The sequence below is a fragment of the Tasmannia lanceolata genome, unplaced genomic scaffold (assembly GCF_043159265.1).
Source record: "Tasmannia lanceolata isolate RefF3 unplaced genomic scaffold, GAP_Taslan_0.1 ptg000008l, whole genome shotgun sequence".
Classification (NCBI taxonomy): domain Eukaryota; kingdom Viridiplantae; phylum Streptophyta; class Magnoliopsida; order Canellales; family Winteraceae; genus Tasmannia; species Tasmannia lanceolata.
This window is the reverse complement of record NW_027518685.1, coordinates 51,992,799-52,064,887: the sequence shown is the minus strand read 5'-3', so window position 1 is coordinate 52,064,887 and position 72,089 is coordinate 51,992,799. Positions and strand designations below refer to the sequence as shown.

Genomic DNA, 72,089 nt, shown 5'->3' with positions numbered 1-72,089 from the left:
AGTTTTCCAACTCAAGTTTCTCATTCTCGGTTTTCAAATCAGTTATTTCCCTTTTTAAGTTTATTGATTCAAGAGATGAGAAAACTCTATTTTTATCTTCCTCTTCATTGATAACTTTAAGTTTTTCCAATAAATCAAGGTTATTCTTTTCAAGTTCAATGTTATATTCAATTAATTTCTTTTCTTCATTTTGTAAATTTACATATTCATTTTGAAGATTTTCAAGTTCATTTGAAATTGATTTGAGAGATTTTTTAAATGATTGATTCTTTGTAGTTTGTAGTTCAAATTGATCATTAAGTTTAACATAGTTATTCACAAGATCTTCATAATTAGGAGGCAAAACACCATCTAACTCATAATCACTTAAATCACCATTTTCTTCATTTTGATTTTCAAGAGCCATCAAGCATATATTTTCTTTGAAATTATTTTCTAATGAAATCCAAATTTCTTTAGCATTTTTGCATGAAGAAACTTTTTCAAATAGATGTGAGGGCAAGGAGCAACATAAGGAAATCATGGCTTTTGAGTTAAGAGAAAATAATCTTTTATCATAATCACTAATTCTCTTAGATTTGGAATTTAAAACAAAGTCATTTCCAATTGATTTAAGCAAGTCTTTATCTAGACTCTTTAGATAAGACCTCATATGGATCGACCAAGATCCATAGTTGGTTCCATCAAAACAAGGAAGAGAAGCCATTAGGTTGCCAATATAGATATTTTCTCTTGAAGAAATTTGAAAGTTCAAAAGTCTATATAAGAGCCTTTAGCTCTGATACCAACTGATATCCCACTAGGCAACCCAAGAGGGGGGTGAATTGGGTTTCTTTAAAAAACTTATTCTCTTTAAAAACTCTTTACCAAAATTATCCTAGTTTTAACTTTTCTCAATTAAGTTAGTTTGATTAATTAAGCTTAATAGTAATGATGTAAACTTTATTCCCTAGTTGATTTTATAACTTGATTAGAATGATGAGAGGCTTAATTAGCAAGAGATGATTATGCAATTTCAACTTTAATCACTCACTCAAGCAAGGATATGAATATTAAAGCACCTACAAGAGAGAGTAAGATAGATGTGTACCAATCACCAATCAAGAGGAGGTAGAGAGACAAGAGGCTTTGACAGAATGGCTTTTATAGTGGTTCGGTCTTAAACCCAAGACCTACTCCACTCTTCTCAAGTTTGCTCTCCTTGAGGTATCCACTATCTTCCAAGGAACTTAAATACGGCGTTCCTTTCGCCTTGTACAATCCGAGCGTCCAAGCTCCAAGGGTCTTAAATACGACGCCCTTGTTGCGAAATACAATGAAGATGAGAAGATGTTGCTCACTTGCCTCTAGATAGGCTAATACAAAGTAAAGCTCACATTGCACTCTCAAAGATGATTACAAGTAATGCCTAAACCAATCTCAAATGATTTTCTCAAATCAAGGCACAAGAGGTTGGTGAGAGAAAATTAACCCAAAAATAGTTTCAAGTAGTTTTCCAGGGTTCTTTAGAGTTGGAGCATATTCATATGTTGTTTTGAACCCTTTGAATGGGTATATATGAAGTCCCAACTCCATGTGAGCGTTTGGGGGGCAAAACAATCAAAACTGGGTCAAATAGTCAACTAGCCGTTGGCTCTCCAACGGCTATATTTTTTTTGAACAAATACACTTCTTGGAGTTCCGAGGGTATTCTCGGAGTTCCGAGAAACCAAACTGAGATTTAATTTTAAGAGCCTGGAGCATTTCTCGGAGCTCCGAGAATAATTCTCGGAGTTCCGAGACTGGATTTCCAGCAATCAGTGTCCAACTTCAAAATTTCATATCTCCTTCGTTTCTTGTCGGATTTCGACATTCTTATACTCTACGGATATGAGAAAAATGAGACATATCTGGTAAAAATATTTTCAAAAATATTTAAAAATGTTTTAAATAAGTTATGATAGGATTTAGTTGCTGGTCCAGGTTGTTCACTTGGAACTCTGTTTTGTTCAATGTTGTGTTGAATGCCATATGGGACCCAACATGTTGGTGCACCACCATGGCCATTCACTTATCCATTTAAGTCCTTAAAGGGTGTGTTAGTCTTTTTGAAAAATATATTTTTAGGGGTTTTAAGGTGTGCCTTGATCAAGAAAAAATACAAGAGAGAAAGGTGATACATACTACCATTCTAAGTACTCTCTTGTTCTCTTGAGCAAATCTTCATTTGATCTTCAATGGTGTGCTTGGCTTGCTTTGGGATCTTCAAGATTGAGCTTCTTATCTTGACACCTTCAAAGGATGATGCCACCATTTGGTTCAAGCTCCTTTGCAAGTTGTTGATCCATAAGCTTTGGCCTTCGTTGATCTTCCTTTGTTTGTTCAATGCTTTGAGATGATTGTGTGGAACTTCTCCTTGGTTGATCCTCCAAGGTATGGTTTGTCCAAATATGCTCTAGCTCATTTGTCCTTTGTTTGGTTCATCTTCAAGCATACGCCATCAATGGTGTGTGTTAGCATGGATTGACATGTGAATTCCCTGTGTATAGCACAACACTCAAGGCAAACAATTAGTCCATAAAAGACTAATCAATTTGTATTTGTTAATCATCAAAACAAGGTGATTGAATGAACCTTGGGGAACCCTTGGGCTAACAAAGAACAATTAAATGAAAAATTCTCTAATAAGAATCAAAGACTTCATGAAGAAAAAGATAAACACATTTCTAAGTCTTATGATTCTAATTGCTCCTCATCTACCAATCATAATTATTGTGATAGAGTTGGGCATCACAATTCTGAGTGTAAGCTTAGAATTGTGAAATCTAACAAGTTTGTTTGGAAATCTAACAAGTTTGTTTGGATAAGAAAAAGTAAACTCACACAAACAAACTTGGATGGAACCAAAGGAATTTTGGTTTCAAAAGAATCCCTCTAATCTAATTAGTGAATGAGTTAGTTTAGAGGCTATGTTTAACTGTTATATCATTCACATTCATGTTAGATACTTTAAATTCATTGAATACATTTTGTATCTAATTTTCTTGAGCTTAATGATATATCTTTTTAATTCTCAGCTTAAATGATCACTTTTTTTTTGTGCTTTATTGAATATCTTTCTTGATTAAGCCTATCTAAGAGCAAATCACATCACTGTGCACTTAGCATCCACAATAGAAAATTCAATGTGAAAATCATATGTGTGCTTTAATGAGAATCAACCACCCCTTTTTGCCCTTGAGTTCAAATTGATCTTTCAAGTTCATTCCTTTCAGTTTTGAACTCTTTTTAGGACAATTTTGGCATTTGTTAGATCTTTGTATATTCAACTTATGAAGAATATCATTTCTAGCAAAATTGAGTGTTAAAAGCTATATCTACGAAAATCCACTCAAATTCTTTCTTAGACATCTCATTTGCCCTAGTTGTGTAAGTATGTTTATTACTATGCAGCCAGTTGTCCTTCTAACCCATTCTTATGTGCTTAATGATGATCATTAAATGCGTAAGAAATCTTGATGGGTCAAATTAATGTATTCCAAAAATGCTTAAAATGATTATCCTCTCATCACTAAGATAAAACTATCTGGTCATAGTAGTTCATTTTGAAATGCATGTGTCCAAGGTGTTCATCACTTGACATTCTTTAGAAGTCATTGGATTATTCTCTACAGTCCTGCATGAATATCTTTGTTTGTATAGAGAATTGAAAATGAGTCTAGATTCAATGTATGAAACTCAATTGAGTAAAATTAAAAATATTATAGGAATCTAGTATCATTATTAGGCAGCAACTCATTGTAGTGGTTATCATGTAACACATTGTGATGGGAACACTTGTTTCCCACAAATCTTGGTTTTCCATGGGCCTTTTTGCACTTTGTGCTTAAATGCCCTATCTTTATATGGTGGTTTGTGGATATAGGCATAGATGTTTGGACCATGATTCGTATGTCCAAACATGGTAGACTATCCATGAATGCTCTCATTGGATGAGCCATGGATGTCTCTCTTAGACATGGGATTCTTTTAATCCCTCTTATAATGTCTAAGTTCTATAGATTTAGGCTTAATTAATAATCTATATAATCTATAGTTATTTTTCCTTGTATGCTACTGGGTACATGGTAAAGATGGTAAACTTAAATTTAAAAATCACTCAATTGGTACTCTTAGTCCTCTTACCTAGTAAGATGGAGAGTGTACACTCATTTTTAATTAAAAAATCTAATTTCTTTGGCTTTTAGCCAACATCTTAACCATGATAAGCTATATGTGCCTTGTATGTTATACTTATGTATTATTTGCACATATTTAGGAGGACCATGGTTTGCTAGGTTGTCACCTCTTTTGGTATCATATGACTACCTATAACAATCATGCTTTAGTGGCCCAAGGGTGGTTTGAAAATCATTCACCTTTAAATCCCTTAGTGTCTATGTGGTTGGACAACCATTTGGATTCATACATTGTATGAGTCACTTTCAAAGGGAGAGCTATACATGCTCAATGTCTGTCATTCACCTTATCATATGATGTGTGATGTGCATCACATATGATAAGTACACTCATATGGAGCCACATTGCTTCATATGTGTTGTAGTTGGGTCTTGTCATATTATTTAAATTTGATATCATCTCTCATCTTTTGACAGGATCCCTTTGCCTGTGCCTCAGTGCCATATCTTCTCAGGCATTATACTTATCTTAGATAGACTTATATGTTTCTATCTCTGCCAATGATAAGTATCTTGTTCTAGAGTTTGAAAAATCTCTAGAACTCCTCTTCATAGATAGTGATTTAGATGATCATCCTATCTCCTATGAAGTAATCTCTTATCATGTATTTTTGAATGAAAATATTTTATCATGATAAGTTCCATTGGCTGTGCTTTTACATTCTTATTTATAGCCATTGTGTATTGTCAGGCCTTGCATTATAAGAATGATTTAAGGCCAATGATAATTTCTTGGAAGAGAGACGATTTAAAAATATTTTTGAGTTTGTCATGTCCCGTCATCTCTTCCAAGATTCTAGCTTTGGAGGACTCCACTCAAATCATATGTCATTCGTAGCTTGTCTGTGGTACTTGTCCCCTTCCATCATGCCAGAAGTAATAAGATGGTAGATGTACTCAATTTTCTTCTGTCCATCTCTACATTCTTCCACAGTGAAGGATGAACAGAGACTACGAAAATTGAAGACTCTATCAAAAGGCTGGCATTTGCACTTCATGATCATCCTCTCAAGGATGACCCTTTGATGAAGGAGAAAATTTAAAGCAAGTACCCAATCACTCAATCCGGGAAGAACTTTTAAAGATGATACCCTTGCATGGAAGAAAGGGTCAAGCATTGATCGAAGCTCGTCTAAACATTCATCTGTAGAAGAGTTCCGGATAGAAGAAAAGAAGTTTAGTTTTACCTCTTTTGAGAGATTTCCAAATATCACTTTTATCATTCATTGAAGTGATAAAAGAAATGTGGTATTAATCTTCCATTTTGATCATGTACATTGAGTTTTATGGTTCTAATCTATTTATACATGATGTTTTGATCGCCATGGATATGGTATTTACTATTTTATTTTTGTATCCATGTGTTTATTAGACCACCTTCTTAAACTCATATCCTCGGTCTAATAATCATCCATTCATATTCAAAGTGTGATTGGTTTATGAATGGAGTAATCCGTACGGTTAAAGGTGATTAATTAAATCATGGGTTCTGTGTGCCTTGAACTATTACATTTTGAAATACAAGGTGACAACCCAAGAGGGGGGGTGAATTGGCTACATAGAAATTTGGGGCTTAATTAATTGTACCTTTGAAACCCTAGATCTTTCATTTGTACCTTTGAAACCCTAGATCTAATCCCAATCTCTAACCTCAACCAAAGTTGTTCATCTTCTCCATCATTATCAGCAGTAATCCCATCAGAAAAATCATTTTTAAGTCCTTTAAACCTTAGATCCGATATTCTTTGACTTAGATCTGGCCATTTTTGGTCTCTTCCCTGCAATTTTGATCATAAAGAGAGATTGAGAGATTAGGAGATGGATCTGAGCTAAAGAGATCTAAAGATGAGAGATCTAGAAAAGAGAGTGAGAAATTGTAGATGAGATTGAAGTTTTGTAAGATTTTTTGATAAAATCAGAGAAGTAAAAATAAAGAGAATCAGAGAGAAAAGACCGAATCTGCTCAGCTTCTCCGGATTGAATCCGATCACTTCTCCGAGTACAATATTAGAGGGTTTCAACGAGGTCCACAGAGAATTTGATTTTTGCTCATTTTTGCTAGCATAGAATTAGGAGAAGGACAGAGTAGGTTGCTTCATCAGCATACAAGAGGAGATTTAAACAGCATAGCTACAAAGCTGAAGTTATAAGGTTTTAGGAGCTGAAAAGAAGAAGAAGAAGAAGAGAACTGGCTCAATTCAGGATCATCAAATGATGGAAGCCTGATGTATTGGCAGTTGAATATCATGTGTCTTATTTACTAAGCTCAAGGTTTAATACCGAGCAGTTCAGAATTGTGGCATCCATCAGGTTCAGCACTAATTAGTTCAGAACTGAAGCCCCCATCAGGTTTGATACCAAGCAATTCAGGTAATTTTCTGTTCATTATTTGATTTATGGCTTGAATTTAAAACAAGATTGCCTTGCTAATCTGAGATTCAATGTAATTCTCTCATGTATAGCCTGCATTCCCAATATCTTGAAGGAGAGGGCAATGACATTGGCTTTACCCTGTTTTATAATTGCACCAGTTATCTTGTCTTTTATCAAATTTCACCATGATTCTCTAAAGCTGAAATATACTTTGGTGCAATTACCAAAACGTGGTAGTGTCCTTGCCATTGGTTAATAGAGGCCTTCATTGGGAATTTTCTATGTGAAACCTGCACAAGATGTTAATTTTGGGACTATGATTTTCTTGTTTAAAAGTTGAAAGGCTTGTCTTGTTTCATGAATGTTCAGTTCATTGAAGCATATTACATTCACTGCACGTATTAGGCATCACTTGCTGTCGATATTCATTTCTTGTAATGTCGGTAATTTTTTTGTTCATTTGTTCTGATTGCTTGTTTGAAACTGCCAAATGATGTGATGTCCATGTCAATGCTTTCTTTCATGTTCTAATTTTGGAATCATACAGGGCAATATAACTTCTTAACAATAGTGATGTTCATATCAGTGCTATCTTTCCGGTTCCAATTTTGTCAATTAATCGGTTTCAATGGTGTCATAAGATAGAATAGTTGCTTTGTTTTAACCAATATTCGGTCACCCATTTTTAGATACCCATAGCAATTTCGATTGGTTGTTCTTCAATGCCCAGAGATCTGGACCTCTCCCAAAGCATAACAACGTCTCATGGAGGGGAAATTCTGGTATGAAAGACGGTCTGTCTGATCCTAGGGTCAATAAGAATTTGGTGGGGGGATTTTACGATGCAGGAGATGCAATAAAGTTCAACTTTCCTGCATCTTTTGCCATGACCATGTTGAGCTGGAGTGTGATCGAGTACAGTGCAAAATATGAAGCTGCTGGGGAGCTCAACCATGTTAAGGAGATCATAAAATGGGGGAGTGATTACCTTCTCTCTCTTCAATTCCTCTGCCGACACTATAGACAGGATTGCTGCACAAGTTGGCGTTGGTGATACTTCAAAGGGGCCTAATCCTAATGACCATTACTATTGGATGAGACCAGAGGACATTGACTACCCGCGTCCTGTATATGAATGCCATAGCTGCTCTGATCTTGCCGCAGAAATGGCTGTTGCCTTAGCTTTTGCATCTATTGTTTTCAAGGACAGCAAGACTTACTCCCAAAAGCTTGTCCATGATGCTAAAACGCTGTTCAAGTTTTCAAGGTACCAGCGAGGCTTATATAGTCCAGGAGGCTCTGATGCTTCATTTTTCTATAACTCTACCAGTTACTGGGATGAGTATGTGTGGGGTGCTTCCTGGTTATATTATGCTACAGGAAATTCCTCCTACCTCCAATTGGCTACTCATCCGAAACTTGCAAAACATGCTGGTGCCTTCTGGGGTGGCCCAGATTATGGTGTGCTCAGTTTGGACAACAAGCTTACTGGTGCTCAAGTTCTTCTGAGTAGATTTTACCAGTTTCAACAGAACAAGAGGAGGATGGTATTGCGGACCAAATTTCTTCCTCACAGAGTACCTGCGTAACTTTGCCAGGACTCAGATCGATTACATTCTTGGATCAAATATAATTGCAAGAGAGGATGGAAGTGGAGAGATAGTAAGAAGCCAAATCCGAACACCGTTATTGGAGCCATGGTTGCTGGTCCAGACAAGCACGATGGATTCCGAGACGTCCGTACTAACTACAACTACACAGAGCCGACGCTCGCAGGCAATAGTTGTTTAGTCGCAGCACTGGTGTCTTTGTCGGGTAACAAGCCTGGGATTGACAAGAATACCATTTTCTCTGCTATCCCCCCAATGTTTCCAACTCCCCCACCGCCTCCAGCTCCGTGGAAACCTTGAGTGATGCACGCCACTGTTTTAGAATCTTGTGGGTACTGGCATATGAATGGTGTCCTCCAATGTTGTTATGGATTCTAAACGCTAAGGGGAAGATAGGAAAACGCATTCCTTAAACCTTAGGTCCCTCTCGTTGCAAAGGCAATGATGGCGCTATCTAGAGCCCCTGTTTAAAGAGACAGGTTATGTCTCGTGCAGAGAAAATCATACATTTTGAAGACAAGCTTTGTCTCATTAGCGAGTCATCCATAGGAGATTACCCAAGTCTCGAATAGAACACCTCCTTTAGGTTAAAGACCGACTTGGTCTGTTAAAAATCATACCCTTCTTATCATTGCAAGGGCAATGGAACCCATCTCTGTGTTTAGGAGACTTGCCTAGTCTCATTAACACCCTTCTTATCTCTTCCTCTTTTTGGAGACTTGCTTAGTCTCATTGACACTCTTCTTTGTCTCCCCTTTTCTCGAGAAGACATGCTTTGTCTATATAGCACCCCCTCTCTTAGAGTCACCAATTTATGAGTCAGTCTTAGTATAGGAGTCGGTCCTTCAGTCTCCGAAGTTTGTCCTATCATCATAGGGGTTAGGATTATATCCAGCCTCTGATCAAATCATGTGATTTTTATCCGCTCTTGCAAGGTATAGGATGCTGTCCAACCCTTGCAGAGTTGTGTTTCTGTCATTTTTCCCCCACAAAGAATAGGATGCTGTCCAACCTTTGCTGGATATCAGGAGTCTGTCCTCCCCTTATGATGATAGGATTCTGTCCTCTTGTATCAAAAACACTTGAAAATTCAAAAAACACTTGAAAAACTAAAAAATCTCAAAAGTCTTGAGTCATTAGGAGTGTAGTTAGGAATTTCTTTTCCGATCTACGTTGGCTTGATCCTCTTTCACGAGGTACGTAGTGCAGCTTGGGATTCACATCCCAAGTCCAGCCAAACCTTTCAAAATAAATATTTCAAACCTTCCAAAACTACAAAACTTCTTTAAAATCTTTTCAAAAAGATCTTCCCCTAGAGTTAGGAGTCTGTCCTAGATTTTGGGGGTGTTTTAGAGTTAGGAGTTTGTCTTGATTTGTATTGATATGGTGTGTCCTGTCGTGTGAGTGTCCCTAGAGTTAGGAGGCCTCGAGTTGGTCGGTTAGATACCGATGGCTAGACTAGGAAGCATATAGTCAGCCCGTGGTTTTCTTTAAGATGCACAGCCTAGTTACACATAGGATGTAGGGCCCACCTGCATTAGCTTAAGGCTAATCAACTTGCATTAGTTAGGGCATATAGAGAGTCCTAAAAATTACAATTCTTTTGAACTTAAGTAAATTGTGCAAAAACTTTAAAAATCAGTCGAGTCTAGTGAATCAAGTCTAGGATAGCGGTTCTAGATGGTTAGGCATTGTAGTTTAGAATAGGTCATCGAACTACGTTGACTCCGATTCTTTCCGAGGCCGGGATACATAGAGCAGCTGGGATGGACAGCCATCTTGGTCCGAGTCAAGTCCTGCATTAGAGTTTTAGGATTCGTCTTGTCCAGTCATGTTTAGAGTCGAGTCATGTGTGTGTTTTGCTGTGTTTTCTTACTTTCATGTACAGATCATATACCTTTAGTTGTAGCATGCATGTGTTTGCACACCAGAACTTAGACACCAATTAGGTATGACACTCATAACCTAGTTATTCTCAGGTGACACTTCTTTTATTTCTTTTATGTATGTTAATAATCATCTCTGAGACATGCATGATTAGATAGACGTCTTCTCGGAGATATTCGTTCTCATTTCACATGACTTTCGCCCAAAACTCTTCAAAATCAATAAGTAAATGGCATAAGAGACCAGGTGTTTGCACTTGGGCGGATGAGGTGCTCTTCGGACCTTCCAAATTCGTAACCAGGCACGAACCGTTTTTTTTATATCTCTGGTTATCCGTTGCAACAGAGCATAGTATGGGATCCATGGCCCACTTCCTTGGATGGCGACTCTTCTTTGTTTAAGGTACGCCTCGAATCTGGGCTAGTCCCCGAATCGAGATGTATGAGCCTTTTGTCGCCACTCATACTGTGAGAGGCACTCTTCTTTCGAGAGTTCCTTGGTAGAGCTCTCCATTCGCGTGGATGATCCAGAGACTCGTGTGGGGCTCGTCCCCCCGCCTCTCTCGGATCGGGATCCATAATCACACATATTCATTAATATAATTACCCATTTATGTCATTAAATAAATCTTTATTGATTGCTAAATGTCATTCTACTAGCTTTTTAGGGCATATACTCTAATAGAAAGAACCAAGACTTAGAGGCGCATAAACACTTACTGAAGATAGTTGAAACCTCTCCCACGTGCAAACGGAGGACAACTATGGCAGCACTATCTCCGAGATTCAACCAAGCCCAGATTCCTATCCAAGAAAGCTGCACTTCTCTTCAATGGATCGTGTGTCTTCCTCCGATCGATTAAACAAGTGAAACAAATTTTGTTCAAATGACTTTTCTGAAAATATACTCTATGGAAGGATTGTATTTCACTTTAGCAACTCCAACCATTTGATCCATGTATATAGTGTTGAAAAGATATAGGTTCCTTGAACCAGTTTCTTGAAGCATTTAAAGTCAAGATCAAGTTTCAAGAAAATTTAATTCATCTATCTAGAATAAATACATGAATCTATTAAACACATTGTACCATTAAGGGGAATGTATTTTATCCAAATTAAAGAACAAATAGATTCATGAATCTAAGTTCATGAATTTTATCCAAAATGTATTTAGTAAACAAAAGTTCAAAGAATAAGATCTTTTTGAAAATTGAGAATTCACAAATTAATTATCTTTTTGGAAATTGAAAAGTCACAATTTTAATTTTCCAAAATTACATTTATAAAAGAGAAATGGGTTTCTATGCTCGAGCGCAGATAAGCTTATCTGCACTCGAGCACAGAAACAAGGGGGCATTGGGGGGTGATCCAAACCATTCATTTGAAAGGCCCCATCATGGATGGGGTGCCAACCAAACATCAGCTCTATTGGATCACCATAGGGTGTCCATTTGTGGGGCAAAAAATGGACAGATACTGTTTGTCCACAAATCTGTCCTTTTTGGCCCTACCAATGGACACCCTAAGGTGATCCAAAGGAGCTGATTTTTTATGGACACCTTATCCATGAAAGGGTGACACGCCCCAAACCCCCACCTTGAGCGTACGACATGACAACGCCGTACACCTACAAGACAAGTCCCACAAATGTACAAGGCTACAAAGCAATAACAGAACATAAACCTGGCATTCCATAATTAAAACATCAAAATCTCAAATAATATGGACCCAACATAGTCAGATCAAACCTCCACTCTCCCTAGAATCAAAAGTAAAATAATTAAGTCTTTACATCTTATTCAAAGTACTCAATTCCTAATGAATTGAAAATAACTAAACTAATCTCCAAGCCAAAGTCCGGTTCAAATGCTAAGCGCCATGTTCCTCGTTAACCTCACGAGGATCAAGGCCTGAAAAGTATTATATAACCACAATCAGCTGAAAAGCTCAGTACATAATAAAGCACTGCTCTAACTACAGGTCTAAGCATGCCAAAGCTCAAGAGGGTTAGATAAACAGAATCAAAACTGAACACTGAAGTATCAACTGAAATAATAGGCACAAGGCAGAAATAAGCGTGGTTTTAAATTTCGGACCAAAATTTCGGTGGAGACCGAAACCGAAATTTCCTGAAATTCCTTATTTGGGACTTGAAATTTCGAAATTTCGAGAAACTGAAATCTTTTTTTTAAATATCTTAGAAAATTTCAGTCCGAAATTTTGAAATCAATTAAATATTTTTTTTAAATTATTACCAAATTTCGACCGAAATTTCAGAATTTAAGTCGAAATTTCGATTTTTGGGAAGTCCGAAATGGGTACCGAAATCAAAATTTTAAACCATGGATATAAGTGCATGTCAAATTTGGTTCTGAATTTAAGGTGCAATAAAGCAATTCAATATCTAAATTATGGTCAAAGCCAAAAGGTTTTCAGAATTCAAATACACTTCAGAATCATCGGCATGGTCAAGAAGACATGTTATTGCTTACACCGACAGTCCACAGTGTTGGAATCAGTCCCTCAAAGTTCAGATACAAGTCGACAGGGCTAGCGTTTTATCCCAGTGACGGGCCAGAAGTTCCAGTGTACTACCCCCATGGTGGGTTTCAGAGTTGCCAATTGTACTACCCCCATATGGCATGGTTTCAGAAATACCCAAGCCTCCACAGAAGTGTCCATAAATAGGTTCAGGGATTCATATTCAAATAGTTCCAAAGATTCAAAGTTCAAAACCGATAGTTTCAATGGTTCAAAGTTCAGAACGGATATCCACAACAGTTATTTCAAAGGTTAAGAATAGTAACAATATCACACTAAATAGTTGAAACTGCCATAACTTTATCGTTCTAACTCCGATTTAAGCGTAGTTGGATCTGTTGGATTCGTATCGACGAGAGAAATCCATCTGATCTAATTTCACGCTCCAAAAGTCTCAGATCTATTTATCATAATTAATCTAAGCTTTTAGGGCATAACCCAAACCTAGATTCTTAAAGTTCTAAAACTCAATATTTAGTTTATTAGGGATCTATAAATTCATCCCTAAATTCTTATACAAAACCTAACCATCTAAATCATAATAACAAGTCTCATTAGATCCTAGTTTTAGGGTTCCTAACATGCAAAGTCTTATGTAGAACATAGATCTTACCTTGATTCGCGGCTTCGACGCCAAAATCGTGATCTCCTTTGTCTTATTCTTCTTTCTCTCTAATTTCATTCTCTAGGGCTGAACAAAATGTTTAGGATTTGTTTTCGCCACGAAACAATATATTTAAGGCTTTCTTAAGAAGCCCTAATCAAAGCCAAATTCCTAACTGACAAAAACTCCTCTCATAATAGAGGGGAACATAATTTTAATAAGGGGGTATTTTGGGTATTTACAAAGGGCCCATCAAATAAATGCTTTGGATCCCATAAAAAATGTGGCCCCTCTCCTGTTTCTGTGCTCGAGCGCAGATAAGCTTATCTGCGCTCGAAACCATTTTCTCTTTATAAAATTCAATTGTAAACACATTTCCAACATGATTCGGTATGGCAAAACCGATATTATCTTAATTTAAAAAAAGGGTGCAAACAACAACCTACATTGGGCGGGATCAACAAATGAACTTGTACCAAACCAATACGCTAAAACTTTCTGATGGAATGCGTTAGGCTAGGCTCTTTAAACTTGTCCCATACCAGCCAGGGTCTCACCTAATTCCGTGATTCGGCAGCCCCCACTCCCGACACTAAAAGACGTCTGTTTTTTTTTTTTTTTTTTTCAGTGAATTTGTTTCCACAAACGTACCACCACCAGATGCCGTATAATCCCTTAGATTTCCCATGCCTCGAATCTTTTTGGAATTGAGTTCTCTGTTCAGCATCTAACATGGACCCCTGAGTAAACCTATCACAAAGCACAAAAGCCACGGGTGCTTTATGCTTTTCTCCATCATTATGTGCTCTTTTTCCTATTTTGCCGCACGCGTGAAATTTTGGCCCTTGGACCATATCACCCCAGCCACAGAGTGAGAACTTTCTCATACAGATGTCACCATGCATGAGGATTTTCAGCACCCGAATTGCGTCTCTGATTTTGTGCCGTATCAGCGTGTCCTCGGGCGTGTCCTATTGCCCTTTTGTTTCCACATTCTAGAGAGAGGAACGGAAAGAAAAAGACACGGTGACGCACCGCCCATGCGCGGAATAAAAACCGTTAGCCGCGATCCTATCATGTCACAACAGTTGCTCCCTGTTGCGTAAGATAAAAATTAGGGGTGATAAATTCACCCTCTATTTTTCAAAAATGGAATGTAGAGCCCACACCATAGGATGATCCAAACTGTCCATTTGATGGGCCACAATGTAAATAGGTTGTGCCCCAAAAAATCATTTCCATGGAATGATCCAAACCGTCCATTTGATGCCCCAAACCGTCCATTTGATGGGCCACAATGTAAATAGGTTGTTGGACGGCTAGGATCATCCTATAGAAATGATGTAAATGGGATGATCTTAGCCGTCCGACAACCTATTTACATTGTGGCCCATCAAATGGACGGTTTGGATCATCCTATGGTGTGGTCTCTACGGTCCATCTTGAAACATAAGGTGTGAATATTGTAATAGAAGGGGGTCAACTTGTCACTGCCCTAAGAATTTCCCTTCTAAAAAGCTCAAGGAAAATACTTTCAAAACGGGATTCGGTTTTGGAAATGTTCCGACATCACATGACCGTTTATTTGACCATTTTCAAAATGTATTTACTGCTTTTATGGGAATTGTGCTCTTTCTTTGTCTTTTAGTGGATGTGGCTCCCTCGGATGATGCCCGTCTTTTCCCGCAAAAACGGAATCCCATTTTCCTAGCAGTGCCAGATGGTCCCAGACAGCCTCACTAAATTTGCCACATACACTCAATTGGGATATGTTTGTCATTTAAAAATTGATAGGGGTAATTTTATCATAAAAATGTCATTTTCCAATAGGGAAGGCTGTCACGGCCAGCCCAGCGTTTTATCCCATGTTTTATGTGTAGATTTTCTCGGCCTCAATGCTCGGAAGAGATTTTGCGAGGCACGCTTAGCAGCAAATTCTGCCACAATATCTGGAGCCTGAAATTTATTTAAGAGGGTTCACGCGAGGGGTAAATTAGGAAACAAGTGGGACAACTCACGCCACCTTCACTTTTCCTCAATCTGCACATGATTTTCCTTTCTATGTAAATTTCATCTTACCAGTAGGTATTAAAAATTATCTAATGGCCACATGAACATGTTGGAGACCTGCTATTGGCTCTCCTTATGTTAAATGTGTCTAAATTACTGAGCCTCATCCACAACGGCTAATGTGTATAAAAGCAAGGAAACCCTTCTCTTCCTAACCTTTTCCGTTCGCTTCTATATAAACCCTGATCCCTTCTCCCTCTCCCCGTTCTATTTCTCTCTATTCATATGTATTTTTTCTTTGACGCTCTTCCATCATGTCCAACCTTCTCAAATCCTTGTGCGATTCTTCTCTAACCCTCTTCAAGCTCTCTACTTCAGGCCCGGATCCTTGGCCTTTTTATTTATTGTAGAGTAAAAGCTGGTTTCTTTTGGTTTCAAGTTATTTTTTTCTGATGGAGAGTGGAGACAAGCATATTCTCAACTTTCAATTACATTTACCCCATCTTCTTCACAACCAGAGTAAGAAAGAGGTGAGAGAGATTCCAAAGGGGTGTTTGGCTATTATGGTGGGGCAAGGTGAAGAAAGGCAAAGATTTGTTGTTCCAGTTATGTATTTCAACCACCCTCTTTTTATTCAGCTTTTGAAGGAAGCTGAAGACGAGTATGGGTTTGATCAGAAGGGAACTATCACCCTCCCTTGTCATGTAGAGGAATTTCGGCACGTGCAGAGTATGATCGATAGGGAGAGTTCCGGCTCTAACTATGTTGGGTGTTTTAGGGCTTGATGAAAAAGGGAACAAAGAAAGAAATGAGAAAAAATAAAACATCTGGCTCTGTAAAGTTCGTAGTTTGGTGTTTTGATTTTTGGTTTTTTTTCCTCATACATAGAGATATGATGATGATGACAAATTGATGGTAATAGTCATGATTTTGAGAAAGGAAATGGGATTCTAGTTTTATCTTCTTCTTTTTTCTTTTTTTTTCCTTTCTTCTATTTATTATATGTTTGCTGGTGATGGTTTCTTTCTTATTCTTTTTTTCCCTTTATATTGTGAATACAAACCACAAAAGCAAATAGATTCGATGTGATGAAATCAGAAGAGCGACAAGTAGTGTCCTTTGGGGCATCCATTAATTTTGTTCCTTTGTGCTAAGCAGAAAATCTGATTTGAAGAAGCAAAATCTGGAATTATCCTTGATTTTGGGGATTCTTTGTCCTTTATTTTTAATGTATTTTTTCTGTTTTCTCTTCAATAAATGAGAAAAGGGTTTTTCCTTTCAAGGCGCCCTGCATCAGAAAATTCTTTCAACGTGGGCTTGTACATATTAATTTGGGTTTAAAGAGCCAGAACGATTTGCCTGTGAATGCTATCTAGGAAGTCTGGAGAGGATGGAGAAAGAAACACCCTCACTTTTTAATAAATACACTCCTCTCTTCTAGTTTTCTTTCTTTGGCTATAGTTAAGTCTGTTACAACCCGTTGGCGGTAGGAGTCATAAGTAATAACTTGTAACTTGTAACTTATAACAGCCAAATAAAAGGGCTTAAATATAGAAGAGGAAGGGGTCTGCATTCAATGGTGGTAAGTAAAAAAACCATTAAAATATCCATTGAAAATATTCTTTATTTCCCATTATTTAAAAATAAAATAAAATAAAATAAAATAATATGCATCAGGGCTACCTTGTAAATTGGAATTTTATATTTCGTGAGTCGGTAAAGTCCAGTATTTTTCAAAAGTGCTCTATGACCCACACCTTAGGATGATCCAAACCGTCAATTTGATGAGCTACAATGTAAATCGGTTGTGCGCCAAAAATCGTTGCTATAGTATGATCCCTATTTCTCCTATCTAGACGGTTCTATATTATGCAGTTCCTTACATGATCGGAGGGCTAGGATCATCCTATGAAAATGATTTTTGGGGCACATTCAGATTACGTTGTGACCCACCAAATGCACGGTTTGGATCATCCTATGGTGTGTGACGTAGAGTACTTTCCTAAAAATACTTGACTATACATCTTTCGCCATAAAAATTTGACTTCGAGAAATCATATTATTTTCTAATTAGTTCAAGTAGTACTTTGTGTGGAATACAAGCAATATTTTTTATTGGTTGGTGGGGTTGATGTATTGCAGCAGTAGCTAGTTGAACCTTTCCATCGAATTAGGCGGCCAAATATTTTAAGCTGATCCTCAACTGTTGACGAAATTTAAAAACAAAATAGAAGTAATCATGGAAGAGGGTGAATTTATTGAAAAGGGAATTATAGAATGGAGTATTTGCAAGTAGTAGGAGTGACGTGCAACTGTGAGAAAGTGTGGTCTATGAGCCCATTATAACGATAGAGATATGGAAACCAATTTATTGGTCGTGATCCAGACATGCATTTGCAAGCCATCTTTGTTATCAAATCAATAAGGGCCTTATCGTGAATGGGCCAACTTGCAGATAAGCATTATTTTTTTGATCGATTCTAACTATCTACAGTTTAAGTTGTGGCACATAAACGGACGGTTAAAACCCCAAGTTGGGCTAAGGCAACCACTGTGAGCCCCACCGGATAGATGTCTAGATTACTGATATCATCATCCCCTAAACATTTAGTGCGTAGAATTTGCGTTTTCTACTTGGATGTAGGGCTGCACAAAAAACCGGCCAAACCAATAAACCGAATGGTTTTTTTGGGCATTGGTTCGGTCACGGTTAAGAATTTTACCGGGATCGGTTCGGTTGACGGTTTTTTAGTTTTAATCCGAAAATGAACTGAACCGAACCGATGGGTAACTGTAGACACCCCATGTTGGCCACCCACTGTAGACACTTATTTTTGCGCCCCCCCCCCCCCCCCTCCACAAACCCCCAGCTCAAAATTGCACCTCCTTTCTTTTGTCTTCTTATTAGAGGGCATTTTTGCCATTTTGGGTAGTCTAGGAGTAATCCTGTCATTGTAGTCACCCTAAGGGTATCAATCCTAGATATAGGGATGGTATTTTTGGATATGGTCTAAAGTTGATGGCTTATTCGGATAGAATATAGAAAAACCTTTTTTTATAGATAAACTTATTTAACTACTTGATTTGGATCTGTATTAAAGTTGAACAAAAAACTGGATAAACTGTGAACCGAACCAAACAGGACCGGTCAAAATTGGTTCGGTTACACCCCCCATTAGTTCGGTTATGGTTTGTGTAAGCCCAAAAGCTCATCCTCTTACCTTGTTTTGATGATCAATAAGCCCAAATTGATTAGTTCTTTATGGGCTAATCGTTTGCCTTGAGTGTTGTGCTTTAGACAGGTCCTACACAAGTCAAATCATACTGGCACACACCTTGTTGGATTATGCTTGAAGATGAACTAAACGCAATGGCAAAGGAGCTCGAAACATAATTGGACCAATCATACCTTGGAGGATCAACCAAGGAGAAGCTAAACATCATCCACATCAAGCATTTGGACAATCAGGAAAAATAAGTGAAGGCAAAAGCTAAATGATCAACAAGCAATGCAAAGGACAAAGGAGCTTCAACCAAATGGTAGCATCATACTTGGAAGGTGTCAAAGCAAGCCAAGCACCACATTGAAGATCAAATGAAGATTGGCTCAAGAGAAGTTCAAGAGAGTACTTAGAATTGTAGTATGTATCACCTTTCTCTCTTGTGTTTTCCACCACATTGAAGATCAAATGAAGATTGGCTCAAGAGAAGTTCAAGAGAGTACTTAGAATGGTAGTATGTATCACATTTCTCTCTTGTGTTTTTTGTTGATCAAGGCATATCTTAAAACCCTTAAAAATATATTTTTTAAAAAGACTAACACACCCTTTAAGGACTTAAACAAATAAGTGAATGGCTATGGTGGTGTACCAACATGTTGGGACCCATACAACATTCAACACAACATTGTATTCAATACAGCATTGAATAAAACAGAGTTCCGAAGAAACAACCTGGACCAGCAACTAAATCCTATCACAATGTATTTAAAACATTTTCAAGTATTTTTGAAAATATTTGTAACAGATAGCTCTTTTTTTTCTCATATCCGTAAAGTATAAGAACGTCAAAATCCGATAAGAAACGAAGGAGATATGAATTTTTCAAGTTGGAAGCAGATTGCTGGAAATGAAGTCTCGGAGCTCCGAGCTCGGAACTCCGAGACATTTATCGGAGCTCCGAGAAAACAATCAGGGACAAAAAGAAATATAGCCATTGTGGCCCAACGGCTAATTGACTGTTTGACCCTGTTTTGACTATTTTGCCCCCCAAACGGTCATATTGAGTTGGGACTTCATATATACCTATTCAAAGGGTATAAAATACTTAATGAACATGTTCCAACCTTAACAAACCCTAGAAACTCACTTGCAACCATTTTTGGGTAAATTTCTCTCACCAATCCTTTGTGCCTTGATTTGTGAAAATCATTTGAGATTGGTTTAGGCTTTGAATTGTAATTATTTTTTTAGAGAACCTTGTGGGAGCTTCATTGTGCATTGTAGCCTACTTAGAGGCAAAGCTATCTTCTTCTTTGGAAAGTGCTTAGATCTCGGCGGTGTAGGAGAGACAAGAAAGGTGGAAGGGCATCCCGTGTTAATTCCCTTGGGTGAATGGCTTAGTTCTCGGTCGTGTAGGAGAGACATTGTAAAGGTGGTAAGGGCATCCTCATTTAATTCTCTTGGGTTGTAAAAGCCTTGGAGTCGGGCGTCGTGGAGGTCTCAATAGTGGAAATCCTCAAGTGCGACCTTGTAGTGGAAATCCTCAAGTGCGACCTTGAGAAGAGTGGAGTAGGCCGTTTGCCGAACCACTATAAATTCTTGTGTCACTTGTGTTGGTATTATCCTTTCTCTCTCACCCTCTTACTTTATTATTTGTGCTTGCATTTTTTACATATTTAAAATTGAGTGAGTAGTTAGCATTTTGGTTTTGATTGAAAAAGTATATCTTGCTAACTAGGCTATAAATCACCCAATTAAGTTTGTTAATCAAAAGGGTTTTTGAACTTATATAAATTTATAATATTGTTTAAGTTCAACTATTTTAAACTTAATTTAACAAGGGATAAGTCTTGGGTGAAATCTTAGGAAAAGTTTTTAAAAGGCAAAGGTTTTATAAACATCCTATTCACCCCCTCTCTAGGTTGCCAGACCGAGTCACTTATCGGATTTCAATTGGTATCAAAGCTTGGGCTCTTGATTAAGACCCTAACTGGTTAAGAGTTAAAAGATCAAATTTTTGGCAACAAAAATGGGATCTGACTACCCTCATTGGATGGATCGAATTATGGATCTTAGTTGATCCATATAAAGACATATCTTAATGGTCTAGATAAAGATATGATGACGATAATTGAAAAGGGTTTTGTTTTAAATTCTAAATCTAGAAAAATGAATGAATATGAAAAAAAATTATCTTTATTAAACACTAAAGCCCTAATTGTAATTTGTTGTTCTTTACCTCCTACCATTTATGAAAAAGTGTCATCTTGCCAAAATGCAAAAGATATTTTGAACCAAAGTGTTGTTAAAACAAACTCCTATGTTTAACCACAACACTTGAAACTTTAAATATCAACCACCAAGCATTAAAGGAACTAAATGATGTGATTTCATCACTTGAACAAGAAATGCAAAACTTAAATGAAACCCTTGAGGATACTCTAGCTAAAAATAAAATCTTAGAAAACACACTAGCTAGTATTAAAAGGGATTATGCTTCAAATGAAAAAGAACTTGAAAGAGTAGAAAATGAAAATGTTTCATTTGTCCTTGAAATTGAAGAATTAAATGAAAATATTGAAAAACTAAAACAAGAGAACCAATCCCTAAAAGAAGAAGAAGAAAGGATAACAATGTTCTCATCTCCTGAATCAATTAACTTGAAAAAGGAAAGAAATGGTTTAAAAATCAAGAATGAGAAACTTCAGTTGGAAAATCATAGACTACAAGAAGGTACAAAACATGTTTGTCATCACTTTCATTCTTGTAGATCATATTGTTCATCTAGCTCATCTACCTACTCATCTATGTCATGTGATTATTGTGGTAGATATGGACATTACTAGTTTAAATGTAAGTTTAAACTTGTAAAAAGTAGTAAGTTTGTTTGGGTGAGAAAAATATATCAACTAGAACAAACTTACTTGGAACCAACATGGTTTGGGTTCCAAAATCTCCTACTTGAGGCATTTTATATGCTTAGTAGATTTAGGGGTATGTGCTAAAATTTGAATATCATTTGATAAATTTGGTTCTATAGATACCTTGTATTTATTGTTGTTTGATTCCATTGTATCTATGCATATTGGTGCTTAAATGATAAATCTTTTTTTTTAAATCTAAAGTCTATATGCTTAAAACTTGATTTGTATTAAACTTTGACACATTGCACTAAATTATCATATCTATTGGAAAATGTTCCCTAGATATCTCACTTGATGTCTAGTTTATGTTTGAGATAAAATTGTCAAATCCTATGGAATACATGCTTCTAGATACAATATGCTTGATTCCCTTGTATCTAGTTGGTCTTGAGCTTAAATGCCATATCCTTTGTGTTTATTTAGGTCCTAGATGTCATATTCTTATTTCCTTGTATCTAGCCTCATATGTGTTTTAAAGATCATATTTTGTTTGGAAGAAACAACTTATAGATACAATAGACTTATATTGTTTAATTCTTGTGTATCTATATGTACTACTCTAAGTGCACACTATGACTTTAATCTTATTGCACTTAGTACTCATCCACATGACAAGCCATAATAGAATACTTAATGTGAAAACCATGATTGATCTTAGATGAATATCAACATCTTCTTTGCCCATGAGTTCAAGTTAAACCCATAAGTGTATATCTTTCATATTTGAACTCTAGTTTAGACAAAATTGGCTTTTGCTAGATTATTTGGTATTTAAAGTGATTTATATATTATTTTTAGCAAAACTAAGAAATTAAATGCCATGTCTAGGAAAATGATCACCTCTTAGACATCTTTTATGCTCTAGGTGAGTAAATATAGTTACATATTGCTTAGCACCTAGTTGTCCTATCAAGCCCATTCTATTACATGCTTTATGATTGTCATCAAATGTAATAAGAATTATAGATGGGTTAAAAATTAGTGTATTTCCAAAAGCTATAATTGGATAATCTCATGACTAAGTTGAATCTTGAAATGTATAGGTATTTTCTTCCAGTAGTCATGAAAGTTTATATTGGAATACATGTGTCCAAGGTGGTTTGCATCATTGATATATATATATATATATATATATATATATATATATATATATATATATATATATGAGAAAAGTGTTTCTAGTCCGGCCGACTAGAGATCATTCTCTAGTCCGCCACCCAAAAACACATGGGTCCCACATATTTGGGTGATGCAAAGCATTCATTTGATGGGCCCTGACATAGAGACGGTGTCCACAAGAAATTAGCTTCATAGGATCATCCCAACCCTATGATTTGTGGAGCTTAAAATGGACGGCTATAAACCGCCACAAATCTGTCCATTTTTTAACTCCACAAATCGAAGGGTTAAGAAGATCCTATGAAGCTGAATTTTTGTGGACATCCTATCTATGATGAGGCCTATCAAATGAATGCTTTAGATCACCCAAATATGTGGGACCCATGTGTTTTTGGGTGGCGGACTAGAGAATGATCTCTAGTCGGCCGGACTAGAAACACTTTCCTCTATATATATATATATTCTAAAATCCTTGGATATTTTCCTAAAATTCATAAAAGGATATATATTATATAGGGAAGTTAAATCATGAATCTAGACTAAATGTATGACACTCACCTGAGTTAAAATTGAAAATTTCATAAGAATCTAGTATCATATTTGGGCATTTACTCACTTGAGTAAAATTGAAACTCAGATAGTGGTTGCACACAATACATTGTGATGGGAACACATGTCTCCCATACATTTTGGTTTTCAATAAGCTTATGCACTATGTGCTTAATGCCTTATCTTTACATATGTGATATGTAGATGTAGGAAGTAGATGTTTGGATCATGTACCTTATGTGTCCAAACGTGATAGACTATCCATGGAAGCTTTGATATGGATCATTTCTTTTTCATGAGGTATACTCTCACCTTCATGAGTCATGGATATCTTCCTATCTAGTTTATATGATATATTATTAAGGGAAGCAAAATTTGAAAATGTAGAAATGATATCAGACTTAGGGAGAGCATGAGCCAAAAAATGTAAATCTTTTGTGCTATGCTTGTTTATCATGATGAGCTAGACCTAGACTATGGCTATAGTTTTATTCATGATAAACCGACACTTAAAGAGGAGAGTGTCATTGTAGCTCAAGGGTTGATCTAAAATTGTTCATTTGAAGATCCCTTGGAGTCTATATGCAAGGACATCCCCTTCGATTCATTCATTGCATAATTCTTTTTCTAATGGGGGGATTTTAAAGGTTAAAATTTGTCCATGGTGGCTTATCATATGTCTTTTGATGTGTGTATCACTTAACATATGATAAGTACACTCATTTGGAGCCTTGTTGCTCCATATGGGTTGATTGGGCTTATTTTGTGATTTGTTTAAACCAAGAAGCCCATAACCTTAGAATTTAGTATCATATCTTTTAGGCTTTTAGACTTATCTTAGATGATCAAATGTGCTATCATCTAGTCGAAGGATAAGTTTTGTTGGCCAAAGTATTCAATTGCCATATTTTTTGCCTATTGTGTAATGTCATGCATTGATTCATTGGTTTCATCTAAGGCCAATGACAAATACAAAAGGGGAGAGCTAATTCTTTACTATTTTTATGTTTATATGGATCGTTGTGACATGCTTACATTGTCCATTCAAACATATCCTCACTAGTTGTGCTCAAACTTGCATATCTTCAAAAAAAAGAAAAAAAGAAGGGGGAGCTTAAATGATCTATCATTTTAAACAAGAGCTAAAAATTGCATATCTTTCTAGATCTACATTCATAGAAGTAAATCAAACTTTCTTATCTCAATTTCTATGAATTTGAATGCTTAACATGTGTATTTCCACTTGGCTATCCATATACCCGTGATAGAGCTCACTGTCATGTCATGAAAGTAGTAAATGATTATCGTTACGCATGACAAATGTAGAAAATGTTCTTAACTTGATATACATCTATTCTTGCTTATCATGATAGGTTTTACATCATAATTAATTCATCACCTCATGATAAGATTCTATAAGGAATTCATAAAATAAAAAATAAAAAATTGGGGCTTATCATGCTAAGTCTAAAACTTGCTAAATTTCTTTCATGATAAGTTGAATATAAACTTTAACTTGCTAATCTATTATTGTATTCTGGGTCATAAGATAGATTTATATTGGATTTATACATATACTAAGATATACCCTAAAAATTTGTGCTAAAATTGGAATGTGTCTTTGTTTTTCTAACATAGGCTTGATTTGTATTAGTTTATTCATTTCCTATGTTGTTATGCTCTTATCATGTTATATATACTTGCTGAACTACTATAAATCCTTGTGTTACTTGTGTTGGTATTTCCCTTTCTCTCTCACCCTCTCACTTTATTATTTGTGCTTGCATTTTTTACATATTTAGAATTGAATGAGTAGTTAGCATTTTGGTTTTAATTGAAAAAGTTTATCTTGTTAACTAGGCTATAAATCACCCAATTAAGTTTTCTAATCAAAAGGGTTTTTGAACTTATATAAATTTATAATATTGTTTAAGTTCAACTATTTTAAACTTAATTTAACAAGGGATAAGTCTTGGGTGAAATCTTACAAAAAGTTTTTAAAAGGCAAAGTTTTATAAACATCCTATTCACCCCCCCTCTATGTTGTCAAACCGAGTCACTCCTCGGATTTCAGTTTGGATTTTCTCCAAACCAATGGATTAGTTCAGTTAAAAAAACCTCCTTAAACCGAACTAGACCGTACCGTGTGCAGCCCTACTTGGATGACAAGACAAGGTTTATTTTATCCATGGATAGGCTTGATATGCTCTGTTCACAACGAGAATAGTCCCAATCGTAGTGATGGGGTAAAATTAAACTGTCGATAGGATGATAACTCATGGTACTGGACCCACAAAATCAAAGAATCCCCGATCTGTAGTGCCTAAAGGAGCCCCAGAATCTGAGATCGTGGCCCGACGCATCTACTTCGGACGAGTATGAACCCCTTCTATCCTCAGCTGGATACTCCATTCGTTCTCCGATATGTGGCCATCTCCAGGCATAATGGACCACCCTCGCCTCCAGCCTACTAACATCCACCTTCTCCAAAGAATGTACCGTACGATACTTGTCTGCCACCTTAGCGACACACGCCGCCTCACAGTGAATATGTCACATCAGCTAACCGCCTAAAAGGAAGGGAATCACCTGAATCTTCTAATCACCTCCATTCCTTGTACCTGCCGCCAGAGATCGTGCCACGCCTCAAGAGCATTCAATCAACTCCATCCCTTAGCGATCATACATTGACAGGTGTCGACACCAAGAAACAACAAATAACATCACGCCATGTCACTGTCAGGTCATATCCTAAAATACGGAACCTCCGCTTACAAAAGGGAAACCTCCTCTCCAAACCAGGTAATGCACTATCTTCCTGTGATAAGGTCTCATTCTATGGCTTGAGCGTCGGAGGGTTCCCCCAGAGTTCCAACTCCGGTTGCTCCTTAACCATTTGTGGGGCTAACCTCCTTGCCAGATGACGAGTGGGACCGACAACATCACTACCGTTCGTTCGCTTAGCCGGATTGGAGCACCAACACGTAGAATACGCTCTACAAGGTGGGTGGCCTATCCCAACGGTTAATTCAAGATTAAATTTTGTAACCAAGGTAGACAATCCCAAGAACAAGTTTATCCAAACTTTTTGTTTGTGCACGGAACTGGTCCGATGTGTTTTACCCCATATAGGACATTGCACCCCAATGGGTTTCACAGCTTACCAGAATTGGGTGCTGTTGGTGTACTTTCAACATATAGGAAAGAAAAAATCCAACTTTGAATAAGATAAAAACCAAACACATTGAATAAGACAACACACAAAATACTAAGTAAGACAAAATGTCAAAGAGGTGAAGTAGGTTAGATAAAAGCAAAGGATATTTAGTCCGTCCGATATTGCTTAGGAAGAAAAGGATTGGGAGGGGGAATAAGTTATAAATATGAGCTCTCCCCTTTTCCAGTCTCACACAACTCTTCAGACATGTGAAGCTCCATGGCTATGCCATAAGGCTCAATTAGTGAATAAAATAATATACACACACACACAAACACACACACACACACACACACACACACACACACACACACACACACTAGTAAAAACTCCCGTGCGATGCACGGACCGACAAAGAACTGTACGGACCACATCATCAGTTGATCCAAGCCGTCCATATTATGGAACACAACATCAATAGGTTGTGCCCATAAGATCATTTCCATAGGCTGATCCTAGCCCTCCAATCTATACAGGTTTCCATAATTAAAAAAGCATAAAAGGATTGAAATTATGTGGCTTTAATGGGTGCCTTTGTTAAAAAGCATAAAGGAGGGGGTAGGATTGAAAATATGTGGGTTGAATGGGTGCCTTTGTTACAAAAAGTCAAAAAAAGTGATGTGTAATTCTCATAGAATTTTGGGAGAAATTCAAATAATTCTCTCCTTTTCTCTTCTGCTATATATATATATATATATATATATATATATATATATATTTCTCTTCTGCTATATATATATACTAGCAAAAAACCCCATGCGATGCACGGGCCGACAAAGAATTGTATAGACCACATCATAGGTTGATATAAACCGTCCATGTGATGGAACACAACATAAATAAGTTGTGCCCCAAAAATCATTTCCATAGGCTGATCCTAGCCCTCCAATCTGTAAAGGTTTCCATAATTCCTCTTCAATCGGATGGTTAACTCTATAGATTTTTTATTAAAAAAGCATAAAGGAGGGGGTAAGATTGAAATTATGTGGCTTTAATGGGTGCCTTTGTTAAAAAGCACAAAGGAGGGGGTAGGATTGAAAATATGTGGGTTGAATGGGTGCATTTGTTAAAAAAAGTCAAAAAAAGTGATGTGTAATTCTCATAGAATTTTAAAAAAATTCAAAAAATTCTCTTCTTTTCTCTTCTACTACATAGTATACTAGTAAGAGACCCCGTGCGATGCACGGGGAGATAAAAAAAAGTATGGTTTAAAACTGAATCTACTTGAAAAAAGATGCATTAATAGAAAGATGAAAGCTTGAAATATAGACTGTGAATAAAAAACAAATGAAAAAGGACAGACAATAAACTAAAGCTTTAAAAAATAAAATTAAAATGTTAATGATATTTCCACCTTCATTAGTTATTTTTTCTTAAAAGGATCTGAAATTCCCATGTCATACGGGAAAACTGCAGATAATGTGATATTAGAGGAAACTGGAAAAAAGCCACCTTCGAAAATTTTGAAATTTACAGTACAGAAGCATTGATCTATATATTCTACTCTTTACATTTTTAATTTGTTCAAAAGGAAAATGACCTAAACATGAATATATTCATTGAATAATGGCTAATATTGAATGGCTACGGAATTAGGTCCTTTGGTGTGCATCTATTTGCTTTAATTAGGAAATTAAGATGAGTTATATGTGTAATATAGTTTTGATTGGATTTGAAGGCTAATGCTAACTAATAATCTAAGCGACTTCGTGTGAAAGGATCTAGTGTTTAATACCATCAAAGCATAATTTTCAATGCAATATACATAGAGTATACATTCATTTATCATTTATAATTCCAAATTGCTCAATAAAAAAAGAATGCAGTATCCACAAATAAATTTAATGATAAGTAATCAAATATAAATAGACTCAATGGCTACCAAACCACACCAGCAGAAACTGATGGTCATTGAAACCAAAGAGACTAATAAAACTGAACAAAATAGCACACTCTGAGAACGCATATCAATAAATACATCTCCCATATGAAATAAATCGCCTGACCATATGTACTTTACAGCCATTTGCATAGTTCTCCTACATGATCTAACAGTAATTGGAAGTCTAAGCACGGCAAATGCTCGTGATTAAGCGAACCTGATCTGATGAACTTATAACAAAGTTAGAGCAAGTCGTTCCATCTTGGTTTTCTCCCAACAGATTTAACAGTCATTAGAAGTCTAAGCACGAAAAATGCTCATGATTAAGCCAACTTGCCTTGATGCACCTACAACAAAGGCAGAGCAAGTTCTTCCAACTTGGTTTTCTCGAAATAGCCTCCGTTAGTAATTTCAATGCGTCCAATGCCAAGAACTGTAAAAAGGTGATGAATAGGCAACATTGAGGAAAATAATATTAAAGAAATGACTTTTGTTTCACCAAAACACTAAGGCCAATTTCGGAATAGATTGTGGGTGCAATTTGTGAGGAATTTGAAGCGCATCCAGCACGAAACAAATGGATTTTACTTGTGTGGGTGCAATACTTGAAGAAAAGATTAAGGTGTTACCATATGTATGGACATTAAGAAAAAATGAAAGATTTTATTGGAACTCTGAAATTGAGCCAAGAAGAAAAACCATTTTAATAATATATACAAAGGGAAGTGATATATCCGCCCCTTTTGATTACTTGGGACACCGAGCAGCAGTGTATCAATGACTGCAGATGACCAGATGTACTTCACGTCAGAAGGATTCAATGGGGCTAATTGCCACATACACTACTGCTGGGTGTCCCAAGTAATCAATAGGGGCGGATATATCACTTCCCTATACAAATAAACTTAAAAAGATCCCATATTTATTAATTTTCTCATGCCTTTTTTGTATTGAGCCAACTGTAGCGGGAACATCAGGAAAAAAAATTAAAGTGATCCATAAATCATAGCCCACACTTTACAACACAAAGAAGGTAATTAGCATCATGTTCAAGTATTGGCAACAGCAAGGCAGAAATTGTAACACATGATAATACATGAGATTGTCCATGGATCGTTTCGACATAGTTTCTACTGGCAAAGAAAAAACTGAGAAAAGTAAAAAAAAAAAAACCTAGCTTTCAAACATCCTGAGGAACTGCCTCTTATTCAAAAGGATAAGAGAAAAGGAGCATGAAGAGAAACTCACGGCTGAAAATTAATAAACCCTGCAAACAGTACACAATTACAAGAGTATAAAACATCTCCAAATAGCACGTAACGAATTCAATGGTATATACAACATCTCCAAATAGCAGTTAAAGAATTCAATAGTTTATACAACATCTCCAAATAGCACTTAAAGAATTCAATGCTATCACCTAGAAAGGGAAAGAAATAACACAATTAAACTCAACAACAGAGTATACAGTATCTCCAAACAGCACTTAAAGAATCCAGAAGGGAAAGAAATCAAAATCACAATTAAAATCAATAGATACCTTCAAACAAATGAAGGAGAAAATAGAAAGATTAAAAAATGACATACCTTCTAAAAAGGGAAGTGCTAGCAATCCCTCGACAATGAGAAAGATGGGGATAGACTAAATCCAACGGAAATCAAAATTACAATTAAAATCAACACTGAAGTAAAAAAATATAGATATAGAGAAAAAAAATGGCATACCTTCAAACGAATGAAGGAGAAAATATAAAGATTTAGAAAAATGGCATACCTTTTAAAGAGGAAAGCGGCTACAATCCGTCTGCAATGCAAAAGATAGGGAAGAGTGACTAAAACCAACAAAAATAAAAATGACAAATAAATTGAACAGCAAACTAAAAAATAATAATACAGATTTAAAGAAAAACAACATCATATCTTCAAGGAAATGAAGGAAAATAGAATTTACTTGCAATATTCATAAACATAGTGAATTTGTAATGTTCACATTATTAAAAATGTCAATTAGCTGCCACTTTAAGGCACGAAGGAGTTGTTTAATACATAAAACACAAATTATTTTTCAGTACTTAATATTCTCACTAAGAAATACTATTAAAAGTTTCCATACACTAACTCAGATCATGCCAAACACTTACTCTCTAAATTTGACAATGAGGTACAAATCGTTTATGTAGAAGTTAAGGGTTATCTATACACAATTCATGTGATGAAAACAATCAAAACAAAACAAAAATGTTAGGAGTTCAAGACATTTAGGCTCATCAAATTTTAGTTCAATGGTATGTATTAATTTAAATGTAGGGCTGTTGAGTGTTGAGCATGCAGTTCGCCTTTTAAATAAGAACCGGTTACACCTACAAAAACCCAAACAAACAACAAAGGGTAAAAACCAGTAAAAAGGAAAGTGTAAAACTCATAAACAGAGATAACATTCTCCCTCTTGAAATGATCAGACATAACGAAACAACAAATTGAAGGAAACAAAATTATCTTTATTTTTAGATTTAACCAAATCCATTTCAACAGCCCCAGAGAGATACATGTCAAGAAAACCTAAGAAATAATAAGAATGGAAAATATGATGTCTAATTCATAACAAAGCAAGCTGCTGCTCGCCCACATTGATTGATTCTTCTCTCTGGCTCATGATGGCCAGCACTAAACTGCTTCAATGTGTCGCAGAATTGCAATAAGCAACCAATTAATAGCTTTCTCTTCTCCATTAAAACCTTGTTTGTTTTAGTTTTTGAGAAGCGATAATCTAAAATGGATTATTAGACCCAAAACTGCATTTAATTTTGAGTCTAATAATCAGTTTTGGACTAAAAAAATTCCAGAACAAACAGGGCCTACATAACTTATCTTGTTAAAATAATTATATCACTGTAAGCAATATCCTTTTTCTTTTTCTTTAGAAGATTCCTGATAAACTTATTCTCCAATGCATCTCAGTGACTGGGGCTCCAATAAATTATTTGAACTCTAAGCTGAACCTTCCTGTGGCTCAGCTTATTGCGTGAGTTGACTGAAACGAAACCCTATTTTGGAAGCCATTGGAGATAGTGCAAGATGGGCACTTTTGCAAGAATACGGCAGAAAATAACATGGAGTTTCCATCCAGTATCTCATTCAAGAAACCAATAAATTTCAGCCATATGTTAGATGATTGAAAAAACTGAATCCACAATACCTCTTCCACATGGAATCAGAAAAAACTGTCATAGGAATGAAGCTTGGATGGAATGAAATAGAGAAACAAAGCAACTTCGAGGGAGAATAAAAGCAAAAAAATTGAAAAAATAAAAAATATGATAACATCTAGATTCAATCAATACTTCACTTTCTACAGAAGATAGATAATAGAGAAACTTGTATTAAGTCTAATTTCACTATTAATTTAGTACAGATGTACCAACACAAACTTAGCAAAATATAACAAATTGAGATATTGATGATATTAACGAATAGAGTTGCTGGTTTAGGATTAGAAAAAGTGCACTTGGAGAGGAAATGCCAAAAGAACCTAAAACAAATATTGGAAAAACCTTATCTCTATTCTCACTATTTTCCTTTGGCTGCCTTGCAAAAAAGAAAAAGAAAAGCAGATTCAGCAATAAACCAAAGCCATATAAGAAACTCCCAAAATACAAAAATCATAGAAGACTCCCCCCTCAAACCCTAGCTTTATGCAATATGCATGTGTATCTATGGCAAGAACTCGATGCCTCCTTTACCAACCTTCATAAACAGCTTCAACATCTCTTTCATCTCGAACCCATGAAATATGTGTTCGTCTCTCTCGATAGTCTTCAAAACCCCTTCTAAAAAGATTAAAAAAACATCAAAAGCAAATATAATAACTGTAAGCAAAGGATAAGCTGTGCTCCAAACAAAATCTCCACAAAATTGGAAAGCCCTAACAAAATTTCATGAAAAACCAAATAAATCTTAGGAAAATTGAGAAAGAAAAAAAAATTTGTTGGATACTGTTTTACCGACTCACAAGATCTTAAAATATGGTGTTTGAGATGCAGAGACGTTGGAGAGAGAGAAGACCTAATCAAATATCTCTGACGATGAGAGAGAGAGAGAGAGAGAGGAACAGTGACACGTATTAGAGAGAGATGGGAGGGACGCGTGGGATAGTGGAAAGGGACGCGTGTCAAATCGGTGAACGTATGCAGTGCATCATTAAAAACCTTATGAGTTTGAATTGTTAAGGGGCATAAAGGTAAAACACTCATGGCAAAGAAGGAAATTAGAATTTGTTGGAGGGTTAAAGAAGTCCGAAAAAAGAGGCTGGGGGAGTAAGGGACGACGACACGTGTCGGGGGAACAGTAAAAGATCCTTCCGGCTTATTACAGTAGATAGATACTAGTAAAAAGCCCCGTGCGATGCACGGGGCCGACAAAGAACTGTACGAACCACATCATCGGTTGATCCAAACCGTCCATGTGATGGAACACAACATAAATAGGTTGTGCCCATAAAATCATTTCCATAAGCTGATCCTAACCCTCCAATCTATAGAGTTTTCCATAATTGTTGTCCCTCTTAAGGTGCCCAGAATTTGTCATTATTTTTACAGGTGTGCTGCATTCGTAATATCAAACTTTCCGTAATTTTACCCTCGGATAGTGAATAAGGAAAAGTAGTTTTTTCATCATTGTCATATTTCTAGCTACCTTGCCAGAATTAGTATTTCCATGGAGTTTTCACCACAGTTAATAAGACAAATCTCTGAACACATACAATTGCAAAGGATGGGCGAGACATAGCCTTTGGAGAAGATGGGTAGCAAATACCTATTCGACGTGTTAATTCCACAGCTTTTTCAAATAATTCAGAAAATTCTCTCCTTTTCTCGTCTACTCTCTCTCTCTCTCTGTATATATATATATATATATATATATATATATATATATATATATATAGTTCCACTGCCCTCACTACCATATTTTGATCATGGTTTAAACTTTAGGTTTCCGTACCGGTTTCGGACCCCGAAAATTTCAAAATTTTGGCCGAAATTTCGAGATTATGGTCGAAATCCGGTACACCAAAGAAAAGTGTATTTTATTCAATATAAAATTTTGGCCGAAATTACCGAAATTTTTGAAATTTCGGTTGAAATCTAGGTAAAATATTAAAATAATTAAAAAATAGGTTTTTTGGGTCAAATTAATTTTGGCCGAAATTTAAAACCATGATTTTGATAATGGCACGGAATCACATACTGGTTCCATTGCCTGACTGTGGCAATCCAAACAAAGGCATAAATCATTTTGTATTTCTTGAATAGCGTGGGAACATCCCGTAACAACGATGGTTTCAAATTATAAATAGTGCTAATGTCGTCACTACCATATTTTATAATGGCACTACTCACCGTATTTTGATGATCGCACTCCTCACTTTATCAAAATGTACAGTATGGCCCGTACCATAGGATGATCCAAACCGTCCATTAGATGGGCCACTGCCTAAATAGGTTGTGCCCCAAAAAGAATTTTCATAGGTTGATCCTAACCCTCCGATCTATGGAGGGTTATAGGTTGATCCAAACCGTCCATGTACAGGAACACAACATCAATCGGTTGTGCCCGCAAAATCATGTCCATAGGCTGATCCTAGCCCTCCAATCGATAGAGGTTTCCATAATTGTTGTTCCTCTTCAGATGCCCGGAATCCGTTAATATTTTGCAAGTTGTCCTGAATGCGTAATATCAAGTACTTTTTTCGTCATTGTCATATGTCTATACCTCTTCTGGGTAGTTTTTTCCGTAATTGTCATAGACAGGTACCCTGTGTCAGTACTTTTCGTAAAATATGAATATATTGACGATTTTACCCTCAAATAATTTCTCATAGATATAGATGTTAGATAGCAGCAAAGGGTTTAATGGTAAAAGAGTAATGCTGACATGTAAATCTCAGATAAAAAGAAAAGAAATTTCTTTTTCCTCCCGCTATATTGTAGCATACTATATATATGTATATATATATGTGAGAAAAGGGTTTCTGTGCTCGACCGCAGAAAAGCTTATCTACGCTCGAGCACAGAAACATGGGGGCATTGGGGGGTGATCCAAACCATTCATTTGGAAGGCCCCATCATGTATAGGGGGTCTACCAAAAATCAGCTCCATTGGATCACCATAGGGTGTCCATTTGTGGGGCAAAAAATGGACAGATACTGTTTGTCCACAAATCTGTCCATTTTTGGCCCCACAAATGGACACCCTAAGGTGATCCATTGGAACTAATTTTTGGTGGATAGCCTATCCATGAAAGGGTCCATCAAATGAATGCTTTGGATCCCATAAAAAATGTGGCCCCACCCTGTTTATGTGCTCGAGCGCAAAAACCATTTCCTCTCTATATATATAGGATATGGTTTATGAGCAGCTGCTGAGATAAGCTTATCTGAGCAGAGCTCACAAACCATAGAGGGGGCACATTTTTTGGGGATCCAAAGCATTCATTTGGAAGGCCCTTCTGTGGATAGGGTGTCTACCAAAAATAAATCAATAGGATCATCCTAACCCAATCAAAGGTGGAGGGGAAAATGGACAGACATAGTGTGCCCATGTTTCTGTCCATTTTTTCCCTCCACATATGGCAGGGTTAGGATGATCCTATAGGGCTGATTTTTGGTACACACCCTATCCATGGAAGGGCTTTCCAAATGAATGCTTTGGACCCCCCAAAAAATGTGGGCCTCCTATGTTTTGTGAGCTCCTGCTTAGATAAGCTTATCTGAGCAACTGCTCACAACCCATTTCCTCATATATATATATATATATATATATATATATATATATATAGAGGAAAAGGAGTGTGCCGTCGAGCGCACCTAAGCTTAGGTGCGGTCGAGGGCCCAAACACATGGGTCCCACATTTTTTGTGCTGATCAAGATCATTCAATTGCAAGGCCCCATCATAGATAGGGTGTGTACAAAAAATCAAGTCCATTGGATCATCCTAACCCCTCCAAAAGTGGAGGGCAAAAATGGGCAGATTGGTGGCAAAGGTGTCTGTCCATTTTGACCTCCACAAATGGATGGGTTAGGATGATCCTATTCTGATTTTTTGTACATACCCCATCTATGTAAGGGCCTTTCAAATGAATGCTTTGGATCATCCTAACAAAGTGGGCCCACATGAGTTTGGGGCCCTTGACCGCACCTAAGCTTGGTGCGGTTGACCGCACAATCTTATTCCTCATATATATATATATATATATATAGCATAAGGGAAAAGGAGAGAATTATTTGAATTTCTCACAAAATTCTATGAGAATTACACATCACTTTTTTTGACTTTTTTTAACAAAGACACCCATTCAACCCACATATTTTCAATCCTACCCCCTCATTTATGATTTTTAACAAAGGCACCCATTAAAACCACATAATTTCAATCCTACCCCCCCTCCTTTAAGCTTTGTTAATAAAAAAAGTGGACAAAGTCAACATAGTGACGTTTTTTTTTGTAAATTACGGATTGGGTACATATGTTACATAATACTACGGATTTTTGTGAACGTATTACATAATACTACGGAACATATATTAAGTAATACAGGACGCCTTTCAAAATATTGACAAACCCAATTATTTTTTAATACAGAACGTGTTCATTTAGTATGTAATACTACGAATTTCAGCCACCTTTCAAAATATTCTGGGTCCCACTCGAATGCATGGGTTTGGCTATAGATGGTGCGTGAGACACACCTGTCAAAGCATAAGTGTGAAATACTCCACCGCATCAAATGGGAAAGTGATTAACCATTTATATTTTTCTCGCCCCGTGCACCGCACGGGTGTTTTTACTAATACATATATATATATATATATATATATATATATATATATATATACCCACTATTTATGTGCTTAAGCGCAGATAACCTATATGCGTTGTACTTGTTAAACGAAGTACCATTGGTTGCTAGATGTGGGTCCTGTGGCATAGTTAAAAAAGATATGAAAATCAATAACACTGTTGTGAGATATATTTTCGATTTACACTGTTTATAGGGTTTCACCGTTCCAGCTAAAAGAGAAAGGTTGGGTTCAAATCAGACCCTAAAACCCCAGTTATAAAGGATCGATTTCCAATATTTTGAGGAGGGTATCTCTGTGCATTCTAACTACAATCGATTTCGAGGAAGGTTGCTTTGAGACAAACCTCGATCAAGATACACCCTCTCTAGGGCTTATTTAAGCAAGCTACACTTGATTAAGTCTGTGGACCCGCGATCTTGAATGCAGGGATAAATCCCCTCATCTCGATCTCCACATGAGAATGAGAGCTCCGCTGAGGCTCTCTCAAAGTAGTGCCCTCACATCATGAGTTATGGCGTGTGCAATACCTCTTGATTCAGAGTAGAATTTGGAACCAAGACGTACCTAAATGTAAAGAAGAGTCGACATCCAGGGATTAAGGCCCTGGAACCCATAATATACTTTGTTGCAACGGATAACCAGAGCAGAAGGGTTTGTGCCTGGTTACGAGTGGGGGAAGGTGTTAGGGGAACCAGTCTCTTATGCCCTTTTTATTATTTTTGAAGAATTTTTGGGCAAAAATCATGTAATGGGAACCAGCATCCTCGAGAAGAAGACTACATATCTAAGCATGCATGACCCGGGGATAGGCAAAGAAAAGAAAACATCCATGTCCTAAGAAGGGTTGATATCAGTATCACCTGACATTGGAAAGAACACTAGAGTCTGCCTTCTCTCAGGGAGACGGAGAAGTCTAGAGCCAATCCAATATCAGATGACCCTGATACCTATCTCCACTAATCCTAACTCATCACATCTAAGAAAGCAGTAAACATCCACATGCACAGCTACATCTAAGCAGGTAATCAGATATATGATGAGACAAGATATAATAAGATAAGTTAAGTAGATAAATGGTAAATACCTACAGCTAAGCAGATAAACAAGTGATAACAAGTAAGTAACCAATAAAGTACTACCGCTAAGCATGTGATAAAATTGTAAAGACAAGTACTGCTACTGTTAAGCAAGTGAACCAACAAGAAAGTAAACAAGATGAGATAGGCATGTATATGCTATAGCTGCATGTGAATGACCAAGTAAAACTGTACAAGAGATGTATCTAAAGAGTAAATACTCAAGGAAAAGAAATAAACACACTAATATGTCCCTACATAAGAAATCATGACAAAAAACAGACCACAAGCCTTGGAACCTGAAAAAAATATGCCACGTATGATCTGGACCTGGATGGCCGTCCAAGCTACCTACGTATCCAAGCCTCTTTTTGGAATCAAAATCAACGTAGTTCGGTGGCCTACTCCAAGGTACGATGCTTATTTGTGCCTAGAACCACTAAACTAAACTCGACCTACTAGACTGGACTTATGATTAAAGCTTATTGAAAGTGATTAGTTACGTTGAAATGGATTGTGAGTTTTAGGACACCCTATATGCCTTAACTAAAAATGCAAGTTTAACCCTAGACTAATGCAGGTGGTTCCTACATCCTATGTGCGACTAGGCATTGCCTAAAGAAGAAGCTGAGTTGTCTAAGTGAATCTTATTCTAGCCATTAGTTGACAATATATACAACTGACCACACAAAGGCTCCTAACTCTAGGACTCTCCTATCTATCTAGGACAGATTCCTAACTATCTAAGACAGACTCCTATGCTAAAGGAAGATCATTTTTGAAAAAAGTTTATTGAAAAGTTTGAAAAGTTTTACAATATTTTGGTTTGAAAGATTTTGTTTAAATGAATTTTTTTTAAAAGGTTTGACTAGACTTGGGATGACGATCCCAAGCTGCCTACGTACCTCGTGGAAGAGGATCAAGTCAACATAGTTCAGAAACAGCTTTTTCAAAGTACTTCTCCTAATATATTTTAACTTTTCAGATATTTCTGTGTCTTTTCACTTTTCTGTTGTTTTTTTGTGTTTAACTTTTGAATGTTTTTGTTCTTTTGACTTTTGAATGTTTTGTTCTTTTGACTTCTTAATGTTTTTGTTCTTTTTGAGATATTTCAGTATTTTTAGTTGTTTTGAAGTGTTTTCAATATTTTTATGTCTTTTTTTAACTTTTTATTATTTTTGTTGTTTTATAGTATTTTCACCCTCTTATCCAAAGGGAATCATATGACCACACCCCGTGATCCACAGCTTGACGGAGTGTCAACTCTAAAAGACAAAATCCCTATGACCTAAGGGTATCCCTAAAAGAGTGAACTAGTGTCCCAAGGTATGATGACAAGATCCTAAGAAGATGAGGCTCTAACAAGAATGAGCTAGTCTCTAAGAATGGGAGATTGTCTAATCTAAAAGACTGACACATAACTCTATGACCTTAAGGAGGGGAGTTGCTAATGAGACAAGACATGTCTCCTAGAAGAAGAAAGAACTGAGAGCTAAAGAGACAAAGCATGTCTCATATGGAAGGGCTCCAAGTAACCTTATCATTTCCCCTGTAATGATAAATAGGGGTAGGATACTTTAGAAAAACTAAGTTAGTCTTTAACATAAATGGGTGTTCTAATGATGAGACTTTGGATAGTCTCCTATGGGTTAAACTCCAAATGAGACAAAACATGTCTCCTAAAGGGGGAGGCTCCGGATTATAGCCCTGGCAATGATAAACAGGGATACTTATCTAAAAGACTTAGTTAGTGTGGACCCCGATCCTAAGAGAGAGGTGGGGGACGAGCCCCCAACGACCTCTGGATCATCCACAATGTGAAGGAGAGCTCTACCAAGGAACTCTCGAAATGATGCCACCCTCACAGCATTGCATGAGTGGCGATACAAAATGAATGTAAAATGAGATACCTCTCGATTTGGGAGCAAGTCCAGATTCGAGATGTACTTAAAATAACTCAGAGTCGCCATCCATGGATACCCCATGGAACAAAAAAACAAATGCTATGTTTGCAATGGATAACCAGAGATACAAAAGGTCCGTGCCTGGTGACGAATGGAGAAGGTCCGAAGAGCATCCCCAATTTCCCCGAGTGCGAACACTTGGTCTCTTATGCCATTTATTTATTGACTTTGAAGAGTTTTGGGTGAAAATCATGTGAAATGGGAACGAATATCCCCGAGGAAAATGTCTACCTAAACATGCATGACCTGGAGATAATAAGCACATACAAAATAAATAAAAGAAGTGTGTCACCTAAGCATTCCTAGGTTATGAGTGTCATGCCTAAATAGGTGTCTAAATTCTGATAGGCAAACACATGCATGCTACAACTAAAGGTATAAGGTCTGCACAGGATGAGAAATTTAAAACTAGTAGTTAATCACGAAATGGATTAAGATACAGTAAACGAAATAAAAAATAAACAGAAATACAGGCAGATAAAGGAATAAGCATGCGAGAAAGCTAAGAACTAAACACACACTATCATGATCCTATGCAAAAATCATCATCAATATACAAACACAAGCCCTAAAGTGTTAACAACAGACCCTAAGACTCTAATGCTTAAGCCCGAGTCTTTAGATGATCTGATGTTCATCCAAAGAAGCCTACGTATCCCCGCCTCCACGAGAATCAAGGCAACGTTGTTCTTCGCACCTATTCTAAGCTATGATGCCTAAGACATCTAGACCTCTATCCTAGACCCGACCTAAAAGACCGGACTAGTTATTAAAGATTCTTATGCGATTATTTAAATTTCAGTGGATTGTGAATTTTAGGACACCCTATATGCCCTAACTAAATGCAGGTTAGCCCTAAGCTAATGCAGGTGGTTCCTACAACCTTTTTTTAACTAGGCTGTGTGTCCTAAGAAAAACAATGGCATCACTAACGTATCCAAGACCTAGTCATCAATCGGCAATGTGAATCGCCAACTGACGGGACGGAGGCGCTCCTAGCTAAGACAAACTCCTAACTCTAACACAAACACACAACAAAGCAAGGACAAACTCCTAACTTTGAAACTCTCTATCTAGAATAAACTCCTAACTCTAGAGGACGAGCTTTTTGGAAATAAGATTTTAAAGTTGTTTATTCAAAAGGATTTAAAATGTTATTTGCAAAAGTTTGGCTGGACTTGGGATGAGGATCCCAAGCTGCACTACGTACCTCGTGGAAGAGGATCAAGGCAACATAGTTCGAAAACAAACCTTCTTAAACTACGCTCATAAAAGTCAACGCTTTAGATTTTTTTTAAAGTCTTTAAATGTTTTTATTTTCAAATGTTTCTAATGGTTTTTTTTTTGAATTTTTCAAATATTCCAATGTTTTAGGATTTAAAAAGAAAACTTCTGAGTTTTATGACCTTTAACTGTTTTCACTCTCAAAGGGAACATGCAAGTAATACCACAAACTAGGGCAAAGCCTTAAAGCAAAAGGAGAAATCCCGAACAGGCAACTAATGCCTCAAAGAGATGATCCATAACAAGAAAGCTAATGCCCCAAGAACAGAGAAAACAATCTAAAATCCCAAGCACTGAAGGCTCTATATGACTAAGATAGTCTCTAACAAAGAAAAGCGCTAACAACCTTGAGGGACAAACTCCTATCTAACGGGCAAACCATAAAGCTATGGGGCGAACTCCTAACATATAGGATAACCAACTCTAAAAAGGGAGCGTAAATGAGTAAAGGATTCGACTCCTAAAAGGATGGGGGGCTCTGACATGAGTCTAGGTAAGCCTTCAAACGGGGAAACTCTCTAAATGAGACAAAGATTGTCTCTAAATATGGAGTCTATAAATGAGGCAAGGCATGCCTCCTAGACAAAAAGGATGCAAACAAAGGATCTAATGAGACTGGGCCAGTCTCCTAGTCACAAAGGACGCAAACAAAGGACCTAACGAGACTGGACAAGTCTCCTAGTCAAGAGAGGACGCAAACGAAAGATCTAACGAGACTGCGCAAGTCTCCTAGACAAGAGAGGGGAGCAAACGAAGGATCTAACGAGACTGGGCAAGTCTCCTAGACAAGAGATGATGCAAACGAAGGATCTAACGAGACTGGGCAAATCTCCTAGACAAGAGAGGACGCAAACAAAGGATCTAACGAGACTGGGCAAATCTCCTAGTCAAGAGAGGGGAGCGCTACTAGAAATGAGCGAGTCACCTAAAGATGGGCTTGGGCTTACGCCTTCATTGCCCACAAACAAGGAGGACTATAAGTGAATACCCCTCTCTAGAAGCATCCCGATCGAGACAACTTAAATCTATCTTATGAAACAAGGGGGATACAAAACAGGGGTAGATTTTACGGGCAGAACTTGTGCCAAACAGGGACAGATTTGCGGACATATTTTGTGCCAAAACAGGGACAAATTTGTGCTTAAAACTAGGACAAATTTTGTAGATAGAATTTGTGCAAAAACCGGGAGCATAGTCATGGTTGAATTCATGTAAAAACAGGAGCTGATTTAAAACAAAGGCACCCCATCCATTGATACACACACACACACACAGACACACACTCACATTGGCACACACTCATATATGTATAGACACGCACACACACACCCATGTCATTGCCTTAACCAATTTATAAATATCATAGAAGAGAAATGATAAAGGCTTAAAATGAACACGGCACGCAAATAGGTAGCGCTTGAGATTTTAGGGTCAAAGAATAAGGATCACAAGGATATACATGAAGGGAATAAAAAAATAAAAATATGAAAAAGATCTCTAGTCTAAGATTAAAACCCAAATAACAATGGCGTTATTCAGCTTCAGTAATAATGCTGCCATAGTCAAAAGACTATTACAATTTCTAAAGATGAATGGGATCAGCTACCATGCTAAGGAAAATTAAACCAAATCTGTTTTCAAAATATACGTTCTCACACCTCAACAAATAACTATCAGGGAATCCTGCAGATCATGTGAGTGTAACAAGATGATTCTAATGGTGAAATATATAGCACAACTAGATGAAAATTGAACCCAGAGATCTAATCATAAGCCATAGGAGAATAAGCATGAGATAAAAATATCATTGTGTATGTCTCAGGTGGAATAATGAGTGTGGTTCTCAACTGAATAAATCTCAAACAAGAATGATTCGTATCAAATGAAAACCACTGTGTATTGATGATCCTATTGTTTCTCTTCATCAGACAAAAATTTCTTCAACCAAGTACACACTATGGGCATTTAATGTGAGTGAAATAGTGTGACCAATAAAGAATGATAGTGTCAATTTCCCTAACTTTCAGTCACATAAAGGTAAAAATTTAAGAATTCCAAATCATCCAAATCATACCAAAGTACCAACATTGAAACAGAATTCAAAGAGAATGATATCATCATGATCAGTGAGGAAACGACAGAAACAAAACTAAATAATTTTTTTTTCAAAACTATTCCAAAAAATTATAACCGTATACGGAAAAGAAAATCCACTGAAATGAAACAAATAGGGAATAATCACTTCACAATAATAGCAACTTCAGCTCAGATGCTCAACAAATGAACGGATTGAAATTCGACTGTATGAACTATTTAATTAAGAAGAGATGAAGAAAAATAGCTCTTATCATGTAGTGTTGACAAGAATGAAACAATTTCCATACAAATTCGCTTCCCATCCAAATTAACTACAGGATTTACTGCAGACTCTTCTGGACTAGATTTATGAAATGAAGAAAAACACACAAAATATTCTGCAATAATTAGATGCTTACCCGATCAAGGAAATCGTTTCACACTAATTTGAGCACTAATTTGAGAGCATTGAATATTTGACCTGAATTTTATCCTTTCCTAACATTTGCCTTCAGCTCTATGCTCTTCTTCTTTTAACCTCTACAAAATACCCAAATTGTGAGATCCCCTACACCCCTGCTGTTTTCTTACGAATCTTAGAGAGATGGGTTGATGGTGGTATAGAGGGGAGGTGATGGCTGCAATAGAGGAGCTGGATGGTCTAGGAGGGTAGTGGCGGATCTAGGGTTACCCAAATGAAGGAGGGTTTGGTGGAGAGGAATATATAGTGGAGAGGATTGGAAGAAACAGAGATGAGTTAGAACGAGGGTGGAGGTGGCACGGCCGGAAATTAGGTAGGAGGTATAGAGATTAGGAGGTAGTGATGGTGGAAATGGGGGAAGATTTTTGCAGAGATGGGGTAGAACTTGGAAGAAGATGAGTTTAATGGGTTTGTGAAAAGGGAAATAGAAGTGGGTTTGGGCTTATAAAAGGGATGAAAATGAAGGTGGTGGCTTGGCCGGATTCCGGCAATCTGGCCGGAGAAGATGGGTTTGTGTTGGGGACGGTGGTATGGCTGAGAAGATATGGGTTTTAGGTGAATGGAGGTGGGTTTGGGGGTATGGATGATGGGAGATCAAGATGAAGATAGAGAAGAGGGTTTCGATGGTGGTGATTTATAGAGGAGGTGGGAATAGGGGTAGAAGAAGAAGAAGAAGTGGCCGGAGGAGATGATCAGAGATGGGGAGATGGAGAAGAACAAAAAACCTAACCTTCTTTTCTTTCTCCCTCTCTCTGTTTCTCTGCAAATCTTTTCTGTTTTTCCCTCTCTGTATTTTTCTCCTCTTCAATGGTGGTGTTGGTGGTGGTGGCCGACCTTAGTGGTGGTGGTTGAAGGAGAGGAGAGAATAAAATGGTGGATTTGAGAAGAGGGTTAGGGTATTTAAAGAAGACGGGTGAGAGGAGAAGAAAGGGGTGACGGAGGTGAGGGTGGGTTCCGGCCAGAGTGGTCGGAGAAGATGGCCGAAAAGGGTTAAGTTAGGGTTTTGGATATTAGGGATTCTTCTCCCCTCCTCTCTGTTTCTCTGTGTTTTTTTTTTCTTTAGAAAATGAGCTCCCCTTTTATCTGGGTCGATGGAACCTTATAAGGAAATGGCAAATTCAACCCCCCTTTCTATTCTTATGGACAACCCACCTCTATTGCAATCCACACCCCCTTTTAGGTATTTATGACTACTATTTTGCACTGCAGAGGGGCGGCCCAGGTAGACAACAGGGGGGAGAAAATCTTTGTAAAATATCTTTTCTCCCCCTTGATCCCAACCCTCCAAATTTCCTTTACAAAATAAGGGCTAGGATCAAAACCCTAAAAGCAACTAGGAAGCTTCCAAGGAAGCTTCATAATATTTCGTCCCAACTAATCCTAGTCTTTAGCTCTCATTAACTCATGATTAGGCTTAATTGTAACTTGGAAAGGAAGAAAGGAATCTTCCTCATTTACTTATTTACGAAACCGCCCTGCTCCCAGATAATGCGTCTCCCAATTATGTTACACATTAATTTGTACGCCGGCATATCCCTCCTGGACAGCTCACCGCAGTAAACTTGAACTGGCTTTCCAGGTTCAAGCGCACCCCCTTTTCGGGCTAAATCGCCACTTTTATTCCTATACTACAAATTTCAATTGCTCACTAGGCAAACCTTGACAGATTCAGATGAAATTTCATGGGGACCTAAATGAGACCCTAACCTACTCCAGGAACAAAATGGGGAAGCTAAAACACTAATTTGATAGGGTTTCTAATCCAACTAAGCCTATTAGGGTTCAGTCAAAATGGGGTGTCTACAGTTAGTCTTTATCTAGTAAAGAAAGGGAATCAAAAGGAGTGTACTGCTTGATCTTGCTATGATAAAGAATCAATGAACATCACATAAAATCCAATGATCAGGCTTGATGCCCTAAAGTTGTGTATCAAACTATCTTATCATATCCCAAGGACTATCTAACAATACATAAAACAACCGTTGTATATTAATTCACATATTTCTGGTTTTCAGAGAGCTAGATCACAACAACTAAAGGAATTTGCATTTTGAAAATAGATAATTTTCAACATAAAGAAAATCATCTTTAATTCTAGTATAAAGAGATTCAAAATATGATGAATGACTACATCATGTGAATCTGTATCATTACAGTAAAATTTTAAAAGGGAATTTACGTTAGCATCTTCTAAAAAAACAAACACCAATATCTGTAATTTAGTAACATTGTCAAACCCATTGTCACATACTTATGAAGAATATAAATTCTTACCATATTCATAAGATCTAAAAAAATCATCATACTATTAATTATGCGCATAGGACAAAAATTTATAAATAACATATCAACCCAGATTTACACATATGACAGATCACCTGAAATATTCTCAATTTTGCATCTAATTTTTAATAAGGAAAACCCAAAAAATAGGTCACAACCTTATTATATCATCACAATATATCTATTAACATCTATTCAACTATCCGAAGTCCTTTTTTCTTTAGTAGTTGTACAAGTTGTACAGGTCATCCTTCCATACACTGATTATTGGAAAATTACTTAGCAGACTTACACAATTACAAATTTCCATCAAATTATCCAAAACACTTTTGAATGATCACTAGCAATCCATCGAATATTTGTACAGCCACTTTACAAGTTATTCCATATATTATCAAATTATACCACTCATTCAATGATTTCTAATAATCATTTGATAAGCATACCCAACACTCTGTACTAATTAATCAACATATCACTGATTTAAGACGGAAAAAGATCAATGTTTGCCTATGATAAAAGATCACTAATAGGTTATCAGAATACAGAATACTTCTAACCCATCATTGAACTGTTCAACTCCTTCTAATGACTGAAAATATACACGAGAACTTAACAATGGTAATGAACGTATTATAATCAATTTGTCCTAATGGCAATCTATCATGTATAATCCTAAACTTTTGATGACATTCATTAGTAGATGTACCAATCATCATTGTAATTCATATGGTATCATTTCATAAGCCCTTTTCTTCTTTTTTTTCTTTAAAAAAATGATATGACTAGTTTACAGATATATGTGTTGCTGTATCTTGATAGCTACATTACCATATATTGATCAAAAACAAAATAATAAACATCAGATAAGATAATGCCATGTTGGAGATAAAGGTATATAAAAGAACAAAGTCATAAGTTATCATTACAGATTTAATAAATTTTTAAACAACATTTACCAGAAAAATTTTCAGGTCAAGCAAGATGAGTCATCTTAACACCCATGCTACATCTCTAAACATGAATCATACCACTACTTTATATTCTAGAGAATACATAGGGCATAAGATTTATATTTAAAAGCCAAAGTCTTTTAGAATGACTCATATATGGCCCACCATATCTAAATAAGACATATACCTTTAAAACAAAACTTGCAATCAGATTAAAAATTTCATTTCTCTATAAGAGAGTGGTGTGTGGAATAATGTTGTGAATAATGTTCAGAGAATTCGACCAACCTATAGACAAAAATGAATTAGCTAATGTACAAGTACAATTGATAACATACTCAAAGCATTGGTAATTTAAACCCTTTGAACTTGCATGCCAAACATGTTAAGATTAATATTACTTTTTTCGGAAAATTAAATCAACCAGGTGTAATCTTTTCTATGAAACAAGGTATGAATAACTAATGCGAAGTTTTATTAGACAACACCAAGTTATCTAGACAGATCCAACTTTGGTTTGGGTTCAAAAAATCTGAACTAATGATGTGGAAAATCCAAAAAACTAATTTGGTTCCCGAAGCGAATTCAAAGTTCAGCTAGATAGCATGTACTGACCCAATGTTATTGTAAAATAAACTAAAAATGAATAGTTGGTAGAACATGATGGTGCTGATGTCATTCTCTACATGAAAACTATCACTCTACATAGCCATACAAATGTATCCGAAGAAAACTTAGGGAATTTTGACTCTTAAAACTATAAAGAACTGAAACAAGTGAAAATTGTCACTCTATGCATTCATTTTATTTTGAAATAACAATTTCAAAACATTCAGAAACCTTTTATTCTTGATTTAATGCTATGAATTAAGAATGCATGTTTCAAAGACCATTATAAAAAAAAATTGGACTTAACAGAGCTAAAATTTCAAGAATTAAACAACATACAATCTGTAAAACATGACATACAAGCACTATTAACAACTTGAGGATAAGGTCTTTCTCTCATATCTACTCATCATTCATTTTTTATTTAAAATAAAGCTTCTACAGGTAACATAAATGTAAAGAGGATGAATCACCAAAGCAGATAATGATTCAAATTCTAATAAGATACTCACACCAAACATATTCGCCTCTATAATTGTCACAATTATGATAGTATTTTGCCAAGTCAAATCTCATACAAAACTAAGCTAGCTTTATTCTCCTTTTTTTAGGTAAGACTACAAGTAACACTGATGCTTAAGGCTAGCAGAATTAATATAACTCTATAGTACACCAATGACCTCAAATAATAAGATTAACATATTTCTTCAAACCAGAGTATCTTTGAACAAAATAAACATCTGAAGATTCTCGAATAATCAAAAGACATCTATTTCTGTATGACTTTACCTTTTTACCTCCACGATATCACAATGGCAACCAATGAGCCCTGATACTAATACATGGATAAATTATCCTTGACATAACAAGATGTACGCAAAATTTCCTTAAACTATCAGTTGTTCTCAGGTTTTCAATAATTCTCAAGGTTTATAACTTATCATATTATAATCACCTTCATTTGTTTCTAAGAGACTGATATCATTTCATATGCATTGATCAAAAGATAGAATAGCTAAGCTATATAGACACCAAAACATAGTCACTCTAAAATCATTTCGCATGTATCAAGCTTCATATGAACAAATTGAATTAACATCTAAAATTCTTTCTTTAAAAAAAAAAAAAAAACTTCAGACATGATAGTAACAATCTTACATATAAACGAATCATTACCAAAGGACAAAAAAAAGATGAATCATTAAAAGAATGACAGCTTTGTCAAGGCCATGCCCAGATTTTCCATGAAATACGCCCTATCTTCATATTCAAATAATATGCAGAGTACAAAACTACAATTAACAGAGAACTTTTCTAAGATAATTAAGAAGATGAATTTGAGTGATTGCAATTTATGCAATTAATGTTCTTTTACTTTGAGCTCAGGCTCAAATTTCAGATAATGAATATAAATTCAAGCAATTCAATGCATGCCTATATATAAACTAACCTGAAATCTAATCATGCTTTAAACCTCATTCCATCAAAGAGAAGATGTATGAAAAAAATCATTAGAGAAAATCTGGATGTAACCTGAGCATATTGAATGGACTTAAACTAACCTTGTCCCCTCCCTTACTCAGATCTTTATCCTACTTCTTCTTCAAAGGATAAAATTTGAATTGAATTTTGATAAAAATAATTTGAGATCTAGGATGAAGAGGTTAATGATAATGATCATTCAACAAGAAAACGATCAGATCACGCAACATAACTAGAATCTATAGTGACTTAAACAAGAAGCTTTAAATGAAATCAAAACAAGAGATATTGAAATCCCAAAGGGCAACACACCGGAGGGGGTGAATTGGGTGTTTTACAATTTTTCTACTCGAAAAGATAGGGCTTGTGAAATTAACCTAGTTAGTTCTAAGCCTTGTTCAACATTATATTCAAATAAAAAAGGAAAGAGATTACCAAGCACCATAAGAGAGAGGAGGAAGAGTAAGGAGAAACCACAATGATTTTTATAGTGGTTCGGCCAAACCTTGACCTACTCCACTACCTAAGTACTTGGTCTTTCCTTGGGATTTTCTCCACTACGGTGAGACTCCTCAACGCTGCCTCACAAAGCGTATACAACAATCACCACCTCAACAAGGGGACACACCCTTGGATACAATCCGCCTTCGAGAACGTTTTTCTTCGTTGCACCACCGCCTTGAAGAAAGAAATTTCTCTTTAAAACTCCAAATATAATATGAAGAAGGAAGAAAGAAAAATGAAAAGCTCTCAAGCCTCTTATAGGCGTACACAACTTTCAAGCTCACAATAAACTCCCAAGGATTGAAACTAAATGCTTAGGGGAGTACTTGAAAATCCGATATAGGGGGTCCCAAGTTGAATTAGAAATGGCAACTATGAGGAGGGAGAATACGGTTGTTTAAGAAAACTAGAATTTACCAATTTGAAAAACTTAAACCGATTAAGAGATCAAAAACAATATTTTAAGCATACAAGTTAAATCTAATGGTGCAATGCAAATGAAAGAGCAAAGAGATAGAAAGAGTGCACCCGAGATTTAAAGTGGTTCGGTCCTCAAACTCGAGGCCTACTCCACTCCACCAACCAAACCCGTTGATGGCTTCACTATTTGATCTTCTTAACCTTGGCGAAGATCGGTGCCAATTACAATTGCTTTAACCTTGGTGGCAATCCTCACCACGGAGAAAAAAGGGCTCCGCTTCTCCGAATACTCGCCCGAATACAAATCTTGAAAGATGAAAGAAAGAACTAAAAGATCCCTTCACAAGGGTTACAAAAGATGTACAATTGAGAGCCTATGATCCAAATCCTAGAGTTGGTGATGAGAGGCACAATTGAAGCTTGATTCACTCTTGGGTATTCAAATGAAGTTTAAGAGTGTTAGGATTGATGGTTTGTATGTTTAGAACACCCATACTTATAGGAAAACCAAAATATGACCGTTCAATGGCATTGAGGTAATTCCAGCAAAATTCCAAACGGCTCTTTTTCAGACCGTTGGAGTGTTCTCGGAGTTCCGAGAATAATTCTCGGAGTTCCGAGAATTCTCGGAGTTCCGAGAAAAAATCTCGGAGTTCCGAGAAGCCTCACAGAAATTGGAAAAAGTCTACTGGACCATTTCTCGGAGTTCCGAGAATTCTCGGAGTTCCGAGAAGCCTATGCAGAGCAGATTTTCAATTCTGTTTTTGGGCTTCCAGTTCTCAATCAAGATGGGATTGCTATGAGGGTTCCAAGGTGTTGGAACTCCACAAGTACAATCACTTGTTTATTTAGGGTGTGTGAGATTACTTTAATCATGCCTCTAAAAACCTAATCTAGGTTTGGATCAATTACATTTAAGAAAAGGTCTTCAATATTAATTTCTTCATGTCTTCAAGTCTTCATAACTTCTTGCTTGATGACTTTGGCCTTCCAATTAGTGGTCCAATGTGGGCTTCTTGGCCTTCAATCCAAGCATCCTTGATCTTACTTTATCAAGATCTACAACTTAGATAAACAAACACATTAGTGATAAATGATCACTTGTGTATTGGAATCATCAAAACAAGATGGGAATGCCAAGGTAAAAACCATTGGGCTTACAATCTCCCCCTTTTTGATGATGACAAGCACAAGAGATTTACAAATCAAAGCATATACTCTTTTCACATTTTTCTTACACTAGAGACTTTACTCTAGATTCTTCTCCCCCTTTGTCATCAACAAAAAGAAGGGGTAAGAAAAACAAGGGTTTAAAATTTACAATTTTAAAGCTCCCCCTTTTTCAAAGAAAAATTCAATTTTAACTCCCCCTAGTTAAAATAATTTTACAATACAAGAGGGGTTATCAAACAAAACATACAAATGAAATATATTCAATTTTAAGTTCAAAAAACCCCTAATCTACACAATATGAATATCATCATATGGGGGTTTTGGGAACCCAAGATTTCTTGGTCCCACATCTAGCCCTACTCTTGGATGCACATTGGAATTGGTAATGACCATTCATTCCACAAAAATGGCATCTAACAAGAGGGTTAGATACACTAGTCCTATCATGATAAGCATGTTGAGGTCTAAGACTAGTTTTACTTAGGATTATGTCAATTATTTTATTTTCATTTAGAAATCCATGTAAACATAATCTAAGTCTTTCATTTTCATTATGAAGATGGGATGTTTGAACTAAAAGCTCATTTCTTTCATCTTCATAAGAGTTGGAGGAGCTTGCCATATTTTGAAATTTTAAAAGTTGGCAAGTTTTCTCATCCAAGCTACCCTTAAGGGTATTAATCTCAAGTTTATGATTTTCAAGTGTAACTTGTTCTTGAGATATGGAAGAAGATAAATCACTTTTCAAAAATTCAAGTTTTTTTTCTAACTTTAAAATGGATTTTTTAAGAACTTTGTTTTTGGAAATTTGGGTATGCAAGGTTTCACATAATTCATCATAAGGTATACTATCACTTTTACTACTAGATGAAGAATATGAGGGGTTAGAGTTTACCTCAACTTCATGGGTGATTGTCATGAAGCAAAGATCATCTTTTTTATTTTCTTCCCCTTCACTTGAGCTTTTGCCCGATGTGCTTAACGCATCCCAACCGGCGGCAAGAGCCTTATGCTTCTTCCAATCCTTCTTACCCTTGTACTTAGAGGAAGTAGATTTTAGAAGTGGACAATCCGGTCTTTTGTGTCCAATCTTCTTGCAATTGAAGCATCTTAAGGCTCTTTCAACATCACTTTCCTCTTTCTTCTTCTTATCTTTCTTATGCTTCTTTCTCCACAAGCTCTTGAATCTTCGTAAAGCTTCTTCTTCGTCACTATCCGCTTCACTTGATGAGTCTTCCTTGGAAGCCTTGAGTGCTAGGGATCTAAATTCCCTCTCCTTCTCCTTTGGCTTCTTTTCCTCTTGTCGGCTAGTAAGGAGCATCTCATGGGTGATGAGAGATCCTACAAGCTCCTCTATGGTTAGCGTCTTGAGATTTTTTGACTCTTGAATCGCGGTCACCTTTGGATCCCAATGGGGAGGAAGAGACCTAAGTAACTTACTCACAAGCTCATCGTTAGGATAAGATTTACCAAGATTAGCTAGTTCGTTAGAAATAATAGAAAAACGAGTATACATTTCCGAAATACTCTCGTTTGGACTCATTCTAAACATTTCATACTTGCTCTTTAACAAGTTTATTTTGGAATCCTTGACTTGTGATGTTCCCTCATGGGTAGTTGCAAGGGTATCCCAAATAGTCTTGGCGGAATCAAAAAGAGCAACTCTATTAAACTCCTCGGTAGCTAAGGCACAAAACAAGGAATTTATTGCTTTGTAGTTCAAATTTGCTTGCCTTTTCTCTACCACATTCCATTCTTCAAAAGGATTGGAAGGTACATTGTATCCATTTTCAACAATGTACCAAAGTTCCACATCTATCGAAAGAAGATAGATGCGCATCCTTGTTTTCCAATGTCCATAGTTTGACCCATTGAAGAAAGGAGGTCTAGTTGTGGAATGGCCTTCCGGAAGTCCGGTTCCTATTTGGTGTGCCATTTCACAATTAGAAGTTGCCAAATAAAATCTTTCCCTAGTTAGATTTTGAAAAAACTTTCAAAAAAAAATTTTAAAATCTTTTAAGAGCCAAGGCTCTGATACCAAGTGAAAATCCGATATAGGGGGTCCCAAGTTGAATTAGAAATGGCATCTATGAGGAGGGAGAATACGGTTGTTTAAGAAAACTAGAATTTACCAATTTGAAAAACTTAAACTGATTAAGAGATCAAAAACAATATTTTAAGCATACAAGTTAAATCTAATGGTGCAATGCAAATGAAAGAGCAAAGAGATAGAAAGAGTGCACCCGAGATTTAAAGTGGTTCGGTCCTCAAACTCGAGGCCTACTCCACTCCACCAACCAAACCCGTTGATGGCTTCACTATTTGATCTTCTTAACCTTGGCGAAGATCGGTGCCAATTACAATTGCTTTAACCTTGGTGGCAATCCTCACCACGAAGAAAAAAGGGCTCCGCTTCTCCGAATACTCGCCCGAATACAAATCTTGAAAGATGAAAGAAAGAACTAAAAGATCCCTTCACAAGGGTTACAAAAGATGTACAATTGAGAGCCTATGATCCAAATCCTAGAGTTGGTGATGAGAGGCACAATTGAAGCTTGATTCACTCTTGGGTATTCAAATGAAGTTTAAGAGTGTTAGGATTGATGGTTTGTATGTTTAGAACACCCATACTTATAGGAAAACCAAAATATGACCGTTCAATGGCATTGAGGTAATTCCAGCAAAATTCCAAACGGCTCTTTTTCAGACCGTTGGAGTGTTCTCGGAGTTCCGAGAATAATTCTCGGAGTTCCGAGAATAATTCTCGGAGTTCCGAGAATTCTCGGAGTTCCGAGAAAAAATCTCGGAGTTCCGAGAAGCCTCACAGAAATTGGAAAAAGTCTACTGGACCATTTCTCGGAGTTCCGAGAATAATTCTCGGAGTTCCGAGAATTCTCGGAGTTCCGAGAAGCCTATGCAGAGCAGATTTTCAATTCTGTTTTTGGGCTTCCAGTTCTCAATCAAGATGGGATTGCTATGAGGGTTCCAAGGTGTTGGAACTCCACAAGTACAATCACTTGTTTATTTAGGGTGTGTGAGATTACTTTAATCATGCCTCTAAAAACCTAATCTAGGTTTGGATCAATTACATTTAAGAAAAGGTCTTCAATATTAATTTCTTCATGTCTTCAAGTCTTCATAACTTCTTGCTTGATGACTTTGGCCTTCCAATTAGTGGTCCAATGTGGGCTTCTTGGCCTTCAATCCAAGCATCCTTGATCTTACTTTATCAAGATCTACAACTTAGATAAACAAACACATTAGTGATAAATGATCACTTGTGTATTGGAATCATCAAAACAAGATGGGAATGCCAAGGTAAAAACCATTGGGCTTACAGTACCTCTTCACAAGAAATGAATGCAAGTGTTAAATGCACTAGAGGTTTGAAGAATAATCCTTTTGATTTCAAAGAAGAAAGCTCTAGGGTTAGATAAGGGTTAGATAAATGTTCAAAAGGTGTAAAAGATGGTCTTTGATGGGGTTTAAATAGCCCTAGTTCATTTGGGAACGTTTGAGGGCAAAACTGTAATAAAACTGGGTAGTTGCACCTACTCACTGCAGACCCCAATGGCTCTTTCGCGAGACCGGCGTGGTCGATCGAGCCACAGCGGTCGTCTGCCCTTATCGGGCAACATTTTTTATTTTCAAATTCTAAATTGTCGCGGTCGACCAGGGTCACCGAGGTCGCCCGCCGAGGGCTACCTGTTCGAAAAACATTTTGGCTCGAAAACAATATCGCGGTCGCCCGCCCTGGACTAATTCAAGATTTGAAAGTTTTGGTTCGAAAACATTATGCGGTTGACCGAGGGTGTGGCGGTCATCCACCGAGACCAACCTGGATGATTTCTCAAAATTGAGAAATCATTCCGTGGTCGACCGGATTGGCCCGGTCGACCGGCCCGATAAAATTCGAGATGTCCTGGAATTTCAGGTTGCATCCGGCGGTCGCCCGGCCTAGCCCGGTCGCCTATGTTAAAAACTTGATTTTAAAAGTTTGGTCTGAGGGACTTTGGGCCATGGTTTTTGGGCTTTACACATGTGTTTTCAAATACATTAATGTACTTATAAAAATGGTTTTAAAGATGATTTGAAAACAACAGAACATGCAAACACTTAATGGCAAGAGGACTCCCATGCATTCTAAAGTATTTGACCTTGAGTCTTCTTGATCTTCAATCTTCTTGGGTGCTTACGCGAGCCTTCCTTTATTTTGAGATAGTCTTTGAACATGTTCTTGTTCTTGTGGTTCATTTGATTCTTCAATACATTATATGGCTTGAAGGTTGACCAACAAGACTTGACTTTCTCCAAGACTAGCCCTTGTTCTTCTAGCTTCTGGTGTTGACATGAATGAAACCTGTCTAAATCACAACACTAGAGAAGCCATTAGCAAACTACCATCAATTTGGGTTTGTTGATCATCAAAACAAGAGAGGGATATACCATTGGGCTTACAGATATGAACTCCGGGAAGATCTATGAACTTGGCCAAAAATAATGATCAAATTCTCTTATCTCCTCTCTCTCTCTCTTTTCTATTTCACTCAATTTATAGAGATCAAAGATAATGGCCGAAGCTCGGATCTGCCGGCGAGAGGGGATTTGCCTGTGAAGAAAGATCGAGGGATTAGGGCTTTTTACTTTTCTCTTTCTCCCTTTGATTTTTCACGAAAATGATATCCCCTTTTTAACCCTAATTCGATGGAATTTATAAGAGACAACGATATATTCAACCCCTCATCTTCCTACGTAGAGCCCCCTCTAGTGTTTTCTCCCCTTTAATTTGATTACTGGGCACTCCCTAATTCAGATGATTCACACCTCTCTTCTTGGCAAAATGGAGTAGCAATGATTTTTCTTAAAGCAACACTCTTTTGACTATAAACCATCGCCCCTTATGTCTATAAAGCAAGTAATATATTATTCTTTTTTCCTTCCTCAGCCAACTTATCAATTGGATAACTGAAATCCCACTAGGCAACCCAAGAGGGGGGTGAATTGGGTTTCTTTAAAAAACTTATTCTCTTTAAAAACTCTTTACCAAAATTATCCTAGTTTTAAGTTTTCTCAATTAAGTTAGTTTGATTAATTAAGCTTAATAGTAATGATGTAAACTTTATTCCCTAGTTAATTTTATAACTTGATTAGAATGATGAGAGGCTTAATTAGCAAGAGATGAATATGCAATTTCAACTTAAGTACTAATCACTCACTCAAGCAAGGATATAAATATTAAAGCACCTACAAGAGAGAGTAAGAGAGATGTGTACCAATCACCAATCAAGAGGAGGTAGAGAGACAAGAGGCTTTGACACAATGGCTTTTATAGTGGTTCGGTCTTAAACCCAAGACCTACTCCACTCTTCTCAAGTTTGCTCTCCTTGAGGTATCCACTATCTTCCAAGGAACTTAAATACGGCGTTCCTTTCGCCTTGTACAATCCGAGCGTCCAAGCTCCAAGGGTCTTAAATACGGCGCCCTTTGTTGCCAAATACAATGAAGAGAAGAAGATGTTGCTCACTTGCCTCTAGATAGGCTAATACAAAGTAAAGCTCACAATGCACTCTCAAAGATGATTACAAGTAATTCCTAAACCAATCTCAAATAATTTTCTCAAATCAAGGCACAAGAGGTTGGTGAGAGAAAATTAACCCAAAAATAGTTTCAAGTAGTTTTCTAGGTTTTTTTAGAGTTGGAGCATATTCATATTGTGTTTTGGACCCTTTGAATGGATATATATGAAGTCCCAACTCCATGTGACCGTTTGGGGGGCAAAACAGTCAAATGGGTCAAATAGTCAACTAGCCGTTGGCTCTCCAACGGCTATATTTTTTTGAACAAATACACTGCTTGAGTTCTGAGAAACCAAACAGAGATTTAATTTTAAGAGCCTGGAGCATTTCTCGGAGTTCCGAGACTGGATTTCTAGCAATCAATGTCCAACTTCAAAAATTCATATCTCCTTCGTTTCTCGTCGGATTTCGACGTTCTTATACTCTACGGATATGAGAAAAATGAGAGCTATTTGTTAAAAATATTTGAAAATCTTTTAAACAAGTTATGATAGGATTTAGTTGCTGGTCCAGGTTGTTCACTTGGAACTCTGTTTTGTTCAATGTTGTGTTGAATGCCATATGGGACCCAACATGTTGGTGCACCACCATGGCCATTCACTTATCCATTTAAGTTCTTAAAGGGTGTGTTAGTTTCTTTGAAAAATATATTTTTAGGGGTTTTAAGATGTGCCTTGATAAGAGAAAACACAAGAGATAGGTGATACAATCTACCATTTTTACCACTCTCTTGAATGAACTCTTGAGGTAGCCATTGCTTGATCTTCTCTTTGAGTGCATGGCTTGCTTTGGGATCTTCAAGGTTGAGCTTCTTTACTTGACACCTTCCAAGGATGATGCCACAATTTGGTTCAAGCTCCTTTGCAAGTTGTTGATCCACAAGCTTTGGCCTTCATTGATCTTCCTTTGTTTGTTCAATGCTTTGAGATGGTTGATGATGAGCTTCTCCTTGGTACCTCCAAGGTGTGATTGGTCAAAGTATGTTCCGAGCTCTTTTGCCATTGTGTTTGGTTCATCTTCAAGCATAGGCCAACAAGGTGTGTGCTAGTATTATTTGACTTGTGTAGGACCTGTCTAAAGCACAACACTCAAGGCAAATGATCATTCCATAAACGGCTAATCAATTTGCGTTTGTTAATCATCAAAACAAGGTGATTGAATAAACCCATGGGGAACCCTTGGGCTTACAATCTCCCCGTTTTTTATGATGACAAACCAAATTGATTAGAGATGTGGGAGGATCCTCTTATGAGGATTAGATAAACAATGTAAGTATAACTACTCCCCCTCAACATATGCATGAGTGAAATCCAAGTAGAGACTTGGTTTGGCAACCTAGAGGGGGGGGTGAATAGGATGTTTATAAAACTTTTACCTTTTGAAAACTTTTACTAATTTCACCCTAGTTTTATCCCTTGGTTAATTAAGTTGAATTAGTTAAGCTTAACCAATTTCCACAAATGTATATAAGCTTAAAAACCCTTGTTTAAACAACCAACTTAATTAGGAGATTTAGTGGGCTAATTAGCAATGTAAAGTTATTCACGTTGGATGGCAATGCTAACTCACTCAATTCTAAATAATAAGACAAGCACAAATAAGAGAGTGATAGAGGGAGTAAGAAATCGAGAAATACCAACGCAAGTGACACAAGGATTTATAGTGGTTCGGCCAACGGCCTACTCCACTCTACTCAATGTCGCACTTGAGGATTTCCACTATTGAGACCTCCACGACGCCCGGCTCCAAGGCTTTTACACTCCAAGGGAATTAAATGAGGATGCCCTTCCACCTTTACAATGACTCTCCTTCCCCGCCGAGTTATAAGCGCTTCACCCAAGGGAATTAAAAACAACGGATGCCCTTGCCACCGATCGAATAAAGAAGAAGAAGAAGTATTAGCCTCTTACTAGGCTTGATTACAAGTTGTAGCTCCAAGGATGCTCTCAAAGATAAACAAGTTTAAACCTAACCAATCTCAAGTGGATTTTCCCAAAGTCAAGGCACAATGAAGGATTGGTGAGAGATTAACCCAAAAATGATTCACAAATGGATTTCTAGGGTTTATTAGAGTTGGACAATGTTCCTCATGTGTTTTGGACCCTTGAATAGGTATATATAAAGTCCCAACTCCATGTGACCATTTGGGGGGTAAAACAGTCAAAACTGGGTCAAAAAATCAGCTAGCCGTTGCACCACAACGGCTATATTTTTTTGAAGAAAAACATTTCTCGGAGTTCCGACCAAATTCTCGGAGTTCCGAGAATTCAAACAGAGCTTTTATTTTTAGAACCTGGATCATTTCTCGGAGCTCCGAGAATGTTCTCGGAGTTCCGAGACTGGATTTCTAGCAAACAGTGTCTCATTTGAAAAATTCATATCTCCTTCGTTTCTTATCGGATTTCGATGTTCTTATACTCTACGGATATGAGAAAAATGAGAGCTATCTGTCAAAAATATTTTCAAATATCTTAAACAAGTTTTGATAGGTTTTAGTTGCTGGTCCAGGTTGTTGCTTCGGAACTCTGTTTTGTTCATTCTTGTGTTGAATGCCATATGGGTCCCAACATGTTGGTACACCACCATGGCCATTCACTTATCCATTTAAGTCCTTAAAGGGTGTGTTAGTCTCTTTGAAAAATATATTTTTAGGGGTTTAAATAATGTGCCTTGACAAGAAAATATGGAAGAGAGATAGGAATACATTCTACCCTTTCTATCACTCTCTTGAACTCTTCTTTTGAGTTGGGATCTTCTATGGTTGAGCTTCCATGCTTGATATCTTCAAGTTGTGGTACAAGCTCATTGGTCCTTTGCATTAGGTTCTTGATCCTCCAGCTTTGGCCTTCATGAACTTCTCTGTATGTCCATGTGGGACCCGATCCCGCGAGAGGGTTGCGGTGCGAAGCGCCATGCTCTCTCTTGGTCTCTCGTACCCACGCGAATGGCGTGTGCTTTTTATCATTGATTTTAATTACCCAACCAAGCAGGCAGCAACCAAGCCATAGGGTGCAAACAAACGTGCAACCCAGTACCCATAAGGGCAGGGGTAAGCCGCCGAGCTTAGCGATGTGTGATTTAATTCATCTTTTTCGTGAACTTGGGATCACTAAGGCAATCTGAATTCCACGCAAAAGAGTGACAGAGTCGCCACCTAGATGAGGGATCTAGGACCCATAATTGACCAGAAATCTAGACTCGTTACCTGGTTACGAGAATAGAAGGTATGGGGAGTTACCACCACATGCACCATTCCTGCCCGATAATCAGTCTTCAATTCGAAAAGTTAACTCTTTTGAATTTCTTTTAAATGGCTTATTTAACTCTATATTAATGTGCGAACTATGTGACATGCATCCTAAGATCTAATTTCAATGGAATTTTTAAATGTGTATTTTGATTTTTTTAATTTGTTTGAATTCAATCTAAGTGAAAGTTCTCCTAAAATGCTAATTTGAGGGAAATTCTACATATTTTATTTGAGAATTTATAAGAAAACTAATATACAAAACCCCACCACTTATGTGTGGGGCCGATTCGTGATTGGTATGCCATCAAGCATCCAAGCTGCCTACGTACCCAAGCCTCACTGGGATCAGAGCTGACGTAGTTCGGTGCACCTAAGCTAAGCTACTTATGCCCAACTCATCTAAGACACCGATCTAGACTGGATTGACTCTTTCAACAGTTTTAAGAGAAGTTATTTAATTCAAGTTGAAGATTTTATTATCCTAGAACTTCATCTAAGATGCTATATGATCCTATCTAAATGCAAGTTGTCCCTTAGTCTAATGCAGATTAACCTACATCCTAGGTAACTAGGCTTGTCCTAGGGAAAAGGGGATAAGTAGTGTAACTAGATCTATGGCACGGTTGCTATCCATAGCAAACGCCCGTGATGAGGCTGGACTCCTAACTCTAGGACTCCCTGAAACCTAGGACACGACATGACGTAAGTGTTCCTAAATAGGGCTCTAATGGTTCTTATGATGGAAACTGCAATCCAACGGTTCCGAAAGACATGAGGTAAATTGATTCCATTTGTTGAAGTTAATGGTTTTCAGATTTCAAAGATTTTCGGTTCCTAAACATCTAAGGAATACCAAAGGCTCTATGATTCGCACGCTTCAGCCTTGAGTCGCAACCATGGAAGGGAATCGGGCTCTCGACCCTCGTATAATTTAACACGTAAGTTATAATATGTTATTGCCTGGCATATTTCTCAGGATTTCTGTGGACAGTGGACCTCGGAGCCAATAACATACTATAATTTACTCACTCCAATTATGCTAGATCAATCGTAATTAGTATACGATTATGGTTACGATCTCGGCATCTAAATTATCCTAGCATGGCCATTTTACAAAGGAAATCTAAGAATCCTAAGATTTGTGTTTCAGCGGCTTAAGGAATGAATACGTGATAGAAATTTAAGGTTCCATGGAAGTTTTTACAATGATTTTGGTTAATTTTAATGATTTTATCAATTTCAGATCACATGAATGATTTTACAAATGAACTCATTGCAAGAAAATTTGAAATAAATTGTAATTTCTACAGTAACAAGATATGAATGAATATAGCTTACTGAAAAACTTTCATAGATTTTTATATTAATTTGCTATTAATTTCCGATTTAATAACAATGAGACCAGATTTTTAAAATTACAAAGAAACCCTTAGAAATAGAAATCCAAATCCTTTGAAATTTTTACAATAACAAATTATGAATGAATATAGTCTACTGTGAAAATTTCATGAATTTTAGATACGATTTACTATCAATTTCAGATTTTCAAAGATTCAGTTCAGATTATGCATTTACACAAGATCCCCTAGGAAACAAATTCCAAATCAATTGAAAGTTTTTATGTAACATGATATTTATAATATAAGACTACTGTAAAATTTTTGAAAATTTTAATTATGATTTGATATTAATAAAAAACCTCACAACATCTGATTATTTCAAAAGAAAATATCAAACGATATACCAAATAGAATCCTAAAATCATTAAAAATTCATGGTAGAATATATCAGTATCATATTATTTTACTACAAAATTTCATTAATTTTAGAACTTATTTGGTATATTTTTCATTTTTCTTCTTCGAAAAGATGTCTTTTAAGAGTTTTCTATTTTTAAAACACGATTTTTGAGAAAATTATGACTTTGAAAGATGTCCTTTAACATTGCTCTGATTTGATGAACACAAGAAAATTATAATATTCCAAGAAACAGATCATCCTAAGGCAGCTATTTTTTCCAATTTCTTAATATCCCGGTCATTAATTCAAATTAAATTTCACTCTTCATTCAAATTCTGGAAATCCTTAGATCCAACGTCTGATCCAATCCGATAGTTCTTTTAGTCCCATTAAATAGATCATTGCATTAAATTTTGAGACGAATCGGACTTCGAAACACTTATGTAAATCCGATTTTGAGCCAACCCATATATTATTGAATTAAATGAGCGTAAATACTAAAATCATACAAAAATACATAAAAAAATACGGAATAATTCTAGAAAAATCTGAGAAGAATGAACCTACCTTTGGTCGCGCTCCTCGTCTCTAGGGTGCGTAAATCTGAGGTATACGCTTCGTCACACCCTTTTATACTCTATAGAGAAAACCCAAAGTTGCGCTTGAACACCACCAAGAGAGAGATAGAAGTGCACGGCCAGTGGGTTGACGGATTGTGGAATAGCCGCCTTTTTCTTTTCCTTCCTTGATGTCACCTTGGGTTGGAATTTAGATCGTTCCCCCTCTAAGGCAAAAATTAGAGAGATGTATATATAAGTCTCCTCCATGCAACCGACCATCCTCCCTCCCTTAACCATGTTCTTTGCCCAATTGTCTGTTGCTCGGTGGGTCGAAAGTTCCTTATTTTCTTATTTTTTAAAGTCCCAAAATGGTCCAATCACTTTCTTTTTATACCATCTTTCCTTTTCTAACCATCTCTTACTGTAGAAACCATGCAATTGCTTCTTAGTTGTTTGCCAAAAGACAATTGCCGAATGACATGGGTTGCCAAAAGAAAACAAAAGATATTAACTGCTTGCCCATTTTTAAATCGAAAAATATGGAAGTTTTCCTTTTTCTTCTTTGACCATAGAAAGAAAATGATGAATTTCCCCTTTGCATAGTATAAAGATAAGGAATGCTCAAGCTACTGCCCAAAATAGAATAGTTCGGTGGGCTATTTCACTTGCATAGGATAATAACCCAAAACGGCTATTATTGATAATATTACCTTCCTTGTACTTTTGCATGGTAGCCTTTATATATAGAAAACATCTTGCATGGTAATTTCCAACATTTAGAAAACATCCCACACACATACCTACGTTCTCCTCATTCCTTCATGGTATCCTCATAATATATAACTTTCTTATTCGGATTCACATGCACGTCTACATCTTCCAATATTCGGCAATAGTGGGCCCCACTTTAAATGGCTTTCTTAAATGGTTTTCTTCCAATATACGTCGTCCACCCCATTTACAAAAAAAAATAGGTCGGTTGAAAGCGATGATATGAGATGATCCAACCGTCCATTTAATGGGCCATAAAGATTGCATCCCAAAACATTATTTCTACTAGTTAATCTAAACCGTCCATTGTTGGACCTTCACGCAAGATGATCTTAATCATCCATTTTATGAATCATTAAGAGAGTAGGTGGCGCCCCAAAATCCTTTTCATGGGAAGATCTAAACCGTCCAATCAGTGGCCTACAATGTAAATCAGCCACGCCTCCCTAAATCCCCTCCATTGGATCGTCTTGAACCATTCGATTGACAAGCCTCAGTATGAATTGGTCGTACTCCCTAAATTATTTATATGAGTTGATCCGATCTGTCTAAATGACAGACAACAATGCGAATTGGTTGCACACCCCAAAATCATTTCTACAAGTGATTCGAATCATTCATTTGCGAGGCCACAACGGGATGCCCACAGAAATTATTCCCATATGATCGGAACCATAAATTCATTAGGATATATCAAAGAGAGTTTCCCCCTCACGAGCAACCTCAAGTATTTGATCCAAGTAAGCCAAAATTCATTTCTTCCCCAAAACACTACGCGGGCCCACCGGATTGACTCTGCCCGAAGAAAATTATCCCAAAGCTCTCTCTTATTTAAATTCCCGTGAATAACCCTTCTCAACACCCGACACAAAATGCAAAACCCGGCGGAAATGACTGAAAAGATTGTAAGAGATGGACACGAAAATAAAAAACACTAGAAAACCGATAGAAAGACACTAACCACTTCGTTGATTAAAGCGGAGCAAAATGGGGGTGTCTACAGATGCCCCTCTTTGGTAAGGATGACGTAGTCATCGAATGCCAAAGCAAAAATGACAGAACCATTTTGCGTAGCGTTAATTAACAAAGAATTCACTAGACAATGCAACCTAACCTAATGCAAGACCCTAAATGAAGTCCTAGAACATACTCAAAATATCATTTATTCTTACCACCATGAGCTGGTAGTTCAGAATAACAAAGAGATGAATTCAATCCAAGAGCAGAAATTGTGCAACTTTAGAATGAAAAATAATCCCGATGCGGCGCTGTTCACAAACGGGCAATGAGAGAATGAGATATCATTTTCAAATGGATTCTGAAGAGAAGGAACAAAGATCGTTCTCAAACGGTTTTTATAAGAAAATGAGACACTGTTCACAAGCGGGCTCAAGGAGGATAAGAGACCATTCACAATTGGACTTGGAAAACGAGACACCGTTCACAAACGGGCTCAAAGAGGATATGAGGCCATTCACAAATGGACTCGGAAAATGAGACACCGTTCACAAACGGGCTCAAGGAGGATATGAGACCATTCACAAATGGACTTCGAAAATGAGACACCGTTCACAAAAGGGCTCAAAGAGGATAAGAGACCATTCACCAATGGACTCGGAAAATGAGACACCGTTCACAAACAGGCTCAAGGAGGACATGAGACCATTTACAAATGGACTTAGAATATGAGATACCGTTCACAAACGGGCTCAAAGAGGATATGAGGCCCTTCACAAAAAGACTTGGAAAATGAGACACCGTTCACAAACGGGCCTAAGAAGCACATGAGACCATTCACAAATGGACTTCGAAAATGAGACACCGTTCACAAACGGGCTCAAAGAGGATAAGAGACCATTCACAAAAGGACTCGGAAAATGAGACACCGTTCACAAACGGGCTCAAAGAGGATAAGAGACCAATCACAAATAGACTCGGGAAATGAGACACCGTTCACAAACGGGCTCAAGGAGGACATGAGACCATTCACAAATGGACTTAGAGAATGAGATACCGTTCACAAACGGGCTCAAGGAGGATGTGAGACCATTCACAAATGGACTTCGGGAAATGAGACACCGTTCACAAACGGGCTCAAGGAGGACATGAGACCATTCACAAATGGACTTAGAGAATGAGATACCGTTCACAAACGGGCTCAAGGAGGATATGCGACCATTCACAAACGGGCTCAAGGAGGACATGAGACCATTCACAAATGGACTTAGAGAATGAGATACCGTTCACAAACGGGCTCAAGGAGGATATGAGACCATTCACAAATGGACTTAAAAAATGAGACACCGTTCACAAAAGGGCTCAAAGAGGAAAAGAGACCATTCACAAATGGACTCGGAATATGAGACACCGTTCACAAACGGGCTCAAAGAGGATATGAGGCCATTCACAAATAGACTCGAAAAATGAGACACCATTCACAAACGGGCTCAAGGAGGATATGAGGCCATTCACAAATGGACTTAGGAAATGAGACACCGTTCACAAACGGGCTCAAAGAGGATATGAGGCCATTCATAAATGGACTCGAAAAATGAGATACCGTTCACAAATGGGCGGTGTAGACATCCACATTTTGCTCCGCTATAATCAACAAAGAAGTTAGTGTTTTGCTATCGGTTTTTCAGTGTTTTTCATTCCCGTGTCTGCCTCTTATGTTTTCTCGATCTTTTCAATCATTTCTGCCGTGTTTCGCATTTTCCCGCTAAGTGTTGAGAAGGGTTATTCACGAGAATCCGAGCAAGGGAGAATTTGGACCTGTTTGGTGGGCCCACATTTAACACTTGTTTAGGTTTGGTTCAAACAGGGGGCCCGCACATTGTTTTACTGAAAAATGAGTTTTGAACCTACTTCGATCCAATGCATAAAGAGGCCCATCAAGGGAGCAGCCAAGATCTCAGGGAGGTCATTTTGCGAAAACAACCAATTTTTGTTGTGACCATCAATTTGAATTATTCGGATAACCCTTGGAAATGATTTTTGAGGCACAACTTTATAAATTAATGGTTTGGATCATCCCATGGGGGTGATATTTGGAGGATACAAGTTATCCGTGCCGTGGCTTGTCAAAGTGAACGGTTCATATCAGTCTTTGGGAATAATTCGAGGGGGCGCAACCTAATTTACATTGTAGCCCATCAATCGAACAATTTAGATCATTCTATGGGAAATATCGTGGGCATGATTTTTGCATTATGGCTCGACTAGTGCATGTTTTGTATGGTCTAGTGAAATTATTTTCTTTTTATTAGTGGGCCTACTATTTGAAAAACCGTTTGTCAATGTGCAACCAACAGGTTTTGGCCAGTGGTGGGATCACTATGCGTCCAAACTATGTAAGCCCCACCCATATTTTTTTATTCAGCCTTTGTAGATGGGACCCATGTTTAAAAAAAAATCGAAATCTTGTTCCAACATGTATGGTTCGGTTGGTGTTGAAGGCAATATGTGAAGACTACACGTATGGGACCCGCTTTAAGGTTATCTCAACATGGATGTTGATTAGTAAAGATTTATAATCAAGGGCAATCTTAGAAGTATATTATTATACTAAGAGAGATTAACTATAAAGAGAATTCAAAAGGAATTTGTCCCAAGAAAAGTGGAAATACTGATTTTATACGAGTAAGCATGCAAGCTTTTTTTATTTATTGTTGGAAAGTAAGTATATTTGGGCAACATACATTTAAAAAGCTATGGCAGTTTTCTCTCACAAAATGGGCAACGTTGGATTCTGTTGCTTTACTTAGGGTGGAACCATCCTCAAAAAAAAAAAGAGAAGAAAGACAATTTTTTAAAGGTAGCAACATTCTACTTTCAGGAGTTTTCTAAACTCTTGGTCATGCTAAAAGAGGATGGACAGCAGACTAGAAAGGGAGGGAGCTCTCGTCTCTATTCGGGGGGGTGAACAAGCTCTCAAGCTCTGGTATCTCTCTCTCCCATCTAGGTTTTTCTCTGAGCCCTCTCACATTTTTCTCTCAAGCCCTCGCTGGCTCTCTCACTGGATCACCCTTTCTCAAAATTCCCCTCTCTCAGCCTCTCTGGGTATCCTCTCTCAGTCATCCTTCTCCCAACCATCTCTCCCAATTCTAATTTGGATATAGCACTACCTTGTTTTGATTACTGTACAAACTTACCTTGTCTTTTCACATTGAGTAGTAAGAGGCTAATAATAAAGCACGCCATTGTTTGATTGTCGCACCAACTCGACTTGTCTCTTTCTTCTCAATGAACTTATAAGTGTTTTTTTTAAGAATATTCTTTTGACTGCACTTTAAATATTAAAAAGATAAGGTTGGTGTCATTATCAAGACATAGCGGAGTCGATAACATTTTCTCTTTATAATGATACTAACTCAACTCGCCTTTTCCTATTCAATGGATTATAAGAGCTTTTTGGTAATTGTAATATCTTTTTGACAGCTCTTTAACCATTAAAAGACAAGATAAGTTAGTATAAGAATCAAAACGTGGTAGTGCCAACATCATTTCCGTCATAATGCTGGCTGCCCTTCTTGTGAATAGATTTTGAACCTCTAAACGACAGATTCACGAACAATGGTAAACTAAAAAGTTTTATCCCTTTGAAAGATCTTTCCAACGCATATTCATATTTTAAATTTGCCTAAGTGGTTAAAGAGTTATGATAGTTTTAGTGAGCTGTGTTCATTAGATTTTCAAATGGTCAAGATTTTGAGTTGTGCAATTGTCAAGACACGGTTGTGTTAATATTATTCTCTAAACCAAAATTAAAAGACATTAATTTAAAATATACCCAACCTAAAAGTCACAAATCTAAAATTTACCCTTGTAAAAAACCATTGCTCTAAATCCGTTAAAAATCTCAAGTGAAACTAAAACCTTCTAAATAAACAACTTTAAAAGCTACCAAACATACTAAATACCTTCAGATAATTAAAAGCTTCAAGAAAACTCTAAAAGTTTCAACAAACAAAAGAATTTGAGATTCCTAAGAGCCTGTGGATTCAAAATTACTTTAGGAACCTTTAGAGCCCCATTTAGGAACACTTGTGTCATGTTCTGTTCTAGGTTTTAGGGTGTCCTAAAGTTAGGGAGTTCAGCCTCATCACGGCCGTTTGCTACGGATAGCAACCGCGCCATACATCTAGTTACACTAGTTACCCTCTTTTCTCATAGGACAAGCCTAGTTACCTAGGATGTAGGTTAACCTGGATTAGTCTAAGGGACAACTTGCACTTAGATAGGATCATATAACATCTTATATGAAGTCCTAGGATAATAAAATCTTCAACTTGAACTAAATAATTTCTCTTAAACTGTTGAAACAGTCAATCCAGTCTAGATCGGTGTCTTAGATGAGTTAGGCATAATTAGCTTAGCTTAGGTGCACAGAACTACTTCGACTCTGATCCCAGTGAGGCTTAGGTACGTAGGCAGCTTGGATGCTTGATGGCATACCAATCACGAGTCGGCCCCTCACATAAGTGGTGGGGTTTTGTATATTAGTTTTCTTATAAATTCTTAATTAAAATATGTAGGATTTCCCTCAAATTAGAATTTTAGGAGAACTTTCACTTAGATTGAATTCAAACAAATTAAGAAAATCAGGATACACATTTAGGAATTACATTGAAATTAGATCTTAGGATGCATGTCACATTGTTCGCACATTAATATAAAGTTAAATGAGCCATTTAAAAGAAATTCAAAAGAGTTAACTTTTGGAATTGAAGACCGAGTATCGAGCAGGAATGGTGCATGTGGTGGTAACTCCCCATACCTTCCATTCTCGTAACCAGGTAACGAGTCTAGATTTCTGGTCAATTATGGGTCCTAGATCCCTCATCTAGGTGGCGACTCTGTCACTCTCTTTTGCGTGGAATTCGGATTGCCTTAGTGATCCCAAGTTCACGGAAAAGATGAATTAAATCACACCTTGCTAGGCTCGGCGGCTTACCCCTGCCCTTATGGGTACTGGGTTGCACGTTTGTTTGCACCCTATGGCTTGGTTGCTGCCTGCTTGGTTGGGTAATTAAAATCAATAATAAAAAGCACATGCCATTCGCGTGGGTACGAGAGACCAAGAGAGATGCGTTGCGCTTCGCGCACTCGCGACCCTCTCGCGGGATCGGGTCCCACAGTTTGGCGACTCTGCTGGGGACCACCTAACTTCATAAAAATTTCAAAAGATAATTCATTTGAATTTATTTTAATTGGCTCATGAAAACTCTATGCTTGCTAGGTAGTTTGTTTACTTTATTTTTTCATCACATAATACTCCAACTTAATCTAACAAACCCTGAAGGCATCATAGATTGCGCAAACATATTGCACACACTTACATCACTTGCATCTAAACTCTTGCATCTCACATGCACACACATCCTATTTTAGGAACCCGGAGAGTTATCTAGCATGGTTGACTGGGATTTCATCACCTGGTGCATCTGTGCTAGAGAAGCATTCCACTTTTAACCTAGTACCTTTATGGTACGTAAACGGATCTCTTGTTCACGTACTGATACGCTGGACACTGGTACAGTATATTGAGCATGGATTCGCGCTAAGGGAACTTTTGGCCTTACCCCTAGATTAACCCACACATGCATGTAGTATACGAACACACGTGCATCACGTGTGTGAGCCTAGCTTAGGATATCCTACCCATTTGTGTCTAGATTAGGCCGTAGTCCATCTTCCAATGGCTACGATCGGTCCTTAGGTACACAAATAAAGTCAAGAGTCGAGATTCTCTCTCCACTCCACTAGATTAGGATTAGGGTTTGATGCCTTCAGGTAACACTGTTAAAATGTACAAAGATTAAAAAACTTTTCCTTTCGGGTTAGGATATAAATCCCGTCTTTCCTAAGATCGCATAGGATTAGTTATTCTTGATCTACCCGTGGAAAGTAACCTTATGTAATCTATCTAATCTTTTGATCATGTGTCTATCATCCGCCTCTTGTGTGATTCGATTATATCTTCATTCCCTTTCTCAATTGGCAGGAATTGTGTCCCAATCATTTGATTAAGCAATCTTGATGATCTGATCGTACTTGTACCCTTAGTCTCTTCTTACTCTAAGGGTAACCTTTTTCAAGAATATTTTGCTAAGTCCTTCAGAGTTCACTCTCATAATCTTTGAATAGGGGCATTTTCTTATACGATTTTGTCATCATTGTCATGTTTTGGTCCTTTAGGATTCATTCTATTGTCCCAATTACTTGCTTAAATGTGTAATCTTTTTTTCAGTCATTGAGAATGAACACTCCTTAAATGTCAAGCTCATATACCGTTCTTATTGTTTCCATGTCAGGACTGTTCAGAACTGAAAATCCAGGAAAGCTTCTAGGGTTTGAATCTATTCGCGGTCAGTGAGGAAGCTAATTCCCCATTTTCTTTGGAAGCGTCTCTAATCCTCTCCTTCCATACTCATGGCAGACTCTATGAAAAATTCACAGCTCTCTTACATCATGGAAGCCTTAACCCAGCTCGTCCAACAGACGAAGGAATTGAAGGAAGAAAATCGATTCATCAAAGCTCAACTTACTGAGAAATTTGGTCCAACCACTGTTGTTTCTAAGGGCAAAGATCCGAGCCTCTCCATGGTTATGGGTTCGGAAGAACTAATTGCGAATCTCTCTAGACAAATGGTTGCTCTAATAGAAGAAGTTCATCAGATGAAGCAACAAATGCAAACCTGGTATTGTCAGTCCCAAAGTTCTGAACATTTCGCTGACAAAAATACCAAAGTCCAGCAGGATGTTGTTACCAGGAACTCTGTCTCTCAGCACCAGCAGGATTCTGTTGGGCCCTTAATTCTTGAATATGACCAAGAACCACCATCTGAGATTCCTAAAAAAGAATTCACTGACTTTGCCGATTTCACGACCTGATGTTTTGAAATGGTTGCTCAAGGAAAGAATGATAACACTATTGGGACCAGAGCCTGTTCCTAATCCTCTTCCCAGTCCCAGGACCTTCCAAATGAAAGAATTTTGTGATTACCATTTATGTCCTGGTCATGCTACTGATAAATGCCTCAGTTTGAAATATGATATTCAAAACCTTATAGACATGGAGCTCCTCGACCCTCAAAATCTTTTGTCAAGCGGCGAAACTCCATCCTTTCCTGATGACCGCAAACCGTGGTTTGAGCAAATGAAGAGAAAGTCTCACAATAATCACGACCAGCAATGTACAATGATGGGTAGAAATATGTTGAGCCCGGCTCCATAGGTCAGGAAATCAAAGTGGCCACAACACATGGGACTTATAACAGAGGCAATTTTACTTCAAAAAAAAACAAGGAGCTACAAAATCCTATGGTATTCAAATACAATCAGTTAACAGCTACACCTAAGCAAGCGCATAAGAAGGAATTTACCCCTCTCTCGTTTCCACCATTAGTCATTTTGCAGCAAGGGTTAGATTCAGGTCACATTACCCTACCCGGCATTAGGGCTCCTCCTAATCCTTTACCAGCAAATTGGAGAATGGACCAGTATTGTGAATACCATAGAGGCCCTGGCCACCTTACTGATAATTGCATTGCCTTAAAATTTAGGATCCAAAAGTTGATTGATGAAAGAAATTAGCCTATCCGAATCATGCAGTACTGCCGCCAGCCGATCGCAATGCTTAGATAACTGAGGGTTCAAAGAAGCACAGGTCTGCTTGCAATGAAAAGAATCAGAAGTTGAAAGTACCATTTATGAGCCAGCTTTCGTCGAGCCTCCAAAGCCGTACAATTGCAGCAGTTAAAGTTTTAGTCATTTACTATTTTATGTTGAGTCAGTCATCATAGTCAGTACAATTGTTGAGTCCGGTCTTACAGTTCAAGGTCAATGCCTAGTCCAGGCAAGTTATCTTTTGCTTTTTTTTTATTTAGAGTCGTGAATCCTGAGCATGTTCAGGATAGGTCATCAGACGTAATAGCTTTCTCTTTAAATAAAATTTCAGTCCCAATAGTTCATTTGTGTCTGTGTCTTAAGTATGCTTCTGATTTTAAAGTAGGACTCCCTCCTCAAATGAGGACAAAATTGACGAAACTCCACTTGAGTCACAACAATTACTTGAACAAGAGGAGGAGTGCCAATCCCAATCTTTCAAAGATGAAATTGATGTGGTAAACACTGGCACTGAAACTTTGATTCAGTAAGTGCCGATTGAAAATACATTACCCTCTGAAGAATGTGAGGAATTGATAAACCTATTTCGAGAATAAAGAGATGGTCCAGTGAACGCTACCATTAATGCCAGGAGAATGACCCAAATAGAAGGTTCAAGAAAGAATGAAGTGAATATCATATGCTATACAAGGGGCATAGAGTGGAAACAACTTTCATATTTCCAATCAATGAACTTGGTTCTCAAATTCATAACATGAAGCCAACAAATTCAAGATAAGAAGTTCAAGAGCAAGCATTGAAAAGTGATCATCAAATATCAAGAGTTACAAATCCATAGATGGGGGATGTCAAAGAACAAGTTTCGCTCTATGAAAGTCGAAAGCACATATTAGAACCTTGAAAGAAGAAGATTCATTATCTCTTACCTGGAAATGCCGTCAAACTCCGAAAAAAAAAGAAATAATAATAAAGAGAACTCTTCAAGTTAGATCAATTCCAAACCTGAACATTGGAAGGCCTCATTTGGCCTAATAAATCCCAAAATCATAACCTAACGTCAAAAGAATACCGGTTTGCAAACCCTTCGAGCCTGAATGAAATTTTCTTGAAAACAGATCAAATTAGGGGCATCCGCCCCGAACTACGCGAGACTTGATCCCTACACTGGGGTACGTAGGCAGCTCGGTTAAACCGAGTTCGGTCGAATCATAAAAGGAAAAGAAATTCAATCGTTCCAGAAAAA

General features: G+C 37.2%; 1 long non-coding RNA gene and 1 pseudogene across 2 annotated transcripts; one reads left to right on the top strand and one right to left on the bottom strand.

Moving 5' to 3' along the window:
* The window catches only part of LOC143883047 (endoglucanase 9-like), a 22,787-nt pseudogene extending 14,287 nt beyond the window's left edge, over positions 1-8,500 (top strand).
* Positions 8,501-28,099: 19,599 nt separating this feature from the next.
* On the bottom strand, positions 28,100-32,218 carry LOC143883641 (uncharacterized). Of its 2 annotated transcripts, none has more exons than XR_013252455.1 (5): positions 32,163-32,218; positions 31,898-31,980; positions 29,928-29,957; positions 29,741-29,795; positions 28,100-28,586 (listed from the first exon to the last, which is right to left on the bottom strand). It is a non-coding gene; the product is annotated as an uncharacterized LOC143883641 (long non-coding RNA). The 2 variants fall into 2 exon arrangements; XR_013252454.1 differs by lacking the exon at positions 28,100-28,586 and adding an exon at positions 29,127-29,420.
* Positions 32,219-72,089: the final 39,871 nt, after the last annotated feature.